General features: G+C 33.3%; 4 protein-coding genes across 4 annotated transcripts; 3 read left to right on the plus strand and 1 right to left on the minus strand.

Moving 5' to 3' along the window:
* The first annotated feature begins 11,923 nt into the window (after positions 1 to 11,923).
* LOC25489279 (U-box domain-containing protein 4) lies at positions 11,924 to 15,972 on the plus strand. Its single transcript, XM_013605190.3, has 2 exons — positions 11,924 to 12,488; positions 14,851 to 15,972. The coding sequence occupies exons 1-2, from the start codon at positions 12,154 to 12,156 to the stop codon at positions 15,701 to 15,703; spliced, it is 1,188 nt and encodes a 395-aa protein (XP_013460644.1). The 5' UTR covers positions 11,924 to 12,153; the 3' UTR covers positions 15,704 to 15,972.
* A 735-nt stretch (positions 15,973 to 16,707) lies between these two features.
* On the plus strand, positions 16,708 to 33,695 carry LOC25489280 (protease Do-like 7). The gene is made up of 24 exons (XM_013605191.3): positions 16,708 to 17,306; positions 17,406 to 17,476; positions 18,447 to 18,581; positions 19,126 to 19,184; positions 19,282 to 19,318; positions 19,692 to 19,817; positions 19,946 to 20,035; positions 20,810 to 20,875; positions 20,978 to 21,034; positions 21,121 to 21,186; positions 21,922 to 22,029; positions 22,914 to 22,994; positions 23,655 to 23,704; positions 24,086 to 24,251; positions 25,382 to 25,888; positions 26,025 to 26,207; positions 26,298 to 26,403; positions 26,985 to 27,155; positions 27,238 to 27,317; positions 29,218 to 29,445; positions 30,917 to 31,132; positions 31,257 to 31,414; positions 32,632 to 32,743; positions 33,171 to 33,695. Exons 1-24 carry the CDS (start codon positions 17,021 to 17,023, stop codon positions 33,345 to 33,347), a joined length of 3,336 nt encoding a protein of 1,111 aa, XP_013460645.1. The 5' UTR covers positions 16,708 to 17,020; the 3' UTR covers positions 33,348 to 33,695.
* A 4,055-nt stretch (positions 33,696 to 37,750) lies between these two features.
* On the plus strand, positions 37,751 to 53,858 carry LOC25489281 (protease Do-like 7). Its single transcript, XM_013605192.3, has 24 exons — positions 37,751 to 38,138; positions 38,274 to 38,344; positions 39,238 to 39,372; positions 39,977 to 40,035; positions 40,137 to 40,173; positions 41,166 to 41,291; positions 41,377 to 41,466; positions 42,213 to 42,278; positions 42,382 to 42,438; positions 42,521 to 42,586; positions 43,485 to 43,592; positions 45,012 to 45,092; positions 45,362 to 45,411; positions 45,787 to 45,952; positions 46,697 to 47,203; positions 47,438 to 47,620; positions 47,926 to 48,031; positions 48,598 to 48,768; positions 48,852 to 48,931; positions 50,210 to 50,434; positions 51,368 to 51,583; positions 51,707 to 51,864; positions 52,786 to 52,897; positions 53,342 to 53,858. Exons 1-24 carry the CDS (start codon positions 37,862 to 37,864, stop codon positions 53,516 to 53,518), a joined length of 3,324 nt encoding a protein of 1,107 aa, XP_013460646.1. The 5' UTR covers positions 37,751 to 37,861; the 3' UTR covers positions 53,519 to 53,858.
* Positions 53,859 to 54,771: 913 nt separating this feature from the next.
* LOC112420206 (uncharacterized) lies at positions 54,772 to 59,182 on the minus strand (the record flags this gene model as incomplete). The annotated part of the gene is made up of 5 exons (XM_039832060.1): positions 54,772 to 54,841; positions 54,873 to 54,895; positions 56,388 to 56,494; positions 56,601 to 56,674; positions 58,947 to 59,182. Coding segments are annotated over 5 exons (510 nt in total), but the record flags the coding sequence as incomplete, so codon positions are not given.
* Positions 59,183 to 60,948: the final 1,766 nt, after the last annotated feature.

Raw genomic sequence — 60,948 nt, forward strand, 5'->3', positions numbered from 1 at the left:
TAGATGATCCGAATGACCAATTATTATGCCATAATGAAAGTTCTTGATATTTTTAAAAGATTTGACAAGCTAGGTGTTGTCGCGTTGCATGGCTTTTAAAGTCAAAATAATCAAGAGTGTTTCATGTATTTAACATCAAATTAAACAGATACTCTCTTTGTGGAGCGTATATTTTAGAGATTATAGAGAAGAATGTCGGTAGAAAGATCTTGTTTCTTCTCTTTTTTCACATACCCCATCTCATAAATTGTTTTTAGAAAATAAATATTATTAAAAAAAAAAAATAAACTGTGAGACAGAGAGTATATATATATATACCGTCTCTTTGTATTTTGGTTTGTATGTAAAATGAGATTGGGCAAGTGACTTATCTTTACCTTTAGGTAGAGCCTGGGTGCTAAATTTGAAGGTAATTGCTCTTCTTCCATCTATTTTTCTCATTCCCGTGAGTTAATTCACGTTGGTGTATTTTTCAGCATGATTTAACTCACATAAGACGGAAATGAGCAAAAGTAAATGAGAGAAGATCAATTCTCAAATTTGAACGGCTTATGAATGACCAAGTCTCATGAGGGACTCCACGTTTTTCATTGACAGAGAAATGCTTAAATAACTCTTTGGTTCCTTTATTTATTTTAAACCTTTAGTTTGATTGATTCTTTAACTATAAAATCAGTTAATTTAATCTCTTAACTCATGTAAATTAACGCAGTTTAGACTTTTAACTTATGCACCAAGCAATTTAGTCTTAACTTATAAAAATAAAAATATCGTGTCATATCCATATGTTAAGGAATCGAAGTTGCATTAATTTACCTAAGTTAAAGAACAAAATTAACTAGTTTTAAAGTTAAAGAACAAGTTGCAATAACTTGTATAAGTTAAGCGACCAAATTAACTGATTTTAAAGTAAGCGATCAAACTAAACTTTTAAAATAATTTAAGTAATACGCAAATTATTCTAGCCAATGGAAAAATATAGTTAAATATATTAATGAGTCTAGTTTAAGACTTAGGAACGCTCCAGGCTACGATGATGTAAAATGATTAAAAAACTTGTACTACAAGAATGTTTGGATGAGATATGAATTTCGTAAAATTATTACATCTTTAAAGTAAGTTTTTTGTCAAAATTACAATAATCCTTTGAAATTATTGTGTGAAACTCATTGTGAATTCAATCATACACTACATAATATTTAGAGAGTTAGGATTAAGCATGTTTATCAATTGTGACACAGCAGGACCATATCTTTGGTGGTCTACGATCAACCCTTCTAACTCTATCATTTCTAGTCAACTTTTTTATCAATATGTTTTGGCCCTTCGGGACCATCTATTCCACATGACTTAAAATCCTCTTCATCCACGTCTCTTCGCATCTCTTTTCATTACATTCTAGCTCCCCCAATCTTTATATTTTGTGATGGATAGGCACAATAGTTATTTTTTTTTTTTTCCAGAAAGAATAAGAAAAAAACGTAAACCATTGATTTAACAATTTGATTGATCTATTTGACATCATAATTAAAGACAGAATTTTGAATTTGAAGGGAAAAAAAGATTTATTTGACTATTCTCTTTTTAATTGCTTTGTAATTTTATCTGTGAACAAAATTTATGGTAAAAAAAATGGTGTTAAAATTCAAATTTAAGATAGAAAAAACCTTCACGTATAAAGAGTATTAACAAAAATTTACATTATCTCCTTCCACATCCACTAGGAGACTCAAAGTCGAAACCTTAAAACTCAATACTTTGTTTTTTTCTTTCTTTCTCTTTTAGACTTAGATTCTCTCTTTATTAAAAGTTGTTTGCCACATAACAAGATCATCTCCAATAGTGAGGTTTTCACCATTTAAAACCCGGTATCTAATAGATACTCTCATTGAAGAAATATTTTTTTGGTTTTCTAAGACCCTCATTTTTAAGTGGGCCCCACACTATTTTTTATTAAAATAATCATTGTATTGTTGAAATGTAAATTATGAAGAGTTAGTGGTTGGATCGATTTAGACATTTTTTCATAGGGTCTCCGTTGAATTGACGAAATGCTTATTAAGTACTGTTGATAAAATATTATAAAAAAATGATGTATACATATGGGACCCATTTCATACCTCTAAGTTGAAAGTCTTCATTGTCGATGCTCTAACTAACTTTAAGCATAGGAGGGCAGCAGGAACTATGAACCATCAATTCACATGAGATCATGACAATTGACAAGCCACTTAATCCGGTTGATATTTGATAGGCTATGATACTATCAATTGCATTTGCACGTACGTAGTGCACATTTATAGAATTGACTCTTGTGGATCCAATTGCAAGCCATTGTCCCTATTTTATTGCATGATTAGGGGGGGCATGCATGTTTTAGAAAACGTGGCCACATACTGAACAATCGATGGATCAATTATTTCAAATTCAAAATTACCTTATAGAAGTCGGTCAAGCAGCAAAATTGAACACTACCATCTAGCACCATGTAAAGACTGCACTTTTTTCCTTTTTGCCTTGCAATGCTTGAAGATAAGAGATTATGGTTGTCACTATATAATCTAATAAGAGATTATGGTTGTCACTATACAATCTCAAAAGACTTGGTTGATGAATATTTAAAGGGAAATTCACTTTGAGTGCATTAGTCGTACTTCCATAAATATTTATAGTCTTTGCATCATGACAAATAAAGATTTGGTGTAGTATTATATTCCTCAATGTAAAACCACCTTGAGTAAATTACATGAATTAACACAATTAAATTTAGAATGGATTATGTTCCTAAACTATCACGGTCTCCCCAATTTAGTTTATAAATTATGTAAATATAATAAAAATTCTTTAAATTGTATGCAAATCGTCAATTTAATTTCTTCGATGAATATGTTAGAGACTAAATTGAAGCATTTTTATATGGTTTATGGACTAAATTGTTGAGAGGTTGATACTTCAAAGACTATATTGATGGTTTATTTATTAATTTTAATACCTACAATTTGTATGGTTTTGTAAGTTTATCCTTTAAAGAGAAAATTAGTTAATGTTTGCAAATGAGTATTTAGTTTATTTAATAAGTTTATTCTAAAAATATATCTCAAATATGTGTGTTTCTTTTATTTTAATCCTTATGTATTACCTTTTTTATTTTAGTTTCCACGGTTATTATGGATACTATAGTTTCTCTTCTAGGATTATGGTAGATCATTTTCTTGGAGAAACTCTTACATTCTAATGTTATACAATTTAATATTTGTTCTTCCAATTAAGTTGCTCTATTATTTTAGTTCTTATAATACTTAGAGCTAGCTAACTCTTGTGCTATGTTTTAATCAATCATTTGCTGCCAAACATTTAATCATTTGTTAGACAGTTGGTTAGCTGCCAAACATGTCCAAGCCAGAACCGAACCCTAAGCTACTGTATGCTCAACAAAACCAGAGGCTAGCTGGTCAATATAAATGCAATATTGACACATCTTTTTCCAATTAGACCAATAGAGTTGATATTGGCATTTGCATTCAGGATGATCAAGGTTGTTTTGTCTTTGCAAAAGCTGAATCATTTATTCCTATTTGCAACGTGGATGTTTGTGAAACTCTTGATCTACTCTCCGGTCTCCGCTTTGTGATGGGTTCACGAATTGCACTTAGGTCCAATTGATTTTGGAATAGACTCTAAAAAGGTTGTTGACTCGCTACATAATTTCAAAGAAAATTATTATGAGACAAGTCAGCGAGGCGACTTATATTTTAGCTCGAGTTGTCCTGTCTTATACTAAATTAGAAGTTCTTATTGATGTTTCGACACGTGTTAAAAATATTATTATGAATGAAATGGTGTGAGCATCCATCCATTGTCAAAAAATTGTTGCATGACCAAACCTAAATTTGAGCCTCCGATTGAAAATCTTTGCACTTTATGTTTTCTTTAATTAAATTCGTTGCATGACCAAACATGGAATTGATTTAGCGAAAATATTATTAATTTTTTTTTTGACAAAAAAAAAAAGATTATTAATATTGGTAGGCGGTAGTACATGATCAAACATATCCATAGGATTCGAGATGGATTGACAATTGTGGTTTAACACGTAACTTTATTCTTTAAAGTGAGGTTTAAGTAACACATAGGGGTGTTACTAACACATAACCCATAGAATTTGGATCGAGAGTATCAAAGATACAGGTAAACTATAGTCCTTAGATATTGTTTCTTAAAAATTGCTTTTCTGATATTGAGAACTTCACAATAACACAAGTAATTTATTAAATAGCTTTCTGTAGTAGTTAATTACTGTTGGGCTAAGCGGAGGCAGTTAACAGTGGCTGGGCTCCAGCGGTAGTTAACTACCGTTCATAAGATACAACTTAAAAGAAAATTGTGACATGAAAGAGAAACACATGGGTGAGTCAAATTTCTTTCTTCAGCTTTCTTCTTCCTCGTGTTGTTGTTGTTGTGGGATGATTTCTTCATCTTATCATTTCTTTCTCTATTAGAAATTGGAATCATTATTTTTTTTATTTTATTGTTAAAAAACATAATCTCAACTTTTATTTGAAAGCCATCAAAAGAGGAACATTTGTTGAAGAGCACAATCACAATCTGCCATGGAAGAATTAACAATTGGATTTTATTAGGATTAATTTATGTTCTTAAATTATTAATTTTGAATAGAAAAGCATAAGACACAAAAAAAATCAATTCACCATTTTTGGTTGTAAAATGTCAATGGAAGAAAAACAGAAAAAAAAAAAATAGGTTAAGGTTTTGTTGACATTGATTCAATTTATTTGTATTTGTTTTATGTGATTGAAACCCATTCTTGTTCCTAAAAAAGAGCAACAACAACAGCAAGTGTGAAGAATCAAACCCACAGGAATGAAGAAAGTGAATTGCAGTGCAGATACTTTTCTCTCTCATCAATATGAACGGTAGTTAACTACCGCTGGAGCCAACGATTGTTAACAGCCGCCGCTTAGCCCAAACAGTAGTTAACTACCGCTGAGGGCTATTTAGTAAATTACTTGTGTCATTGTGAAGTTCTCAATGTCAGAAAATCAATTTTCTTGTTTCTTTGGAGTGTTTGTTTTATGGACTAACATATATGAATATTCTTATTTCTTAGGAAAATTTAAGGACGGGAGTTTTATTTTAGGGTATATTAAAAAAAAAAAAATTGTTTGACACACTCTTGAATATTCTTAGAAAAATTAGAAGTTATTTTATTTAAAAAATATATATACAAAATTTTATGGGAACCTACTTTCTCATCCTTTAACTTGAGAATAATTTCATGGAAATTTTGAAAGTTATGAGAAGTTATTTTATTCTCATGAACCTTGATATTCAAGAATAAGAATTTCTCAATCTTGTAACAAACATGAGTATACTCATTTCTTACCCATATATTTTCAAAAATGAAAATCTTATAAAATCGTCTACAACTTTATTCAATTTCTGAATTAAACATACTCCAAAATTAATAAGATTATAAGACCAATTAAGAGTGTCCCACTTTGGTTTTAATAGTACTCCGAATCACTCATGCCCTAGGGATTAAAAAAATGTAAAGCGAAACCTTTTTTTCTTTTTCCCCTAACATAATTTTGGACGTATACATCTAAAAAATTACAACGAGAAACTGATTAGTCTTATCCTAAAAAAGACTAAACTTGTGAAAAAAGAGAAAAGAGAAAGAGAACTTGGTTAAAATGAATCTTGTGAAAAAATAACTTGAAACTCAAGGAAGGAACTTATCTGTTAGTTTTGTAAACTTTTTTAGCTTTTTCTTTTCGTATAATGGATAGCATTAACATTGTAGTGCTCATGCTTTTATGAATATACAAAACTTGTACTCCAAGGACTTGCACGTGGCATGTGGCAAAAAGTGCAACACACACAGTTTTCATCACATATATTCCTTCAATTAGGTCCCTTTCCGTACCTTTAGCACATTTTTCAGGTGATATTATAGTAAAAAAAAAACATTATGAATATGATGTGAATCAATCAATATCATTCAATAATAATAAAAAGTTTCTCTGCAAAAACTAAAAAAAAAAAAATTTCATGAAAGTAGATTATACTCTACTTTTGTTTGTGAACAAATAAGTATTGGTTATTCATCATATTGTCGATTTTTATAAATACGAAACAGTAATTGGTCGTAGATTTGATCTTGACTTTTATGGATGAAAAAAAAAATCAATTTGGAGAAAAGATTTCATTTTGTGTTAAAAGTTTGAAACTGAGGTTGGTCATTAATAAAGGACGATGGAATTTTCAATCTATAACACAGTAACAAAAAACATGTTAGAACATGATAATATCATCATCATGTTAGAAGAGTAATATGTTTCAAAAGATTACATAAACAATGTAAACAAATAACAAGGGAATGAGTAGCCCCCGTTTTCTATACATCCTTCTTCAAGAGCACATCAAACTTCATTTCTCTTTCCACTAAAAAAATACTCGACTAGCTTTTTCAAGTTAGAGATTTCTTCCTCATCAACATCTTCAAAATCGGAGCTTTATTCATCTTCCACGACAATTGTATTACAATACTATTTTGGATTGTCCTGTTCACTATCAGATACATCGAGGGGGTTTTCAATCTCGTTGAATAATACTGAAAAATCTACAGACTCTGTGAAGTTCGCCTGACGAATTGCTTTCGGCCATCAAATTTGACAGAATATAGCACAAATGAAAAATATGTATTGATTCATAATTGAATGCAAATTTGCTATGACTAAACTATATTGATGCAGTCATCGACAACGACACCATTTAATACGAAGATTTTAGTTGTCCTCTTAAAACAATAATTATGTCATTTTTTTTATCAAAAATAAATATCAAATTTACAAGGACTGCGAAACAATTCCGACCATTCAAATTTGCAATATTCTAAATCAACGTTTAAGAAAAGGTTGTTTTAGTAACATACTGTAAAAAGAGTTCAAAATATATAAATAAAAAGTTATGATGGGATTATACATCATTACCTAATCATTCAATGTGTTCTCTTGATCATTTATATGCTTTCTAAATTTCAGCTATATGTTTTTATATGTCCCTCATCATCGTTTCCATGTCTTGCAAACGCCACAAGATTTAATGTATCAATTAACTTTTGATGTTTCCCTCACTTAATTGATTCAATTGCAATACGATCAGACAATGTATGTGATTGCAACATTAATCATATGTCTAGCAACTAGCATCCACAAATCAATTTCTTTTAGATCCTTTGGATAAAAATTTGATGTCGCGTACTTTCTAAATAAATAAAAAATCATTTTTCAGAGAGTGCATCATTAAAAAAATAATATAAATCATCAACTTAACTAAAGATAGGTTAAATATAATCAGCTAGACCAATAGCTTACATTGAAAACTGAAAATAGATAAAAATGTGATGGAAGAAGAGCATAATTCTTAGTTTTGTACCAATATGATTATTTTATTGACGGTTGATTGGAGGAAACAGCCGGTAGTAACTTTACAAAAAGAAAACTGAGAGGATAGATATTAACGTGTATCTTTTTGACTGAAAAAAATATCTAACGTGTTTCACGTAAAAAAATATATCTAACGAGTTAGTGACAAATATAAAGAAAGAAAATCGATAAAAGTAATCTTTTATTTCCACCACATAATTATTCATTTGTTTGAAGAAGCCTACGGATGATAAATACCATGAACAATGCCAGGAAAGCACAAAAACTGCATGTCATTTTTTGTTTTGTTTTACATATCAATAAGTAAAATAATAATACTGTAAAAAATATCAAAAATAAAAAATATTAAAAATTGAATCCATTACATCGTTCCAAAAGGAAACAAATTGTCCCCACACCTTAACTTCTTCTTAAAATATGAAAGCAGTTTAACACATGTGTGGATGATATATATTGGCTAATTTGCAAATCACAAAAAAGCTAGTAATAAATTACATAAAACAAAAACTAATAATAAAACTGGACCCAAGGACTACCCAACAAAATTAATAAAGCACACGTTGATACTTGATTGTGGACCGGACCAAATGAAGCATATACTAAAATAATAGTAAAAATAATATCTTAATAAAATATATTTTTTGACAAAAATAAATTACATTCATTCATTCAAATTGACAGAGTATGCATCATATACAATTACGTGTTAAAATAAAATATTTGTACTCAAAAAAGAATATATGAGATGTTTACTTTAAAGAAAAGAATGATTGAACACTCAAACTTCTGATTATCATAAGACATTTTCCCTCGAAATCAAATGATTAAAAGAAAAACTTTACAATTTTAGTTCTTCTAAACAACATGATATTTTTGGCTAAAAATGGGTCATAGAGTCGTCTGCTGCATCACCTTGATCATATATAAAAAAACAGGAAAAAAGAACAAAGAGAGAGAAGGAACAAAAATCAAAACCCTCGAGAAAACAAAAGCAGAAAAAGAAAGACCAAAACAAATAAAACCGCCTAAAGCACGAGAGACAACATCACACAATAAAGCGAGCGAGGCAAATATTTAAATGCACCTAGTTTTAATTCTTTTCTAACCTCGGCATATTGCTTCTTAACTTGTTCATATTTTTCCTTCGAACCATCAACTGAAATTGTTGATTTGTGTTTTTATCTAAATCAACAATCTTTTCACTCAGAGCCATGTTACCCTAGGACTAACTCAAAAATTCCATAGCCTGTAGGGCCACAATAGATGCACTTATAAGCCGTAAAAATTGGATGTCTTAAATAACAATTATAGAGAAGTTTGACAAATTAGAATATGTCACTACTCTAGAACTACCAAAAGCCACCAAAACTAAAAGTTGTTTGACATGATCATCCAAAGGAGGTGATTTTGCTACTACCTCCTCTTGAACCTGTTCACAAAAGAAAGTCTCAACTGATTTCGTATCAGATGCTTCATCACGATTCTTATCAATTTTTTCTTGATCATATGAGGATTCTTGAAAATTAGAGTTGCATCCTAACTCCACATTGAGAATGTGATCAATAACACGATCATTAGTGTCAAGAATTTCTTTGCTTTGTACCTTCTATTTCTACATTTGCTATTGATGAAGACTATAGGGCAACAATATCAACAAGAACTTGCATAATGTCCAAACGTTCCATTTCTATTACGTTCATCTAAAGGAATAGACATTTCGACAACACAAGCAATCTCAAACAAATTTGTAGGTCGTCAATGTTCTTGAGGGAGATCGGTGGATATTAGATTGTTTTTGAGAGCCAGGGCAAAATTCAAGAATCTATTGTGATATGCAAAGGATTTTCAATTTGAGATCTTAGGAACCACCGACCAAACGTAGGACATTTCCTCAAGAGTTTATAAAACAAATTCAATGAAACCTTTGCCCAAACTTAAGAATAGATGAACATCATGATTTAAACTTTAAATATTTTTTTTTGGTGGTGGGATTTAAACTTTATATAAAGTAGAATAAATTGGTTTTGAATTAATTTAAAATAACTTTTTGGGATATTTTAAAATTTAAAATACTTTTTTGTGATTGGCAAAAAAAAATAAAAATTTATGGGATGATTTAAAATAAATGTTTCATACATTTTTTTTGGTGAAGAATATATGTTTCATATTTAATTGCTTTTAATGAAAAAATAAATTTAGTAGTAAAATCAACTTCCCTTGTATTTAAATAAGTGATTTTCATATTTATTTAATTTTTTCTTTCGTGATTTCGTCGTCTTAGCACGATGTTATTTTGTTCCTCGTCTTTGCGCGGTTGTTTCTCTTTACTGTCTTGTTCACATGTTTGTTCGATTCAGATTATAAGTCAGTTTTGATTAAGTGCATATTCAATAATTGACTTGGCCGTTTTCAACGTTGCAGATCCGGAGACATAGATATTCAAGTGACTTGAATATACTCTTATATGCAAGCTTATGTAGTTGTTGTTTATGCTATTAACTTGAATGATGTGAGCTTGTTTGCAAATTCATCATTTTTGTTTTTAGCGAATTTGTATTGTATCAATATATTCTATCAATTTGATTGAATGAATATCGTTTATTTTTAGTAAAGAAAAACTAAGTTTAACAACAATTTTTTTAACGAAAGCAAAACAATATTCATTCATTTAAATTGGTAAAGCGCATCATTTGACATCGCTCGAAACATAAAAGATGAATCTGCAAATAAACTCATGACATCCAAGTTAATAGCATATAACGCAAAACACTTACAAATAATATGATAAAGTTAATGTGACCGAAATACTCATGCATCCGAATTTGCAACATTGACTCTCAAATCATTGATTGAATAGTTTGTCTTTCAGTAGGAATCAAATGAATACTACAACAAGATGGAAAATCAAACAACATCGCGCAAGACGACGAACAACACGACTCTACACTTAAACGACGAAATCAAGACGACATACATAGTTCTATGTGAAAAAAAGAATGAAATAGAGAGAAAAAGATGAAGTAGGTGATTTGGATCAAAAAATGCTAAAAACCACCCAAAAAATGGAAGTAAGAACTTAGAGATAGAGAAAAAAATTACTGTCGACTTGTTGTAGAGAGAAAAGAGGTTTGCGAGATACAATATAAAAATATATTTAAAATAAGTGTTAGTTTGATTATAAAAGAAAAGGGAAAAACTAATATTAAATGAAAACCTTTTAAAATCTGACATTTTTAGGGTTGTTAAAAAAACGTACTATATTCGAACCTTAAACACTCAATTTTTGCACGTTTAAAATGTTGAGCTATAACCACTATATAACTTGGAAAAAAAAAAAGTACTTAACAAAAAAAATAGAAAAACCTATTTATAGATTGAAAGGGAGTAACTTTTACCTAACAACCCAAGTGACCTTTAATCTAAACCTTACAAAATATTGTGTAAAAAATGGGTTAGAATTGCACAATTAAATCAAATCTTACGATAACAACAACCAAGTTTTATCCCACTAAGTAAGGTTGGTTACATAGAACAAATTGCCATAGTGTTTTATCATAAATCATACTTAGATCCAACTCATTGACCTATAAATCTTTTTTAATAGTTTATCTTATAGTTCTTCTAGGTCTTCCTCTACCTCTTTTGACCCGACTCTCCTTAATCTAATTTACTCTTCTTACGGTGGCATCTACAAGTCTTCTCTCTACAATATGCTCAAACCATCTAAACCTATTTTCTACCAACTTTTTTAGTATATGTGCTACTCTCTCTCTCTCTCTCTCTCTCTCTCTCTCTCTCTCTCTCTCTCTCTCTCTAACAGTGTCATTCGTAGTCTTATTTCCGTTTAATCTTACCACTCATCCAACACAACATTCTTATTTTCATATACTATTCTCGTGTTCAATAAAAAAAATGCAACAACAAAAAACATTATAAATGATAGAATAATTATATTTGTAATTAATTTCATTGATGTCTGTCATTATTCATAAGTTTGACTAACCCATTATTACTTTATAATATTTTAGATATTATTCATCTCTCTTTCAAATAATTATATTTGTAAACGTGATCGAATATGTAACTCTAGGATCTCATATTTCTTCATTTATGACAACAAAATTATATGAATGAAATCAACAACGTTATAAAAAAAATCATGTAGTAAAGAATTAAATTTAATTAAAGAAAAATTTAGGTGCATTTCCTTATTTAATTTCAGGTTTGAAATTCATCGGCAGTTAACTGCCGAAATTTAGCAGGTTTTTTAAAATTCCGACGGTTAACTGCCGAAAAATATTTAAATAAATTACTCGTGTTTCTCAGCCAAACCAAACGTGTGAAAAACAATACTCAAGTAAATAAAGCAGAGACAGCACGAAATATTAACATGTTGAAACTGTTTTTTAAACTAAAATATCTACAGCAGTATTTCACAAAGGAAAGGTGATTCATTCCAAAATTTTCACCAAACTACCACCAACAAAACCAACCGCAAACTGCTCTTTCTCTCTCTACACATCACTCCTTCTCTCTCCCTCCCTCCCTCTCCATATGACTTTATGTATTTGTCCTATAAGTTAAGTTATCAACAATCATAACTGTTGCTTAACGCCTCTCTAATAACCTCCACCCTACCTTCAAATCTCTCTCTCTCTCTAGAACTCTCTCTCACCTCATCACAATGGACACTCCTCATTCACCTTCCTCCTGTTCCTCCTCCTCCTCCAATTATTCATGGGAAGGAGGACAAGCTACCGACACAATTATTTTAGAAGCTGAAGAGCCGCAAACGCCGTTAGCCGTCCGTCGTGCTCTTCAGCTTCTTAAATCCGGCGTGCCGGAGTTGCGGCTTCAAGCCGCACGTGATATAAGGAAACTCACGAAAACATCTCAGAGGTGTCGGCGTCAGTTGTCTGAAGCTGTCGGTACGCTTGTTTCTATGCTCCGAGTCGACTCGGTTGAGTCTCATGAACCGGCTCTTCTTGCTTTGCTTAATCTCGCCGTCAAAGATGAAAAGTAAGCATATCTTTTTCCACAAGAAATTTCTAAGAAAAATTAAAATTACCAAAAAAAATAAATAATTGGATTTTTTTTTTTTTGCATAGATTATTGGTTAGTGGCCATGTTAAATAAATTTTTTTATTTCTATTTTAGATTTTCTTTATAGAATATTTTAGATTTTGTTGTTTGACGTGCTCTTGATTTATTGGAATTTGTGCCACATGTGATGCCTTGAAGCCATGTTGCGGAAGATCCGATCTAAAGTTAGAATTAAAATAAAACGCTAATTTGATTTTTGTTTAGTTTAATTTTTTATTAATTATGTATTAATTCATTTTGTTATTTTAATAAGTATCCTATCCTATGCATAACGTGTGGATTCTCTTTTGCATAAGAATTCTAAGAGGATCAATTCAAACACAAAAAATTGTTTAATATTTAATTTTTTATGTGTATAATTAAAAATGCATCATAAGATATGCATAAATGTTGCATAGCCAATTCCTTTCTGGATCTTTGTATACAAGTAGCATATACGAGGACTAATACTTTAAGGTCTTGGAATTTTCATTGACTGATGTATTTGTATAAGAATTATTCTTGGATTCTGTTCTTTGTTGGGTCCCTTCTTTTCTTTTCTTTTTTCTTCTTTTTGATCTCATTGGTTGGTAGGAAAATATAGAAATTTGAGTTTTATTTTATTTTTTATTATTGGTTTTTCATAATTTATCATTCTTATAATGGGTAGGGGTCTAGGGGGTTGGTTAATAACTTAATAACCATCTTTGACATATGGTACTTTGGTAATTACCATATTTTTGTGATTCATTGAATTTTTCATATTAAAAGAGAATATGAGCCATCAAATTTGGTGTTTTTCTGTTAAATTTTTCATTTTTTATTTTTCATGGTGAGGACCATGTCATCTTATGACTGCTAGAATGTCAACTAATATGATTTATTGATGATCAAATTGTTTTTCCTAACTTGATGCATGCATAATATGACATCAGAAAGAATTGGATTCTTTGTTCTCAAAGTTTATCCAATTGGATAGTGGATTTTCTTTGGTTCACTTGGTGGACTTTCTTTTTTACCTTTTGTTTCTTTTCCTTTTAAGCTTTTCTTCTTTCTGAAGTAACCTCCTTCCTAAGGTTCTAATTGTTCTCATCTCAATTTTTTTTACACTTTCAAAATAGTGATATAACCACCACCTTGTATTTTTTTCTACTATACAACTCAAATGATAAAAGGTTGCAGAGACATTTAATAAATCGGGACACAGATTCAAATATGTAATTTTCCATTTCTCAGCACTTGGTCTATGCAAATTATGTGGCTAAGTTCCTTAGAAAAAGAAAAGAGGCTATGCTTGTTCAAAAATAAAGGAAAAGTGAGAAGACGGAGTGTGGTAGAAGTAAGGTATTGATTTTCACCCATGGTTTCTAGCTAGAGGGTGGAAAATCACTTTCATGCTATGGGAGTGACCAAAATTTGTGAGGTGTAAATGTGTTGCAGGCTACTTTAAGTTTCAACCTCCCTACATTTTTGTTATGATAACCAATTGTGAAGTGATATTCATTCCAAATTACCTACCCTCTCATCTACTACCTACATGCAAAACAAGCATGGCCTAAAATTTCTTGTTTTGGCTTGTGTTTTAATACATAATTATTGTCATTTTAGATGCTTTTTGAGAAGAAAGAAAGCATAGTTCTTTTACGTTTCCATCTCTCTCTTTCCCACCTTTCTTGGGTCCTAGGGGAGTTGTTGTAAGAATTTATATTTGTCCAACCGCAAAATGGTTATTGAATTAATAAATGAACCAGCACCATGAAAACTTGTGCTTAGCAAAGAAATAAATATATGGTAGTACAATCTATCCATCACAAGAGTGTTAAGCCAGGGGAATTAAATTTTACAAGTGATTAACGAGCTCTTGTTAAGTAGAGAATCGCTTGGGAGAACCAGACTTTACTTACCCTTCCGTCCAAACTCCGGATCACCAGGGTCTCCTTCCCTTAATAACCGAAGGGCTGAGACAGAGAAAATTATTCACTACTCATTATAGCACGACCATGATTAGTTTCTTGCATCTTAGGCCTTATTGGGTACCTTCTAGCTTGTGATTGATTTTTATTGCTATAGACTGGAGAATGAACTCCAATTATTTAATAAAAAATAAAGTTGGATTTTGATTTCTTTTGTTTGGTATATCTAATTTTGCTTTATGGCTTGATAGCAACTTGTACTAAAAAGATTATCTTGTTTGTTGTACCTTTTTGCTCTTTATTTCAGATTCCACAGTATTGATTAACTTTTTGCTAGATAATTTTGTCATAATTCAATCATATTCATAATTGGTCTTATCTTGCAGAAATAAAATCAATATCGTGGAGGCTGGAGCATTAGAACCAATACTTAGTTTCCTCAAGTCAGAAAATCTAAATCTGCAGGCTTCTGCAGCTGCAGCTTTGCTCACACTATCTGCCTCTTCAATCAACAAACCAATTATTAGTGGTTGTGGCGCCATTCCCCTTCTTGTCGAGATTCTTAGAGACGGAAGCCCGCAGGCAAAAGCTGATGCAGTAATGGCTCTCTCTAATTTATCAACATACCCTAATAATCTTAGCATTATTCTCGAAACAAATCCAATCCCTTACATAGTTGATATCCTCAAAACATGCAAAAAGTCCTCAAAAACAGCTGAAAAATGCTGTGCTTTGATAGAACCCTTGGTGGATTATGATGAATGCAGAACCGCATTGACATCCGAGGAAGGTGGTATTCTTGCAGTTGTGGAGGTTCTCGAAAACGGCACTCTCCAAAGTAGGGAACATGCTGTTGGAACACTATTGACAATGTGCCAAAGCGATCGATGTAAATACAGGGAACCGATTCTTAGAGAAGGTGTCATTCCAGGACTACTTGAGCTCACTGTTCAAGGAACACCGAAGTCTCAAACAAAAGCGCGCACCCTTTTGCAACTACTAAGAGAATCTCCTTATCCAAGATCTGAAATCCAACCGGACACTCTTGAGAATATAGTATGCAACATCATATCTCAGATTGACGGGGATGATCAATCTGGTAAAGCAAAGAAGATGCTAGCTGAGATGGTTCAAGTCAGCATGGAACAAAGTCTGAGGCATTTACAGCAAAGGGCACTCGTATGCACCCCAAGTGATCTCCCTATAGCTGGCTGTGCTTCTGAAGTTTCTTTTAAGTAATAGTTGCAGTTGGCAAACGTTGTATCTTTTTTCCTTATTTTTTGTTTTCCATTTGGGGTTTGTGAGATAAAATTTCTATAGAAAAAAGGGTAAAAAGGGAATAATACATTATGAATTATGCCAGTCCAGGCCATTGTGGAGGTATCTAGTGACTGGTAAATGTCAATAAGTTAAGTTGTAAGACATTAAGAAACATGGTTTTGTAGTTGGTTTTTAAAGAAACTGTTGTATAAAATTGCTTACAATAGTAAAAGCTCTATGTTCTGTTATTCTTGTTCTTCATTTTGTAATGACAGCAAGAGTGAGTTCTAAGGGTTAGGATTGCGTGCTATATTTGTTTGTTGTAAACAATTTTGGTAAAAAAAGAAAAGAAATGTTAGGACGCTCTTTGTTGATGAGTGTCACGGGCACTCCTTAAGCATTTTCAGAAATTATTCTTTAAAAAAGTCAAGTAATTCAATTTTCAATGCATTAAATATACAAATTTGCATAAATAGTTATCATTTAAGACCCTTAAAGAGTGCCCGATGCACTCGTTAACACTTCCCTACTTATATAACAAAACACAGGACAAGTTAATGTCATCCTTATCATTTTGACATATTTTTAGTATATCACTTTTTATCATTTGATAAAATATCAGCTCCTTTAAGTTATATAATTATAACAAGTTAGTGCTTTAAGTTTCTTTATTATAAATTTGTCCTTTTAAGTTATAAAATATTTGCATCATTGTCCTATTTTCATAAAACTCATTTAAAAAATATTTATGTGACGTTTAATGTTACGTTGTTATTTCCAAATTCACTTATCTTCCAACTAGAGCTCACTTGCGTATTAGGACACTCATTGAAAAAACTAACGTTGATACGTGTATTAAACATTTTTTAACCTACCACCTTAACATTAAATGGTCGAGAAATATTTTTTAACAAAATTCGTTGAAAAAAAGATATTCATAATTTACCTTAACATATTTATAATTGAGCACTTTCATGTTTTTATCACTAATGCATAATCCGTGTTGTGTTTAGACACTCATCTCGTGCGGAGCAATAGCATCGGCCTGTGCACGAAGATCATTGCATCATAATTGAAACACACGAGTGGAATTGATACTTTATTCTCAGTGTTGCACTCTGACTCGATCTTTTTTCCTTCCGCAAAAACACTTCACCCGTTTATTAAAGTTAAAAAGCCGCTTCATCACTCGACGTGGACTCCATAGTTGACAACACACACTTCACACTTCACATTTCTGAGTTTACTTTCATTTCACTTCACATCCTTAACTCAATTAAACCCTAATCTCATTCAATGGAAGATCCATCGGAGCGGTTAGGATCGGACGGAATTGACTCCATCGCCGCCGTGAAAACCGACGACTTATCCATGGAAATTGATCCACCGTTTCAGGAAAACGCCGCAACTGCCGAAGACTGGCGAAAATCTCTCCGCAAAGTAGTTCCCGCCGTCGTCGTTCTTCGTATCACATCTACTCGTGCTTTTGACACTGAATCCGCTTCCGCTAGCTCCGCTACTGGTTTTGTCGTTGATAAACGCCGTGGTATCATTCTCACTAATAGGCACGTCGTTAAGCCTGGTAAGCTCGCTACCGTGCGATATTTTTCGTTTTTCTTCAATTCGGCGTTGATCATCGTTGTTCTAACTTTTTTTTTTACGCTTTGTTTTGAATTTGCAGGACCTGTTGTTGCAGAAGCAATGTTTTTGAATCGTGAAGAAGTTCCTGTGCATCCGATATATAGAGATCCAGTGAGTAGTCAACTTTGTTTATGTTTTTATCCTTAACGTAATATTTTGATTGAGTGATAAGTAATTCCCTCTTATAATGCTTTTTTCCGTGTTTAAGTTGTAAATGACAAAATGATTCTCTTTTGTTAGATTCTTGTGATATTCAAAATCAAATTCTGTATTCTTATATGATGATTTCACTTTTGGAGCAGTCAATTGATTCTGGAGAAGTACAATTGATTTTGACTTTACCACTAGAATTGATTCTAACTTGTATGTTGGTTCTGTGTTGATAAAATTTGATTTTGAGTGAATTCATTCTGGTTAAAAGTGAGTTGAAGTTATATGATTTCATGCTGCCTTCAATAAATTTATGTAAAAGTGGGTTGAACAATAAATTTGAGTGTTAAAACCAATTCTAGAATTAAAAAACTCCAATTTCTAGCTTCAAATAGAGTCAATTTTGGAGGCAAAATCAATTCTACCCGAGAGCAACGTAACATGCTAGAATCAATTTTGGCCACTTAAAAAATGAAACCAAACATAATTTGCTGTTTGTGTTTGGTTTTACGGGTAGAGAATTGATTTTGATTAAAAGTGAGTTGAATGTATAGTGAATTATGTTTGGATCCCTTCATAATAGAAGTGATTTGTATGAAAGATGTTGTTTGGATATTGTGTCAAAATTGCTTTTGGGTGTGTAAATGACCAAAATATGGAATGCGTAACTTGCAGAAATTTCACTTCAAAACATTTCACTAATTCGATATAAAAAAACATACTATATTTCAAAACATAGTGTTGGATTAGAAAATTCATATTGTGGACCTGCTCATACTATATTTTTTACAAACATTTAAATTCGATAATAATTATTTTGCTTTTTAGATTGATTTTTTTTATAAATTATTATTTATTTGAATAATTAGTTTTTGCTGAAAATTAATTATCGTTCCTCTTTTTCTTTGTGGCTATTGATACACTTCTGCAGGTACATGATTTTGGGTTTTTTCGGTATGATCCTAGTGCTATACAATTTCTAAGTTATGAAGAGATACCTCTTGCCCCTGAAGCTGCTAGTGTTGGATTAGAAATCAGAGTTGTTGGAAATGATAGTGGTGAGAAGGTATAAAAAAAATCAATGACTATTCACATCTCTGATTTTGTCTCTGGTTTCATTTTCATTGATTTTTGGTTTAGATCATTTAGATAAACACGTTTCATTAAATAGCAATTGCTTTCTCTTTCCTGTTGCACTCTTGCATATTTTCTTGGTCTTAATTGATTCTTGTTGGAACATTGGTACCTGAGTTTAGTTCTGGAGCATTTGATAGTTGTAGATGGAAGCTTTAAGTTAGTGTTGACTTCTGCAATATTTTGAGTTTTTTGTTTGTTTCTCATCATCGTCAATTTTGAATGGCTACATTCATTTGCTGTCTTCTGCAAGTGTTCTCGTACTTTGGTTTGTAAAATCAAGTGACGTATCAAATGTTATTTTTCTTAATGTTGGTAGATCAAATTGATATGCTTTCATGGTTAAGTTTTTTTTTTTTTTTTTTTTATCATTATCACTTTCTCTTTATTGATGTAGAGGGACAAGGACTTCTACTATTACCCTGTTTTCTTTCATCCTGATAATGCTGTACAATCATTTTGGATTTTACTTCCAGGTTTCAATTTTGGCTGGTACTCTTGCTCGTTTGGATAGGGATGCTCCTCACTATAAGAAGTATGGTGTGAAATAACTGTCACTTTTTTTTTTGTGTATGATATGACTCCTTTCAGAGCAGGTTGAATTTTGATTGTTAAACTATTTATTGATGCAGAGATGGGTATAATGACTTCAACACATTCTATATGCAAGTAAGTGGGAATAAATGCTTATAAATTTATTCACATTTTTTTTCTTCCAAAATCTCAAACTATGAGTTTGTTTGTTATTTTCTCTTTCCTTCTAATTTTAATTTTTAACATTGTGTGGTTGTATTTGAAGTATTTAAGTATGTTTAAGTATCCTTATAATTTGTCCAATGCCAAATTAAAGGCTCTTTAGTTGTTTTTTCTTTATTAATTTTAAATATGGCAGGTTAAACAGAAGGGGCGTCCTTACTAAAATTGTTAGGCTAAAAAAATTAGCTTCATGGGATAAATAAAACCAAGTTTATAATAAGTTTGTAGCGAATTAGCAGTTGCCATTACTCTATTTTAACCATATGCTTATTGATATTTGTTACAGGCAGCATCTGGGACCAAAGGAGGATCAAGTGGGTCCCCAGTTATAGATTGGCAAGGCAGGGCAGTTGGCCTGAATGCCGGGAGCAAGACAACAAGTGCATCAGCGTTCTTTTTACCTTTGGAAAGAGTGAGCTCTTGATATTTTTTTGCTGAACTTGTCTGACACTTCATGTATTAACGAAGGAGAAGCATGACTGGGAGTAACTTATTCAATTGGAAGAAGTGAATAACTAAATGCTGTGATTTACTTTTCAGGTTGTGAGGGCATTAAGGTTTCTTCAAACGGGGAGTGAAACTTATGTTGATAAATGGATGCCAGTTTCTATACCTCGTGGTACTCTTCAGGTTTGACCTTGAAATTCTTCTTCTTAGGTTCTTCCTTTATTGTTTTTCTCGTAATTTACTATTAAATGTAACATATATGTTAATGGCATATAGGTTTAACCCTATTACTATAAAACTAGCATATAAATTTAGTCCTATTATTATAAACTATAAAATAATACAAGATAAAATAAAAATCTTGGACAAATTACTAAAGCCGATAAAAAAAGGCTTTTTAAATTAGTTCTTATACGCTAAAATTAATAGTAAAATGTTCAAAGTTATTTATCATTGATATTGGAAGTTATAAAGAAAGAAAAAATAATTTTGTGGCTTTAAGATTTATTTTGAGAGAAAATGGTGGTTTAATGTTAATTGTTATCATAAATGTGTTTATTTTTGTGAAAATGGACTGAAGAGTAATACATTTTTCTTTATATTTTCCAAAATGTCCCTAATGCTAAATTTCTTCAGTGCACTTATTGTGTCTATGTGACTGAAAGAGCCTGCATTGGCATATTTGGCTGTTTGTGTACATTTATAGACCTAGAAAGTGATACCAACATGTTATATATTTTGCGGAACTGCCATTTTGTTTATTATGGGATTTCAAATACTTCTGGATGAAATCTTGCGTACTGTTTTGCTGTTTGCTATTAATTTGTTCCATCTTTAATATGTTATGTGCTCAATTTCTCTCTTTTCATATTGAATGAGATGATTGCAGAGAATTTTTTTCTTCTTCTTGGTTTTTTAATTGGATATAGGGCAATAACTGTGTAAATTATGATACAGCTGACTTTTCTCCATAAAGGGTTTGACGAGACTCGCCGACTTGGCCTCAGAAGTGAGACAGAGCAGGTTGTATTAGTCTTTAGTTTTCATTTTATAGATTTATCAAATGACAATTTCCTTTAAATGTTCCTTGCCCTACATCATTTACGCTCTATTTGATTTTTTTAGGTAGTACGGAATGCTTCTCCTGCCAGTGAAACTGGAATGCTTGTTGTGGAATCTGTGGTAAGCAAATTGTTATGCCGAATTATAATTTTTCTTTAGATAAATACCATTTCAATTTCTTCAGCTTTAATCCTTGATTTGTTTAGGTGCCAGGTGGTCCAGCCTATAAACATTTAGAACCGGGTGATGTACTTGTCCGCGTCAATGGTGAAGTAAGTTTGTTGGATGGGAAATCCTGTCCCCTTCCAAAAAAAACTCTTTGCATTTTCTTTTGACAAAAAATCCTTTGCATTATTTCTGAGTTTTCTATCAACGTTTCATGTGTGTTTGTTGTTGTATTGTCTTTGTTTGAGAAATTTACTTGGTATGTTTGCTGAAAGCTAAACAACTAAATATTAGCTAAAAGCTGAATGCTGTAATTGAACTAATTAAATTAGAAGTGTTGGTAAATAAACCATTGAAATAACCGTAAATGTAACATGATATGAAAAGGCATATGAACTATTTAGTATAAGTTTTATGTTAAAATATTGATTTTAGAATATTTATCACTTTCAATTAGTAGGAGCGACTCATCGAGATGGAAGTGATTGTACTTTCGCACACCCAAACTGCTGCTTATGATGTACCTAATATAGGTACAATGACAAGGAGACTAGTTTTTGGAAAAGTAACAATATGAATTACATTCTGTTATTTGTTATTCTTTTGTTATCTTATATGTCTGTTTTGTTATCCATCTGTTGAATAAAGCAACTATGAAAAGTATTGTTTGCCAGAATTCCTAAAAAAACACTTTCATAATTGTGTAAATTTAGAAGTTTTTCCAATCTTCGGTGATTAGTTTCAACAGTTACTTTCATGCATTCCTTGAGGCTATAAAAAAAATGGTGTTTTCATGGTTCTTGTTCTGATGGTCTTATTGTTGAACTCTGACATTATTGCAGGTCATTACTCAATTCCTGAAACTGGAGACTATACTTGATGACAGTGTAAACTCAAATATTGAATTACAAATTGAAAGGGGAGGCACATCAAAGAGTTTAACTCTTTTGGTGAGAGTTTTATTATGGCTTGGATATATGTTTTATAAGTACCGTTTGACATTAGTGCAGCCGACCCCACTTAATGTGATAAGGCTTGGTTGTTGTTGTAGTATCGTTTGACACACCAAACTCTTTATATTTTCTATGGGAATCGGTGATTCCACTTCCACCCTTTCTGAAGGCCCCCCCCCCCCCCAAAATAAAATAAAATTCCCAACCTCATAAAATTACAAAAATAAATTAAAAGTGTCACTATAATCGTACTTTGTAGTTCTTACACTCGCCAATTTTATTAATTTTTTTAGCCTGAGAAGCTCTGAAAATACAGTTAGAGTAGTAGACTAGAATGATCGAAGTTATCAAAGTTGCGATTTAGAACGTATTAAATAAATGGGGTGTACAATATTTGAAGGGTGTCTAAGTTCCCTATAATATATAGCCTAGTAATAAAATTTAATTCCATTAAAAAGGTAATATATTTAAAATACTTGATAGAAGCATTGAGAATGATATTGTTTCGACAATTTTATTGGAAGTGCTGAACTGGCATGTAACTTTATGAAGCTTGTTATCCTTTAATCTGGTGTAACCAAATGTGTGATGATTTTGTTTTTGGGCTTTGACATGACATGTCACTTGATCAACCATCACATGGTGATATGGCGTACTCAACTCAAACAAGCAATCGATCCTAACGCCCCTCACTGTGCCACCCATGAAATAGGGAAATATTTACATGAGAATCAATACTGTATTGTAAGAAATTGATAAAGTATAAAACTAGGTTCTTAGTTGCCACTGTGAACTTGGCTTGTGATTTAACTGTCAGCTTGAATAATATAAATAAAATTATTGTTTAACGTTGTGCCAATTTTTCTAAATGTTCATCTCAGGTGCAAGATTTGCACTCAATAACTCCCAATTATTTCTTACAAGTTAGTGGAGCAGTAATCCAACCTCTTTCATATCAGCAGGTTAGCAATATTATTATATTTATAATGTTTTTTGTATTTTATAATCTTCTCTGAAAAAAGAAGTTGAATATGATTTTGCTTTTGCCTGCGTTTGGCTATTCAAATGAAATAACTTGTCTTGAATAATAGTTCCTCTGTCCCTTGTCATAAGACCCACAACAAAGTTCACAAGTATTAAGAAAAGTAGTTTATGTGTATTATTTGATATCATAAGAGAGAGAAAAAAAACTTACGTTTTTTAATGGTAAATTAAATAGGGGCATTTTTGTTAAGAAATCAAATCGTTAATCCACGTGGAATTTTGAAAAGAGTCTTATATTAAGGGACAGAGAAAAAGTATAAGAGTCTTATAATTAGGGACAAATGTCACATCGCTATTGCCCTTTTTCAAATGCCTTCTGTTAAATTACTGTTTCCCATAAATGGTCAATTTTCCATTTCATACATATGAAATAGGGTGCCAGCTTGTTTTTTCTTGTGGTTACTTCTGCATCATAGTTATCTGGACTTGTAACTTTGTTATGGTGTTGTACAACAACTGACATGTTTTTCTCACTCGAACACCGGATATGTTACTCAGTCCTCCCCAAGTTGCTTCTGTTGCTCTTCTAATATTTACCTACCTTTCTCATTATAGTCATGTTTACCACTTTAATGCAGGCCAGAAACTTCCGATTTCACTGTGGTCTTGTTTATGTGACAGAACCAGGGTATGTACACCTAGATAAACATTGATTCTTCCATATTTAACAGATAATTCCATTTGACACAAAATTGGATATTTGTTTGTATTTGTATGTTACACTTTTTAAATTATAACTAGTACTGGGTTAGTGGAATTGTTAATTCGTAGTGACTTAGTGATGCTCTGGTAAGAGTTATTTCTTAATGTATTCATAAATTATTAAATTTAAATACTTACCGTTGTTGGTCACTTGACAAATTTGCCAATAATTTTGAGTCTAGCATCACTTGATAGTCATGCACAAGGGTCATTGCAGGAAGGAGAAGAAGATATCTGTGATGTTTATTTTACATTTTGGTATACATCATGTGATTTGTTGACCATGTGATGCTAATACCTTTTGCAGATATATGCTCTTTAAAGCAGGAGTTCCTCGCCATGCAATAATTAAGAAATTTGCTGGTGAAGAGATATCTTGCCTTGAGGAACTAATATCGGTTATTTCTAAGCTATCAAGGGGTGCTCGAGTACCATTGGAGTATATAAGCTACGTGGATCGTCATCGGAGAAAGGTATGCAATCAAGTTATATGATATAAATAAATGTATATTTGTAGATACTAGTAAATTCCCGTTGTTGTAGGATAACTTAGAGTTTCTTAGCCTTTTTAAATCATGTCCAAGTGGTTCATTTGAAGTTCTGGATTTTCGATATAAGTAAGAGAAATAATAAGAGGTTGAATATTAGCGGTAATAACTTGATAGTAACTTGATAAAAGACTAAACATTAACCTCTATTTATAGTGGATTCATAGATTCGTAATCCTACATAAATAGGGAAATCAGGAAACAAATCATAATAACAACCATGTCATATGGATACTAATACTAGAAGTTAATCTAAGATACCCAAATATTAGAAACTACTAACTAGTTTTAGGAGATAAACTAAGATGCTTTATCATAGCTAGCGGAAAGATGGGCTCTAACATGTCCGTCTATGAGCCTTTTCTAATTTTTATTATATCAACTTTAATTTTATTCGTTTATTTTAATGTTATATTATCTATATTATAAAAGTATCTAAATTTAAGTTAAGATATTCATGTTATATTTTTCAATTTCAAATTTTAATTAAAAAAAGATTATATTTTTAGGGAAAAATTTATTTAGAAAAAGATTGACTAAAATTTGTATGTAAAAGTTGAAAAAGTTAAATTGAGTTGTTAAAAGTTAAATTTGTCTTGAAAAATGTTTGACCAAAGTTGGTTATTAATGATAGTTAACTTTGGAGTCATTATATAATGGTATAGATATCAAAGATATTTTATTATATTTTAACTATTTCAGAGAATTTTTTTACAGTTCATATTCTTACTCATCTATCTATCCATTTATTTTGCTCTGTAAGATATCGAATTTTATCAAACAAAATTCTTTATAAAGAAATCTACTTAATGATGTAGATCTGTTCAAACTCTACAGCGGTGTTAACATAAAATAATGTTTCTTAGTGTATGTTCAACATCGATTTGATCTAACATGTTTTTATGGATGATTGAACTTAAAATTTAGTACGCATTCTAATGTTAGATTAGCTTTCTGACACAATAATTTTCATGATCCAAGCAGCGTGGACAACTGAGATCTCAAAGTTATAAGCCATTTCTAATTTTGTTTCATGAACTTTTTGATGGCTGCAGTCGGTGTTGGTGACGGTTGATCGCCATGAATGGTATGCACCTCCCCGGATTTACACTCGGGACGACAGTACTGGCCTCTGGATTGCTAAGCCTGCTTTTCAGCCTGATTCCCCTTACTTATCATCTGGGGATAAAGATGTTGGAAATCTGGCCAGTCGTCCAAGTTCTTTGACTGGTGAGCATGCTCGTGGGGGAGATGTGTGTGAAAGTAACCATCAGGAGTTGGCCGATGGTGTCACTAGCATGGAAACTAATTCTGAAGATCCTTTAGAGTGTGTATCTCACGACAATGGATCTGATGGGATAGTCAAGAAACGGAGAGTTGATGATTTATCAGCTGATGGAAGTGTTGCTGATATTTCCTTAAATGAACCTGAGGAAACCAAGCTAGAAAAATCAAGTGCCTTACCGGATAATGGGTTAATGGACTATCAAGGTGCAACTGCTGCCACAGCAAATGCATCAGTCACTGAACGCGTGATTGAGTCTACTCTTGTGATGTTTGAGGTAGTTTTTGAAATTTATCACAATTCTGATCATTGACTTGGCATACGTTCTACTGTAGCATTTCAATGTCTGTATCCATTCCTCTTGGCAATTCCGTTCTGGTTATCCCATGGTTCTTAATGACTCCTGTTTACAGGTTCACGTTCCTCCATCTTGTATGCTTGATGGTGTTCATTCACAACATTTTTTTGGAACTGGTGTCATAATATATCACACTCAAGATATGGGATTAGTTGCAGTTGACAAGAACACTGTTGCAGTATCTTCCTCTGATGTGTTGCTATCTTTTGCTGCTTTCCCAGTTGAAATTCCTGGAGAGGTAAATCTTTCTTAAATAATTTGTCACTATGAAATGAATAAACAAGAGGACAGACTTTCCTTAGCTTGGTGTCTTTTTTCTTCATGGCAGGTGGTATTTCTCCATCCTGTTCACAATTATGCTCTCGTATCATATGATCCATCTGCTTTGGGACCTGTTGGTGCTTCAGTCGTTCGTGCTGCAGAGTTACTTCCAGGTGGGTTTGCCCATGCCGTTTCTTAAATTTAGACTGTTTATACGTGGCTTTACCTGATCCACTTTTGATGATGAAACATGTTTCATTCTCAGCAATTCATAAGTATTACTACCTATACTTTGACTGAATTGAGAAAAGCTAAACTGGCTACTCCGTGGGACTCAAAAATAAATAAATTGGGATTAGTAATAAAAATGATTTCCTGATACTTCAAAGTCTGATTTCTTTAATCCTCTTTACGTCAAGTCAAACTGGTCTTACCAATGAAGGTAGCATGATAAAAGTGGATATAATTAACTTTTTTGTGAACTTATTACAATGTATCTTTGCAGTTAGATACTTGATAGTTTTACATTTTGTGTTGAAGTTGATTGCTTCTTCTGGTAAATGATTAATTAATTTTAACAAGAGACGGAGGGACTTTTAAACGTAAAGTGTGATTTATCTGAAGTTTGAACTAGTATATATGTATTTTAAATGTAGATGATGTGGGAAGGAAGAGATTTGTGAACATATGCGCTTTCATGATGACTTTTTAATTTATCTATTTTGTCGAATTTTCGGTACATTTTTTTGTTCAGAGCCGGCATTACGTCGAGGAGATTCTGTTTACCTTGTGGGCTTAAGTAGAAGCCTTCAAGCAACCTCTAGGAAATCAGTTGTTACCAATCCTTGCGCTGCTTTAAATATAGGATCTGCAGACTCCCCACGTTACAGAGCGACCAATATGGAAGTTATTGAGCTTGATACTGGTAAATTTGGATGTTTTCATTTTTTTAACCAACATTATACACATTTAGATAAATGTCTTACTCTTCATGTATTTGAATACAGATTTTGGTAGTTCATTTTCGGGTGTGCTAACAGATGAACAAGGAAGGGTCCAAGCTTTATGGGGAAGCTTCTCTACTCAGGTTCTTACCAGTTATTCTCTTGCTTGCTTACCAGGATTGATCTTGACATTTTTCATTGGACCCAAGATTAAGAAAAAACACTAACGTAAATTGGGTGATAAAAATTATTTCTTGGAAACATTGAAATGTAAGCCTTTTCCATATATCTATTTCTCTTGGGTGAGTTCTTTCTTAAGCATAATATGAGCACCTTTTTGACTATACCGTAGAAAATTCAAACTTACCGTCTCTTTTTTCATTCTTAAATAAATCAACACCAGATCTGGGTGAGCTTAGGTATTTAAACACCCCCTATCCCCCAAATTTTAGTAAGAACTACTCTTGAGGTCTTATTAGCAGAATAGAAGGTTTGTATGAAATTGCATTACCCCATTTTAATCAAGGTCAGGACATGCCACAAGCCACGGTAAGGGATTGTGTTTACTTCATGACTTTCTAATGATCGACCGCCAGTTGGAATTGAACTCGACCATTATATAGACCAAACCTAATGAATAAGCAGACTTTGTCAATATATGATACCATAATGATTAAAATTCCCTTAGAGAGACTTTAAACAATGAACCTATTCTATGATAGTTTTCGGTCTTCTCATTCGTATAAATAAGAAAGCCTAACTTGAAACAGTTGTATCTTCGTAGAAGAAAAAGAGAAGAAAGATGAAAACTGGGAAAAGACGAGACGAGACAATATTTACTCGTACTTCAAAAGGCTACCTGATGGTGGGTTGGTCCTTGAAGTCTATAAGCCATTGTTCCATTTTATTTTCTAATATTAATCAAGAAAGAACTTAAACTGTTTTTAAGTATTATGGATTTAAACCCACCTGGGTTGGCCTAGTGGTATAGGCTTGGGATCTGGGAGTGTGCTCCTCCTCAAGGTCTCAGGTTCGATTCTCTTTGGTGCCAATTTGAGGGGGTTAGTTTAGCTTCTTCAAAAAAAAGTATTATGGATTTATGAAAGTGAATCACAAAACTTAGAAGTTAAATAATACAGTAATGATGTATATAACCTTTTTAATTAGGCACTTCAATTAAGTGTATCAATAAGATAAAATTCATGTGATTGAGTCATGTTACACAGCTGAAATAAAATTGCCTGAAATTTGGCAGAATTCAGTGTGGTTGTTGGACTATTTAAAGTGCTAACTGCTAAGGACTAGGGACCACCCATCCATATAAGGATTAACAAGAATCGCACATTATTTTAGCAAAATTTCTACCAAATAAACTCGGGGATGTCTGTAGCATTCTTCTACTGCCTAAATGTGCTTGAGTGGAAGGGTGGAAAGCAAAAAAAGGTGAAAAAATGGAGGGAAAAAACATAGAGGAATGGAAATATTATAATCTTGTCTTGGTGGTGTTTGGTAGAGAATATGGTAAATAAGATGACCAATTATTTTCATATCACATTGTAGGCATAATTGAAACTCTGGATGAACAAAGAATATAATTATAATATTAATATATTATTCTTATTGACTGTATCTCTTTAATTAATTAAAGAAGGGAATGAAAAATATGCATTTTCTTACTGTGATGTTGTCATTGTATTATCGCGTCCTCCTATGTGGTGTGGTCTTTCTATTATGATTTCATTATCTGTTTTTCTTCCAATTATCAAATGATCATGATTCATTAATTTTCAATCCTAATTTTAATCTTATGTACACAAACATGTAACTTGCCCACCCGCCTTAGCCTGAGGCCGCTGCATAAATAAAGCCTTGAACTAATTTCAGAATATTTCTTGAACAAACTTCAAAATATTCAACAGTGAAAAGGAAGCAATAATATTTCACAAGACCTATATTTTAACAGTTTCTTTATTCAATTTTGCAAAAGAGTTCATTTTGATGTCAATTTTTATTTATTGATTTGAATGAATTTCCCTGTTCCAGCTGAAATTCAGTGGCAGTACATCAGAAGATCATCAATTCGTGAGGGGGATTCCAATTTATGCAATAAGCGAGGTTCTGGACAAGATCATATCTGGTGCAAATGGGACACCTCTTCTCATAAATGGTGTCAAAAGGCCTATGCCACTTCTGAGAATATTAGAAGTTGAACTTTATCCAACATTACTTTCAAAGGCTCGCAGTTTTGGATTAAGTGATGCTTGGATTCAGGTATGATGAATGTTTCTTTATGGTTTGAGTTTTTGCTTTTCTTCCATGTGTAATATTTACTTTCAAAGATTCGGCAAAATCCTGAAGATGCCTCTCTTTTATTTTATTTTATTTTTTTATAACCATCCCGAAGATGCCTCCAACAGTCATAGGGAATGTCTCCTTTGAAACAGCAGAAAATATTAATATGTATCCTTAATGATCCTAGCTTGCCATTTTAATCGAATGCATCACTGTAACATGCCTCAAATGTAGAAAAATACTTCTCTTCCTTGGATGGTTGATATAAAAGCCCTTTTAGTTCACTATATGAAAAGCATTGCTATTCATGATAATAATTACCTTTGTGGATTGCTTAGATTGCAATTTTCCGTTTTGTTTAGAAAATCACGTGGACTGTCTGAACTATGTTGTCTTTGGATCATCTCTACATTGGTTCCAGATAGGATTTAGGATCCACAGCCCTGCCACTGTTTTGTAATCCAGGGAGGCGTTCCTCATTTTCTACGATACCAGTTGGTTTCTATCAATTGGTAACAAAGTTGTTTTAACTTGAGGGAATTTAGGAATTGTGCAAGAATTTTTGGCTGGAAGATGGCTGCCGAGTTGATTCCAGGATTTGGTGGAAGGGAAGCCTACTGGTGGCTGGTATAGGCGGAGCGATATTTTGAGGGAAGAAGAATGCATGAAGAGATGAAGCTATGGTGGGTTGTTGCATTTGCATTGAGGCTAGAGGCTCTTAGTTGGTGTGTTTCCTGGAAGGTGTGCTGTCCAAATGCTTCCTGGTGGAATTTTTCAAAGGCCATTCTCAAGATATTCCTGCCTGAAGTTTGGGACTGTGTTCAACATTCTAAATTAGAGGAGTCAATAACTTGTGGTATTGAGGGAAGAAGTTCCTAAAGATAATGAGCAACAATTGGGAGGGCTTGGAATCTCGAAAGGAGAGTCAGAAGATAGAAGCAAGAATGAAGTCACGAAAGTGGAGCAGGAGCAGCCACATGGGAAAAGAAGCATTTTGTTAAATCCTTGGATAATTGGTACCAATAATAATTAATTATACTGAAAAACAACTGAATTTTATTGATAAATCCTTGGAGAATTGCTCTTAAACAGAGATGGAATTCATACATAGACACTGTTACAGAACAGAATTATTACACACGAAATAGGGAATGCAAAGTCACCTTTCTACCACATTTCGAGAGCTTGGTGCTCTTCCACCCAAATAACCACACTCAATAAATCTTTTATAACCAACTATGCGCTGCCGTCTCTATATATTGATTCTTACGAAGGTCCAAAATTAATTATTACATCTCTTGTTAATCTGTTATTTAGCTGTCCTTTCAATAAAATTCTGTTATTTTTAGTTACTCTTAGATTCTGTATCCTTCTTTCACTTGAAAGAACTAGCTTTGGTACTTCCATTATCAAGAGTTGTTATTAATGGTTTTGGGTAAAATTATTGCAGGCGTTTGTCAAGAAAGACCCAATAAGACGACAGGTTTTACGTGTTAAAGGTTGTTTGGCTGGATCAAAGGCTGAGAATCTTTTGGAGCAAGGGGACATGGTTTTAGCAATCAATAAAGAACCTGTCACATGCTTTCATGACATTGAAAATGCTTGCCAAGCCTTAGATAAATCGGATACCAATGATGGCAAGCTTCAGATGACTATTTTTCGGCAGGTATGTTGAAAATATTTGCCCTCCTTTGATTTAGAGTTTGTAGATCTTGCTGAATGAACTTTTGTATTATATATTGAGGCATATCAGTTATAACTTTATGATTGACCTGTGTGGTTGTGTCTAGGGACGAGAGGTTGAACTTCTTGTGGGAACAGATGTTAGGGATGGAAATGGCACAACTCGTACAATTAATTGGTGTGGTTGTGTAGTTCAAGATCCACATTCAGCGGTGCGTGCTCTTGGATTTCTTCCTGAAGAGGGTCATGGTGTATATGTGGCAAGGTACGGTTTTATCTTTGTGCATGTAAACTTTTAATTCTCAAAAAGCGTAATGTGCTGATTGATTAATAGCAGCATGGTTGGATGTTCATGTTGCAAGTAAATTTGTATGAGGGCTTTCTGTTGTTGTCATTAGCATGCTCACTTAGACTATGAGTCAGATTGATAAAGTTCTCAAAGAAGCACTTATAGAAAAAGAAATATTAAAAATCATGCAAATACTGAGTTTTTGAAATAATATCTCTTCGTATAAGTTGAAGTCAGCTCTATCTAATCTTTTTCAGTAATTATCTCATTTGACTTCTTGATAAGCATCTATAATCTCATACATAGTTTTTGCTAAGAGAAAAACTGATAACTTATTTTAATTGAGAAGCTCCTACAAGCCTAATTCAAATGTCTTTGGACTTTGAATCCTCTCCTTCCTCTCGAGCCCAAAAGGGTGTTAGAGAGAGAGATAGAGAGAATGATGGATGTAAGAGAGAAGTTAAGAGAGGATGGAGAAGATATACATTATTTGAAATGAGAGAAGCCAGATCCAATCCAAATTAGGCCTTTGTTAAATAGTTGGGCTTAGGCTCAAACCCGGTACCTAATATATAGCTTTGTGGTATAATCATATCATGTTTTTTGTTTCAGTCTTCACCTTTGGAATCCAGAATCACGACATCCCTCACTTCAAAAAATTACTCCGTTTCAAATGAGCGTCGTTTTAGCCAAAAAAAATTGTTTCAAAATGAATGTCACTTTCCGTTTCCAATGCAAGAATAACTTTTTCTTTTGAATTATACCCTTCAATTAATACTATATACACTACTTTCAAAAGTATTATTTTTTCTTTAATGAAAAACAAACCAATAGTTGATTAGGATAATTTGGTAAAATAACATCTCTCTTTCTCTTAATTAATGCATTTCTTAATATGTGTGTAACAGCCTTAAACGACATTCATTTTGAAACGGAGGGAGTATAACTTACAATATTATTTTTAAATTGTTCCTTTCTGATTGTTTTTATGTTGAATTATGGTGGACAGTAGATAGAAAGATATGTAATCAATTGGAAATGTTTTGTAATCTTTTTATCATGTAAATACTTTTTTAATAAAAAAAATATAGACGTAATACATTTTGTTTATTCTTGAACTTGCACCAGCATTTTGCTTGCATGCTCTTCTGACCAAGTATAAGCTAACAAAATTTGTCAACTCAAATTCACAGGTGGTGTCATGGGAGTCCAGTACATAGATATGGTCTGTATGCTCTTCAGTGGATAGTTGAAATTAATGGAAAACCAACTCCAGATATAGATTCTTTTGTTAATGTGACAAAGGTACGGTATTTATTATGCATGGATGCAACTTACACTTACATGCAGAGTTTCCTTTCTTTTTTCCTAGATGGAATATATATGTGTGTGTGTGTGTGTGGGTATTATCGGCGGTAATTTTGAATACACTACACTGAATGGCATATGTACATGGGTCCATATGTGGCAAGGGTTCTGTGGTATATGATTGAATCTTTACACGCTTAACTTAGCTGTGTTACTACTTATGAGCAAAAATCATTTATGGAATTTGTTTGTAAGCCTGGTTGATGATCTGACTTGGCTCAAAGTGTTTGAGGACTTTTTTTGCCATAAGCTGTTTTTGAGACTGGGAAATTTGTATATTTCATGAAATATTGTAATTGTTCTCATGATTTAATACTTCTACTGTTTAATGAATGTATTATAATTATTTCACGAATGTTGGCAGGAACTAGAGCATGGAGAATTTGTTCGGATAAGGACAGTTCACCTCAACGGGAAGCCACGAGTCCTAACATTGAAGCAAGATTTACATTACTGGCCTACATGGGAATTGAGGTTTAATCCAGACACTGGAATTTGGCATCGTAATGTAATCAAGGCTTTAAACCGCAGTTCTGTATGAATGAGCAGAGTATAGTATGGATATACATCCCTACGTATGCAGCAGCAAAGGAACAAACACAAATCTCAAAGCGTCTTCCAGGTTTAGCAAACAAAAATCTTAAAAGCTTTTCAGACACGATTTGGCAGTGCTGCTTTGCTCTAGATTTGATGCTCTTCGTACAAAGATATTCATTGCATTGCCATGATTGACACATGACAAGTTATGAAGCATTTGATTCAGGCTGGCAATGTGTTATTTGTATTATGTGCAACATTATTTAACCCATTGGTTAATTATATCATATACCTGAAAGCTTCTATAATTAAGAAAAAAATAAAATGAACAATTATAATATTTTTTTTTTAACATGGATTAAAAAGAAAATTAACTTCTCTTTGCCTTTTATTTGGGTTGTGAATATTTTATCAAACCCCTTTGATATTTTATGAAGGAAGAGTACTGTGAGGTGTACTGTAGAAGTTCCCTTATCTTAAACGTGTCATTTTCACGGTCTATATGGTAGGTATTGCGCATGAAAGAATAAAGAATACGGGGAATTGCTCGAAGAGATTTTTGCTTAGTGCGACGAGTACCTCTAGGTTACGTAACTTTTTTCCTCTCCTCTCTCGGGTACAGATGAGATGAAAAAGATGGTGCATTTATAAGATATTGTTTAATAAGCTCCTCAAATTGTTTATCTTTCATAAAGGCTCTGTTTGGTAAAAATAAGCTATAAGATAGCTGATAGATGAAAAGTTAGCTGATGACTGATAGCTTATAGCTGAAAAGCTTGCTTATTAAAAATAATGTGTTTGGTAAAATTAGCTGTTGAAGTGGCTGATAAGTATAAAATGACATAAAATGACTTTTTTTTTAATATACATATTGACACACATTTTTTTGTAATGTATTCATTTTTTAATATTTTTAATTATAGTTAAATATGTTTTTGGTCCCTATAAATATTCAAACTTTTGGTCTTAGTCTCCATAAAAAAATTCTTCGACCTATAATCCTAAAAAAAAAAATTCACCGACAATTTTGATCTCTGCTTTATAAATCTCAAAAATAAGAGAAAGGTGGAAATAAAAAGTGAGCTAGAATATATAAAATTTTATAACGTACAAAAGACTAGTTATTTTTTGTGTGGTGTACGGCATGTTAGTTATAGCAAAATATAAAGCATTTAATTAAATAAATAAATATATATATATATATATATATATATATATATATATATATAAAGTGCTCCTTAAAAAAAAACGATGTGGCATTTTTTTAAGGGAAAAAATGGGGCGGGTATAAAGATGAACATGGGTAGCTGTTTAATTAAAAAAATAATTAATTTAAACTAATAGGGTTAAAGTTGGAAGAAAATATAAAAAGCTACCAACTATAAGTTAAAAAGCTACTTGAAATAGATTTTCAAAAAACGCTATAAGCTCATGAAAAAATCTTGTTATCAAACACGTCACGTTTTCATCTAACGAGCTTATAAGCTAATCCAACAAACTATAAGCTAGCATTTTTGTGTTACCAAACACAGCCAAAATATCCATCTGAAGTTCTCACAAATATTTTATTCTTCTTTTCTTTTATGTAGTACATAAGGTGGTATATGATGTGAAAGTTATCATCATCATGTATGATAATTGAAATAATACTTTAAGATTTCATTTTCTTCTAGCATGATTTCATTTGCTCTTGTGGCTCCTTTCATTGTTCATAGGCCCCCAAATTTTCTAATTTACCCTTAATAAGGCCATCGAGAGTTACAAACCGATAGGTTTGGAAGAAGACCCCCGTTCAGTGGATATCAAGAGTCAACTCCTAATAAATTTTATATTTATGTCAGAAGTTGGTTTTTGTATTTCAACCTTAACAACATTCAGAAGTTTAATTTTTTAGGTTTTTTTTCCTCTCAAATCACCACCCTTATAAGAAATATAATCTTTCTACCATATTATTTTTGTCAAAGACAATGTAAATATTCAAAATTCCCTCGAAATAGAAAATATGTGTTTTTTCCTTCTTAAGCGAATGAAAGCATTCAATAGCTAAAAAAGCATTATTAGTGATAAGCCTTCCATCCAGAAAAACACTATGTTCAACATCAATAGCTTCGGGTAGTGTGTTTGATTCTATTTGCAACTACCTTTGTTATGATCTTCATAATCATGTTGTAGATATTGATTGGTTAGTTAGTATCTTCATTGCTATTCATGACTCTAAGGGCGATGCTATGGACATCTTTTCTTACTATGGGCGAATATTTTTGGTAGAAAAGGGTTGGTAGACCATCATGGCCTAGTGCTTTTAAAGGGTGCATTTGTTAAATGACAATGCTAACCTCATCCTCAGTGTAAGCTTGTTTACACCAAATATTGTTATCATCAAACTCCTTTCCTCTCACCACCTCACAAGTGTTTTCAACGTTCTCTTTCCTCTTCCACCAAACACCTGCTTTGTCTTTTAACTTTTTAATCTCATCCACTTTCCTCCTTTTCATGCAAGAATTTTATGTTTAGATCTCCGTCCTTCAACCGCATGGATCTGCTCCCTTGTCTCCATACAGTTTCCTCAATTTTAAGTAACTTAACATGAGTTAGTGTATAACACAATAGAAGAATGGAACTATGTGGAGGGAAACATAGTAGAATAATTAGCTTTGAAATAAAAACATTGAAATCACCAGAGGGGGTGTTAGATGACCAACACCTCCCACCCGAATGAAAATCTTAAGTTGAAACTGTCAGAGTTTGGGGAATCTTCAAGCGGTTCGAGACTTGTCAATGCTTATTAGACTTGAAAATCTTCAAATAGTCTTCTTAATGGAGACAAAATTAAAACTTATGAAAGTGGAGCAATTGAAAGATAGATGAGTTTTCAGTAAGTGTTTTGTTGTTGATTGTAGAGGCCTAGGTAGTGAAATAGCTGGAGGATTATCACTTTCCTTTTGGCCAATCATGTTGACAATAACATTCTGTATTTCCGTCTTACATTTTGAATCATATACATGAAATTTGTACCGATGAATAAACAAATCAGAGTTTGAACCTAACAATTATCTATGAGTACTCGAAAGAAGCACACAAGAAATAAACTTGCCAACTAACCTCTCGCTTAACATCACAAGTCAAGGATTTGTGATTGTGTTTTGGCGACCTTAATGACACAATTTCTATGCAATAGAAGTTGAATCAATCATAACTCTCCATGGTGGCATTTAGCCTGAACCAATGAAAGTATTGGTCCATAATGGACCACAAATTAAAGCCATTAGATTAACATGTAAGTACAATAACACTATACATCACACACATCTGATTCATTTACTTTCTCTAAAGTTTCCTTTACTTTCTCTCTCTTCCCTGTGGAAGACCATTCTAATCTCTTAAATTTTGGTCAAAAAATCTTAATGAACATCAAGGTGATCTACCTCAAACCCACATTCAACGCAACAAAGAGTACTTTCTAGACAGGTTCATTCAACTCTCATGTTTAATGAGAAATTATCCACTTCATATGAATTACACAAACACTGAGAATTATTATTTACCAAATGATTCAAACACTAGTAATCATTAGTTCAACCAAACTAGATAAACTTTTGATATGAATTTCGACCTGTTTAATTTCAATTTCATAACAGCCATATTTCTTCCTAATTCTTTTTGCAGCAACTATTCACTTGTTATTCCCTCAAACAATGTTTCTACATAGATGAGAAGTAGCAGTAACATTTCAAAAGTTAAAATCTAAAGAACAATTTTTATTCTTGGGGGTGGATGGAGAATCATACAAAATAATTTAGTGAGGATTGATGGAAAATCAACAATTTTTTGAATCTGGAAAGAAAAAAAAACATCCGCAATTGGTATTTTGATACTTTGGGGGTCATTCTACCTCATACAAAGCAAGAACAAGAAATATAAAGGAAGTAAGGAACCATTCCTCGTTTGGATGGAGACAAACAGAGAGAGAGACGCAATGACATAGGTGAAGTTGGGGTTAGATTTGATATGAGTGGACCATGGTAAGATTTGGTACATGGTCTAATCTAACCATAAAAAAAAAGTGGTCCATAATGAACCAATATTTTTACAAGTCCATTTTATACCGAACCACTCTCCATTACTAAAAGATAAAGACAAGTGCTTTTAGATAACAACATGAATGATTTATGATTTAAGACCAAAAACAATGTTAATTTTTTAATTAATTTATTAAAAGAATGCCCATGTAACTTAGAATAGATCTGGCAAGATCTCATCATTTAATGATGAAAAAAATGTTGTGTACCGTGTACAACCTAACTGACTACTACACCGTATCAATCACCTAATTAAATTCTTACCAAAAAACACGTGCGCTTAAACTCGTTTATGTTTTTTTTTTACAACCAAAATCCGTTAAGTTGAGAAACGCAAACCTTGCTTGTAAAACACACACACTTCACTTCTTAAACCTTCATTCCAACTACTTTATTAGTTTCTCTGAGAAAGTGAACAAAAAATTAACTACATTCATCAATGGGAGATTTAACGCAGAGGTTAGAATCTCCCGGCGCTGCCGCTAAGGCGAATGATTTGTGCGTCGAAATCGATCCTCCGCCGTGTCAGGAAAACGCTGTAACTGCCGATGACTGGCGGAAGTGTCTTAAGAAAGTAGTTCCGGCCGTCGTTGTCCTTAGAATCACTGGTCCTCGCTTTTTCGACACTGAGACCACCGACTCCAGCTGCGCTACTGGTTTCGTAGTTGATAAACGCCGTGGTATTATCCTCACCAATCGCCATGTTGTCAAGCCTGGTAAGTTCCTCCGTTCTCCGCCGTGCGCTGGTTTTCACGGTTTCAATTCATCTGCTATGATTTTCACTTCTCTTTCTTTTAAATTCGGCATGCATTTAGGATATTTTCATTTTTGATTGGGTCATGAATTTGCAGGACCTGTTGTTGCTGAAGCTATGTTTTCGAACCGGGAAGAGGTTCCTGTGCATCCTATATACAGAGATCCAGTGAGTTAACTTTTTGTTTGATTTGCGAGTGATTTCTTCGCTGTTATGTTGTTGATCGCGCTGTTATGTTGTTGATCGAGCTTAATTCTGCGTGTATGTTTGAACTGTAAATGACACTGATGAAAAGTTTAGATTGGCTTATTTTTTAGCTTAAGAAAAATAGCTTATGCAAATAAATAAGCCTTTATTTAATTTATAAGTTTTCACCAATGAAAATTGTATCTTCGTGAACTGATTTATCATAAACTAAACTATGTTAACAAACTTATAATATATAAAAGCTTATTTGTTTGCAAAATTTGTTTTGCATAAACTCAAAATATGCCTTATCCAAACGGGCCTAAATGAGCTTATTTACTGCACATACTCTTAAGTTAGCTTATTGCCAATACTCTTAGATTTTGGGATATTCAATTTCTTTAGTGTTTGGATGAACTTCTTTGAGCTTATTTACTGACATAAACACCTATGAAACTGTTTGGGAGAACATATAAAAAAACAGCTTAGAACATATTTATAAGCTGTGTTCAATTTATTTCCATAAGCTCTTTAGGATAACTTATGAAAACAACTTACAGCTTATTCGGAAACAGTTTAATTTTTGATTTTATCTTTTTTTTATGGAAATAACTTATTAAAAGTGCTTATAAAAAGTGCTTATGCTATAAAGCTGCAAATTAAAATGTTTATCCAAATATGGTTATAATAAAAAAACTCATATTCTGGACCAGCCCACACTATATGTTGTATATATGTTTGATTTTAGGAAATAATTATTGTGGTTTTCTTACTGATTTTTCATTTATTTGATTAATTAGTTTTTTCTGAGAAATACTTTTTATCTGTTTTTTCTTCTTCTGTGTATTGATGCAACCAACCGTATACTTCTCTAGGTACATGATTTTGGGTTCTTTCGGTATGATCCTAATGCTATAAAATTTCTAAACTATGAAGAGATACCTCTTGCTCCTGAAGCTGCTTGTGTTGGATTAGAAATCAGAGTTGTTGGTAATGATAGCGGTGAGAAGGTATGAACTTAATATTTTCATCTCTGATTTTGTCTCTGGTTTCATTTTCATTAGTTTTTGATTTCAATTTTTTAGATAAACATGTTTTTTCAAGAGTGAAGACTCATTTTGGTTCTTGACAATTTTCTTATGGCCCAATCTAGTCTTAACAAAGAATAATATCAATCAAACTAGTTCCTGGCATTTTTAAATTGAGGACAAATTAATTAATCCCTTTGTTAGAATGAGTCGGGACTAATTTGTCTAACTTGTCCTCCGTATAAAAGTGTCAGAGACTAATTTGTCTTCTTATGTAAATGTTCATGGACTTTCTTTGGTTTCTAAAATCAAGTGACATATGAAATATAGTTTTACCTAACGGTGTGGACCAAATTGGTATTTTTTCACAGTTAAGTCTTGTTTATAGTTACAACTTCCTTTTATTGATGTAGATGGACATGACTTCTAGTATCACCTGTTTTTATTTTTATTTTTTATTTTTTATTTTATTTTTTGAAGAGTATTGCCGTGGTTTCTTTTATCCCAACAATTTTGTATAACTATCTTGGCTTTACATCCAGGTTTCCATAACAATTTTGTATAACTATCTTGGCTTTACGTCCAGGTTTCCATCTTGGCCGGTACTATTGCTCGTTTGGATAGGGATGCTCCAATCTATAAGATGTATGGTATTATATAACTGTAATTTTTTTCTTTTATGTGTGGGTTACGACTCCTTTCTTGAGTAGGTTGAATTTAGATTGTTAAACTATTTTTTGATGCAGGGATGGGTATAATGACTTCAACACATTCTATATGCAAGTAAGTGGAAACAAATGCTTATAAATTATTCATATTTTTCTTCAAAATCTCAAACTATAAGTTTATTTATGTTATTTTCTTTTGAGTTAAATATGCAAAAATCTCTGCAACTGTGAGTCATTCTGGTTTTAATCCTCTCTTTTTTTTTAAATAATTATATCTCTGCAATTTCAACTCTTTTTTAAAAAAGTCCTTACTTTTTTTTAATTTAATTAAAAACACTGACTTGGCCAATTTTTAATGATGTGACACTCGCTGACTCTATCAGTGATGCTGACTGCCCGGTTTCTTCTTTAACCCACAAATTCCAAGATATGGAACCAAAGCTTGAGTTTGTCATCTGATCTTCTTTGGAAACCTATCTAACCACCCAAATATGTGTTTAGAATCTTTGAGAAAACAATAATACAATGTCAATGGAAGATCGAAAGCATTGCAATCCACAAAAACTAGAAAACCAAAAAATTTGCTTGGAAAAAAAGCACAATCGGGATTTCGTTATTGAAGACTTGAGCAACAAATGGAGATGAAGAAGACAAAAATTGGCCACATCAGCATTTTTTAATTAAAACACACATGAAGGACTTTTTTTCAAAATTTTTGGGGAGGAAATTGCAAGGGTATAAATCAAATTTCTTTTGCATATTTAAGCCTTTTCTTTTTCCTTCTATTTTTAACAGTCATATTTTTCCTTGGTTGTATTTTAAGTGTTCAAGCTTCTTTATAATTTGTTCAATGCCATATTAAAATCTTTATTGATTGTTTTATTTTTTTGAAATATGGAAGACTAAGCGAAAGGGAGCTTCATTACTTGAAATGCTAGGCTAAGAAAATTGGCTTTCAGGGACGAAACCAATTGTATGCCTTCATTTGGCATCTTTATTTGTGGATTGTGGGATTTGTTTGTAATGAGTGTGTAGCAGATTAGCAAATGACCATTACTTGATTGCAACCATATCGGTACTGATATTTGCTTTACATTTGCTTTAAAGGCAGCATCTGGGACCAAAGGAGGGTCAAGTGGTTCCCCAGTTATTGATTGGCAAGGTAGGGCAGTGGCCCTGAATGCTGGGGGAAAAATATTAAGTGCATCAGCATTCTTTTTGCCTCTGGATCGAGTGAGCTTGCTGAACTTGCGCTTCCTTCTAGCAACTAATTCAATTGGGAGAAGTGAATAACTAAATAGAGTGATTTGTTTATCAGGTTGTCAGGGCATTAAGGTTTCTTCAAAAGGGGAGTGAAACTTATGTTGATAAATGGAAGCCGGTTTCAATACCCCGGGGTACACTTCAGGTTTGTACTTGAAATTATTCTCGGTTCTTTCCTTAAAGTTTTTCTCATGATTCTATGAAACTTGCATATTTGTATGCTACATTGTTGCCAATAATTTTTCAATGGAGTTACCCAATTTTCTTGTAAATTGAAACATTTGTCAATGACAAATAACAACAAGTCATAATGATGTTTGTGAACATTTATCTGTAATTGCCATGCTTAAAAAGTCAAAATCTAGGTTTCAGATATGAAGTTCCATTATTTTGGAACTTGGCAGCATTGATTTAGCTTTAGGTTATTATCTTAGCACTTTTACAGTAAACTTGAGTGCTTATAATATTTTGAACTCTTAAGTCCAAAATAATTTCTTTGCAATTTTGTTGTCTTTCCTGTTCCTCCATCCCTGGACGATTTCTCTCTAATCCTCCTTTATGAGAAATTATTTTTGCAGGAGTTGAATAGCTACCAGTCTAGACTTGTCCACTTTATTTTTCTAAAATTTCCCCAATCCGAAACTTCTTTAATGCACTTATTGTGTCTGTGTCTGAAAGTGATGTATTATAGATTTTATAAAACTGCCATTTTGTTTATCATGAAATTTCAAATACTGGATGATTTCTTCCTTACTGTTTTGTCGTGTTTATTGAATCAAATTTTGTTTTACTTTTTTGTCAATATCTAAGCTTGGTAATACTGACATATATCATTTAGTGTATGGATGTTTCATTTGGATATGAGGCAATATTTGTGTAAATTTTATACAGGCAACTTTTCTCCATAAAGGGTTTGATGAGACTCGTCGGCTTGGCATCAGAAGTGAGACAGAGCAGGTTGTTCTAGTGTTTGGTGTTTCATTTTATATTTTTATCACATAGCAATTTCCTTTAAGTATTCCCTCACCCTGCATTATTTACTCCACAATTGATTTTTTAGATAGTACGTAATGCTTCTCCTGCCACTGAAACTGGAATGCTTGTTGTGGAATCTGCGGTAAGATATTATGTAAAATTTTAATTTTCCTTTACGTGATAGTCCATTTCAATTCTTCAGCTCTAATCTTGGACTTGTTTAGGTGCCAGGTGGTCCAGCCTATGAACATCTGGAACCGGGTGATGTACTTGTTCGTGTCAATGGTGAGGTAAGTTTGTTTGACTGGAAATCCTGCCCCTTTCCTAAAAAACATTCTTTGCATTTTCTTTTGACGAAAAATCGTCTGAATCCTTTTTTTGGGTTTTTTGTTCGCATATTGGCGTTGTTTGATAAGTTTCCTGAAAGCTAAACAACTTATTATTAGCTAAAAGTTGAATGCTGGTAAATTAACTAATTGAATTTGAAATGTTTGGTAAAATTTACTATTGAAGTAACATATAAATGTAAAATGACATGAAAATATTTATGGATTTTTTAATATAATATGTTTAATTTAACATATTTATCTCTTTCAATACACTAATAACTTTTTTCAAATTATTTATCGTATTAATTTTTTATGTTTTTCCTCATTTAATTTTGTTATTAAATACAATGAAATAATATAAACAAATTAAGACTATAATTTAAATAAAAAAGCTTATATTCTTTTGCTTTTATTTAAATTTTCATATAAAACAATAGGACTATAAGATTAAACACTACATCAACAAATTATTTGGAGCAACTCATCGGGATTGGAGTAATTGTACTGCTGTACTTCCAAACCGTTGCTAATGATATACATAATTTAGGTACTATGACAAGGAGACCAGTTTATGGAAAATAACAATATGAATATTAAACGGCATTATGTTATTTTTTATTCTTTTTGTATCTTATGTGTGTGCTTTTTTATCCATTCCTTGAATGAACAATCATGAAAAAGTATTGTTTGCCAGATTTCTAAATTACGCCTTTATAATTTTGTTAATTTAAAAGTTTTTCCCATGTTTGATGATTCATTTCAACGGTTACTTCCTTGCATTTGAAAGCTATAAAAAATGGTGTATTCATCATGGTCCTTGTTCTCTTGGTCTCAGATGTTGCCTCTGACATTATTGCAGGTCATTACTCAATTCCTGAAACTGGAGACTTTGCTTGATGACAGTGTAAACTCAAATATTGAATTGCAAATTGAAAGGGGTGGCACATCAAAGAGCGTAACTCTATTGGTGAGAGTTCTATGGCTTGGATATATATTTTATTAGTACCGTTTGTCATTAGTACTGTTTGACATACTGAGCTATTTATATTTTCTGTGGGAAGGCACCACGGTGAATCAATGATTCTACTCTTTCTGAAGGGAGGGCCTAAAGAAATCCTAGCTTTATAATTGGGGGCAGTCCTCACCTTACAAGCCGGTTTTGTGAGTTTAAGTTAGGCCCAACCCAGATTCTAAGATGGTATTAGAGCCCGTGTCCAAGATCCATTGAGCCACGTGCTATCAGGTCACCGCTATCGGGCCAAGTGGGTCACACTCTAGATGTTTTTCCCTAGGCGTGAGGGGTGTGTGTTAACTGTTAAGAGTCCCACATTGGATGAGATAAGGCCTAAATGTGTGTTTATAGTTCGGGGTAGTCCTCATCTTACAATCCGGTTTTGCAAGGTTGAGTTGGGGCCAACCCAAATTCTAAGATACTTAATATAAACACTCAGATATGTATTGGGATTTGTTTTTGTGTGTGTGTGTGTGTGTGTGTTATTTTAGTATTATTTTAAATTTTAATAGGATTTTACGATCATATGTTTTACGAACTTGCCACCCTCTCCTGATCCCATATAATTAATTCGGTAGGATCTTACGATTCCGGTTGTGATCTTATGTGTTACAATATTGCTTCCCCTCTCCGGATCTTAAGTAAGATCTCGACCTTGACAACATTGAGAATGATACTCTTTCAATGGTATTGTCTGGAAGTTCTGAAATGGGTAGGCGTTTTCTGAAGCTTTTGTTATCCTTTAATCTGTTGTAACCAAATGTGTGATTATTGTATTTTTGAGCTTGATGTGAAATGTGACGTGATCAAACATTACATGGTGATATGTAGTACTCAACTCAAACAGGCAATCCAACCTGACACCCTTCACTGTCCACCCATGAAATAGGGAAATTTTTTACCTGAGAATCAATATTGCACTGTAGGAAACTGATAGTCTTTAAATGAGTCCAACATGTACACATCATTTATTTATTATTTTTTAATAAAATTATCTATTTAGGACTCAGTCTAATATGTACTTTAATGTGTGGTAGTAAACTAAAAAGAGTCCTCAAATAGGTCCCACTAATATGTACTTTAATGTGTGTATTTAGAAAAGAAATAAAAAGAAATTGAAGAGAGCAAAGTTCACATGAATTTGAAATGGTGGGACCAACTTTTATATATTTGCATTCCTATATTAATCGCAGGACCTGTTAGTTGTTGAAGAGAGAGAAAGTAAATAATAGCTACCCATTTTTTTTCTTCCTCCAATGGGGATCCTTAATAGGATGGAGTCCCTATTAGGTAAAGGACTCCCCATTGGCTTGTGATTTGACTGTTTGCTTGTTGCTTAATGTTGTACCTACTTTCTTTAAATTTTCATCTCAGGTGCAAGATTTGCACTCAATAACTCCCAATTATTTCCTGGAAGTTAGTGGAGCAGTAATCCAACCTCTTTCATATCAGCAGGTTAGTAAGATTATATTTGGAATGTTTTCTGTATTTTATAATGTCTAAAAATATAGTTTACTAAGAAGGTGCCTTCTTTTGTTAAAATATATTGTTTTCCATAAATGGTCAATTTTCCATCTCATACGTATGAAATAGGGTACCAGTTTGTTTCTTCTTGTGGATATTACATTTACTGCAAAATAGTTATCTGGACTTGTAACTTGTTATGCTCTTCTAATTTTGACCTACCATTGTCATTATAGTTATGTTTATCACTTTTAATGCAGGCTAGAAACTTCCGATTCCATTGTGGCCTTGTTTATGCGGCAGAACCAGGGTATGTATACCTAGATAATAAACATTGATTATTCCATACTTACTAATTAATTCCATTCCACAAAAAATTGGATATCTGTTTGTATTTATAGGTTACACTTAGAAAAATTATAACTAGTACCAGGATAGTTGAATTGTTAATTTGTTATAACTCTGATGATCTGGTAAGAGTTATTTCTTGATGTATTTATGAATTATTAAACTTAATTGCTTGAAGCTGTTCATTAATTGACAAATTTGCAAATAATTGAGTCTAGCATCACTTACGTCATGCACAAGGGTTGTTGCTGGAAGGAGAAAGATATCTGCAATGTTTATTTATCATTTTGGTATAAAGCATGCTATTTGATAAACATGTGACAACTTCATTTTGCAGATATATGCTCTCTAAAGCAGGAGTTCCTCGCCATGCAATAATTAAAAAATTTGCTGGTGAAGAAATATCTTGCCTCAAAGAACTAATATCAGTTCTGTCTAAGCTATCAAGGGGTGCTCGAGTACCGTTGGAGTACATAAGCTACGCGGATCGTCATCGAAGGAAGGTAAGGTTACTATACAATCAAGACATGATATAAATAAATGTATATTTGCAGATACTAAAAACTTGCAGTTGTTATAAGTTAACAAGAGTTTCTAACCTTTTTTAAACCTTCAGCGGGCAATAAAATTATGTCCTTGTGGTTCATTTTCTAACAAACCCTCATTGGTTGGAATGTGTGAGATATTTATGTTGAAGTTATGGGTTTTAGATAAAAGTAGGAGAGAAATAATAAGAGGTTGAATATTATCGATAGTAACTTTGATATAAAAGACAAAACATTGACCCCTATTTATAGGGATACATAGACTCATAATCCTAAATCAATAGGGAAATAGAGAAACATATCATAATAATAACCATATAATATGGAAACTAATACCAGGAGATAATCTACGATATACCTTGAGATTAGAAACTAATCTTAGGAGATAACTAAGATACTTTATCAAAATATTAAAGATATTTATTATATTCTAACAATTTCAAATATTTTTATATTGTAACAATTTCAAATATTTTTTTTTTACAATTCATATTCTTACTCATTTATCTTTCCTTTTATTTTGGTCTGTAAGGTATTGAATTTTATTTAAAAAATTCTCTCAGATATTGCATTTTATCTTTCCAACTCTACAATGGTGTTAACATATAATAATGTTTCTGATTGTCTGGTTGACACTATGTTTGATCTTTTAGATGCTTTTGTGGATAATTGAACTTTCATGAACTTGTCTGATGGCTGCAGTCGGTGTTAGTGACAGTTGATCGCCATGAATGGTATGCACCTCCCCGGATTTACACTCGGGATGACAGTACCGGCCTGTGGATTGCTAAGCCTGCTTTTCAGCCTGATTGCCTTTTTCTATCATCTGGGGCTAAAGATGCTGGAAATCTAGCCAGTCATCCAATTTCATTGACTGGTGAACGTGCTTGTGGGGGAGATGTTGGTGAAGGTAACCTTCAGGAGTTGGTTGATGGTGTCCCTAGCTTGGAAACTAATTATGAAGATCTTTCAGAGCGTGTAACTCACCATAATGGATCTGATGGGATAGTAAACAAGCAGAGAGTAGATGGTTTATCAACTGATGGAAGTGTTGCTGATATTTCCCTAAATGAATCTGAGAAAAGTAAGCTAGAAAAATCAGGTGCCATACAAGATGATGGGTTAATGGATTTTCAAGGTGCAAATGCTGCCACGGCAAATGCATCGGGCACTGAACGTGTGATTGAGTCTACTCTTGTAAATTTTGAGGTAGTTCTTTAAACTTTTCACAATTCTGATCATTGACTTGACTTGGCATAATATTACTGCAGCATATCGGTGTCTATGTTCATTCCTCTTGGCAATTTTCCACTTGTATTAATATTTTTTTTTTTTGGATTTATAACCCCTTCTACGAGTTAGATCGTAATGCTTAATGATGTAGTTTGGCAATAGTACTGACTTACTGGTTTTCCCATGGTTCTAAATTACTCCCATCTTCAGGTTCATGTTCCTCCATCCTGTATGCTTGATTGTGTTCATTCACAGTCCTTTATTGGAACTGGTGTCATAATATATCACACTAAAGATATGGGATTAGTTGCAGTTGACAAAAATACTGTTGCAGTATCTTCCTCTGACGTGTTGCTATCTTTTGCTGCTTTCCCAGTTGAAATTCCTGGAGAGGTAAATCATTAGGGTGTGTTTGCGAGTTGGATTTTGGAGGGAAAGACTTTGGAGGGTTACATCTATATTTTAATATATATTTGATATTTTACAAAAATTGAAAGATTAACATGATACAAGAGCATATAATATCATGTTGTTCTTTAATTATTATTTTTTAAATAGCAAAATATAGACTCAGCCCTTCAAAACCCTAAAAAAACCAACACGCAATCGCACCCTTAAAGAATTTGTTGCTAATAACATAAAATCAGTAAACAAGAAGACAAACTTTCTTTAGCATGGTGTCTTCTTTCTTGATGCAGGTGGTATTTCTCCATCCTGTTCACAATTATGCTCTCATATCATATGATCCATCTGCTTTGGGACCTATTGGTGCTTCCCTGGTTCGTGCTGCAGAATTACTTCCAGGTGGGTTAGACCATGCCATTTCTTAAATTTAGAATGTTTGAAGGTGGTTTTATCCAATCCACTTTTGATGATGAATAACGTGTTTCATGCTCAGTGACTCCTAAATATTAATATTTATACTTTGACGGAATCGAGAAAAGCTATCTTCTACCACTTGGGACTACAGTGAAAAGAAATTGGGAATCGTAATAAAAAAGTTATGATTTCCTGTTGCTCCATAGTCTGATTTTTTCAGTCCTCTTTCTGTCAAGTCAAACAGGTCTTACCAGTGAGGGTAGCATGATAAAGGTGGATTTGGTTAACTTTTTGTGGACTTGTTACTATGTATCTTTGCAGTTAGTTTTACATTTTGTGTGGAAGTTGATTACTTCTTGTAAATGATTAAATAACTCTAGCAATTGATGGGGGAACTTTATGAAGGTATAATGTGATTTGTCTGAAGTCTGAACAAGTATATACATTTTTGAAGTTGATGATGTGGGAAGGAAGAGGTTTTGAGAGCACATGTACTTTCATGATAACTTTTTCATTTATCTATATTGAATATAGTACATTTTCTTATCCAGAGCCGGCATTATGTCGAGGAGATTCTGTTTACCTTTTGGGCTTAAGTAGAAGCCTTCGAGCAACTTCTAGGAAATCAGTTGTTACCAATCCTTGCGCTGCATTAAGTTTAGAATCTGCTGGCAGCCCACGTTACAGAGCGACCAATATGGAAGTTATCGAGCTTGATACTGGTAAATTTGGATGTTTTCATTTTTTTCTAACCAAAGTCGTACTCATTTAGATAATTTATTACTCTTCATGTGTTCGAATACAGATTTTGGTCTTGCAATTTCTGGCGTGCTAACAGATGAACAAGGAAGGGTCCGGGCTTTATGGGGAAGCTTTTCCACTCAGGTTCTTACCAGTTATTCTCTTGCTTGCTTACCAGGGTTGATCTTGACATTTTTCATTGGACCCAAGATCGGAAAAACACTAAAGTATTATGGATTTTATAAAAGTAAATCACAAATCTTAGAAGATAAATAAAAGTTATTGAAAAAAAAAACAAGTCTGACATAGATTAAAGATAAGGTCTGATTAGATTTTATAAAGAGTAGCACATCTCATCTTACTATCCGGTTTTGTACAGATGAGTAAGGCCCAATATAAAAACATAATAATGTATCAAAGCCTATCGATATGGGCCACCCACCATTTATATCCATGCATTAATCCCAATAGTGCTGGGCGTGAGGGGGTGTATTGAAAAAAAACAAATCCCATATAGATTAAAGATAAAGTCTGATTAGAGTTCATAAATTATAGCACCTCTCACCTTACAAGCCAATTTTGTAAGGATGAGTTAGGCCCACAACAACAACAACCAAGCCGTATCCCACTAGGTGGGGTAGGCTGCCTGGATCAAATTATGCCATAATGTTCTATCAGAGTTAGGCCCAATATAATTTTTTTAATAAAAATAATACCGTAATATTGTACATAAGCTTTTTAATTAGGTTTTTTAATTAAGACTTAACAAGATTAAATTCATGTGGTTGTGTAATTTATACTGCTGAAAAATAGGGAGAAGAAATTTTGAGAATGTTCTTTAGCGACTAAAGCACTCAGCATTCAGCAACCATTAATGATATTTATATACACTCTGTAATCAATTGCATGTTATGTTTACAAGGAGAAGTAAATACAAATGCAACTTGCTTGAGTAAAAAAAGTGGAACTTACTAAACTACTTAAGTAGATGAATCTAAATATACACGAGCCTAAGACTTAAGTACTCCTATTTTCAATAGGAAACATACATGAATGTTGCTATTTCCTACACTCCCCCTCAAGCTGGTGAATAGGTATTCTCCGTTCCTTGATTGGATAAAAGTCGTTCAAAATTTAAGCTATTCAATCCTTTTGAGAGAATGTTTGCAAGTTGCTCTTGTGAGGACACATATAGAGAATCAGACCACTATCGAGCTTCTCCTTAATGAAGCGTCTAACAACCTCGATATGCTTAGTTCGATCATACTGAGTTGGATTATGTGCTATACTGATAGATGACTTGTTATCGTAGTAGAGCTTCATAGGTCCTTCCCATTTGAAATGCTTAATTTGATCATGCTGGAATGGATTATGTGTGTATTTTTCATTAATTTATGTGAATGCTGAATTCCCCTGTTCCAGCTGAAAGTAGGTAGCAGTACATCATCTCATCAGTTCGTGAGGGGGATTCCGATTTATTCGATAAGCCAGATCCTGGACAAGATCATATCCGGTGCAAATGGGTCACCTCTTCTCATAAATGGTGTCAAACGGCCTATGCCACTTATGAGAATTTTAGAAGTTGAATTTTATCCAACATTACTTTCAAAGGCTCGTAGTTTTGGACTAAGTGATGTTTGGATTCAGGTATGGATATTCCTTTATGGTCTGTGTTTTCACTTTAGAATATTTACTTTCTTTCCATGTGTAATCTTTTATAACTATTTTCACTTTAGCAATTTAAAGAATGCATTGTTGCTTTCTATTTTACTAGCAGAAGAGCGGGCACCGACGTGTCCATCTTTCTGCTTTCTTTATTGCGCTAACGCTTGTAAATTATGAACGGTAATTTTTATGAAATTATGATTAAAATTATTGAGATTATATTTTTTTGAATTCCAAATTATAACAAACCTAATAAATCATGTTTATCTTTTTCAATGACACCAACAATACAACAAATATAATATAGATTCTTTTATTATCTTTCAATGACACAACAATTTAACATTATTATAGGAAAATTTGTTCAAGGGTATAACTGGAATAATGAAAAAGCCTGCCCTAAGCCCCCTATTCCCTTTATTATATATATATATATATATATATATATATATATATATATATATATATAAAATTAAGCAGGGGAGGTTACTGTTTCTTTATGAAACAAGAGTAGATTTGAGCATCAAAACGGGACAGTAAACTTAAATGGTTTCCTTTGTGACTTCTGTTGTTTTAAGTTTACTTTATCAAGCAGTGATTGTACTTACCAGTAAATTTTAAACGGGACAGTTAACTTAAATGGTTTCCTTTGTAACTATATCAAGCAGTGTTGTAGAATTGGAATTATTAGTTAGTACTGTTTCCAAGTAGTCTTTAGTTTTCCTGTTGCTTTTGTTGTCCATCATTACTTTAAGAGATTTTTTCAAGCCAAACCATAATTAATTATAATGTTTTGTTAATCTGTTTTTAGTTATTCTTAGATCTGTTACCTTCTTTCACTACTTTAAAGAACTATCTTTAATTTGTTGCAATTATGATGATTTTTTATTAATGTATTTAGTCAAATTATTGCAGGCACTGGTTAAGAAAGACCCAATAAGACGACAGGTTTTACGTGTTAAAGGTTGTTTGGCTGGGTCAAAGGCTGAAAATCTTTTGGAGCAAGGGGACATGGTTTTAGCAATCAATAAAGAACCAGTCACATGCTTCCTTGATATTGAAAATGCTTGCCAAGCTTTAGATAAATCTAATATCAATGATGACAAGCTTCAGATGACTATTTTTCGGCAGGTATATTGAAATATTTACCCTCTTCTGATTTACAGATTGTAGATCTTGCGGAGGGAACTTCTGTCTTATTTATCGAAGCGCATGAGTTATAACTTTATGACTGATTTGTGTGCTTGTGTCTAGGGACGAGAGATTGAACTTCTTGTGAGAGCAGATGTTAGGGATGGAAATGGCACAACTCGTACAGTTAATTGGTGTGGTTGTTTAGTTCAAGAACCACATTCTGCAGTACGTGCTCTTGGATTTCTTCCTAATGAGGGTCATGGTGTATTTGGGACAAGGTACAATTTTAACTTTCTGCATGCAATATTTTAATTCTCGAAAAGGCTAAAGTTGTGATTAATGAATAGCAGCATGGTAGGATGTTCATGTTGATGTTCACATTGCGAGTAAAATTGTATTGGGCTTACTGTTGTTATCACCAGCAAGCTCACTTAGACTATGAGTCAGATTGGATAAATTCTCAAGAAGCAAACATCTTGCAGGGAAATGAGGGATTGATAGATTGTAAGTCGTAACTCAAGAACCGTAGCACAGATCTTAAGATCCTACTAATAGAGAAAAACCCTACTTATATTTATAGTTATAAACACATGAATAAAAATTGTCATAGATGAAGAAGATACGTATTAATCTCCCATAATTGTTGTCATGTCTCTACTGCATGTGATGGGCCCGTTGACCTTTGGTCTTGGTCTAGATAGATGTAAGATCTAAATTGGTTATTTACCTAACATCCGCCACACTAACATGCCTGCTTAACTAACAGAATTTGAGAACTAGTCTTGATACTACTTGCATACATCTGCATTTTGAATACAATTGTGCAGATTGGGAGTGGATTTATGGACAATTCAAATATTAGCATTGTAAAATTTGCACTATAGCTTATTGTTTAGATCATAATTCATAAATTTGGAATCCATATTCCTGGCATCCTTCACTCAAAAAGAATATACTGTTATTATAATGTATAATAATATCCTATTTTAGTTGTTCATTGTTGATTATTTTTATTTTGAATCATGGTGGATGTTAGATAGAAATATGTTATTAATTGAAAATGTTCAATATTCTTTTTATAATGTGCCGGTTTTTTAAGGAAGAAAAATATAGACGTACTACATTTTGTCTATTCATGAACTTGCACCAGCATTTTGCATTGCATGCTTGTGTGATTATCATCAGCTTACAATTCACAGGTGGAGTTATGGGAGTCCTGCACATAGATATGGTTTGTATGCTCTTCAGTGGATAGTTGAAATTAACGGAAAACCAACTCCAGATCTAGATTCTTTTGTTAATGTGACAAAGGTACGATATTTGTTATGCATGGATGCAACTTACATGCAGAGTTACCTTTCTTTTCTTCCTAGTTAGAGCTTATATTTAGTATGACAAGGTGTCAGTATTAATTTGGAATAGATATTACATTTAATGACATGTGTACATATTATATGATGGAGAATCTGTTTATCTGCTTTATATAGGTTTGAGTTACTAACTATATTAGCATTAGTCATTTATGGAATTTGTAATTTTTTTTGATGTTCTGATGTGCCTCAAAGTGTTTGCAAATTTTTGCTGCCACAAGCTATTGCTTTTAGAGTTGGGGATTTGCATGTTTAATGAAGTACCGTAATTGTTATCATGATCTGATGCTAGTGTTTTATAACAAAGCATCCTGGTTTTTGCTTCACACTTGTATCAAGTACTAGCCTTTTATGTGTATTGTAATTATTTTATAAATGTTATCAGGAACTAGAGCATGGAGAGTTTGTTCGGGTAAGGACAATTCACCTCGATGGAAAGCCACAAGTCCTAACATTGAAGCAAGATTTGCACTACTGGCCTACATGGGAATTGAGGTTTAATCCAGACACCGGAATTTGGCATCGTAATGTAATAAAGACATTGAACCACAGTTCTGTATGAATGAGCGGACAGTAAGGATGTGCTGCCTTGCTCTTGAATTGATGAAGGTTGGCAATGGGTTATTTGGTTTATGCACCACATTCTTTAACATGGTCAATTACGACTATTGTTTTTAAATATAGGACTCTGTTGACCGAATCATGAGAATTAAGAAAATTGACATTAGCATTAAAGTTGTTAACTATTGATGTTTTTATAAGTTTACACTTGAAGAAAGAAACATAGAGCTTGCTATATGTACTCGTTGAAGGGATGAAAACAGGAAAGAATTGAATGAAACAAAAGCTAGAGCCATCTTCACTTATGAGTTACAGAGTAAATAAAACCTTTTCTTTCTCTATTCTCCTTCATTCCATAACAGTTCTACTTTACAACACCTCAAAGTTCTCTTCAGACTTAAATATGTTGTTTCGCATTGCTGCTTGTTATATATAGTTAGAGTTTGTTATAGGTAGTTACAAAGTTTGTTTGTATTAATTAAAAATTTGTTAGTTTAGTGCGATCACTATATAAAGTGTATATTATTCTCATTATAATAAAAGTTTCTCATTTTATTTATAACATAACTTCCTATTCAAAGTTTACTAACTACCCGATGTGGGATAAGTTCAATAAGACTCAACCTCTATATCTCTAAATTTTTGTAAAAATTAAATTTAATTATTTTGGTTGATAGCATTAGTATTTTCGTTGTTTATTTTATATTTTTAATTAAATAATTTTGTTATTCTTAGTGTACTAATTATTATATTTAAACGTACCACGAACTTAAGTGTATCGACTATACATACCCCCTACGTACCGAATTCTTTAAGAGTTGCGAACCGCGTATCCAAATTCGTACCACGTACTGAAGCGAAATGCGAACCATGTGACTATCATTCTACTACTAAATGTATGATTTGCTTCACATTTTTAACAAAAGTGGAAAATTCATTGAAGCATAAGTGCTAATATAATCGGTTACTGCAGGTATTTTGTGGTTCCATTGAGATGGCCGGCTAATTTGAATAATCAAACCAATCATAATCTGCCACACAATGATCCATTGTTGTTAATATGCAACCAGCTTGATTTGCTCCAACTGAGGGATGTTTAAATTAGAATGAATTGGTATATTACCCTCTTTCACCTCTCTTGAAGTTTGTAACTACAACAAAAATCTCTCCTTTCTTTAAAAAAAATAAAGAAAATTCAGAGGTACATGCAAGTTAATATGCATATTTTTTGTGGGTTTTACAATAGAGAAGAGATTAGTGTAAAAAGCTGACATCTAAGGGGTAAAAATAACACCTTGAGGTAACTGTTTGATTGCTATCACGCCTTTTTTTTTTGAAGAGGATTCCTATAACGCCTGGCAATCATTTCTTCAACACTCTGCAAAAATGTGAAACTTGAAAATAGCAATTGTTGGAACAGTAGTGTATATTGGCAAAAACTTGGAGTATACTAGTTGTTATGTGGAGCCTTTGGAATGTAAACACAAGGATGGAGAAATTAGTGTAAAGTGTGAATTGAAAATTTTATGTCCCACATTGGGTAGATCACACACTCTAGTAGTGTTTATATATGTGGGATATCACTTCCAAGGGTGTGCCCTTGGGGTACACACTTTTGTGAACGGAGTGTGCGTTTGCCAAACATTATATATAAGACACACGCGAGCGCGCCCGCGGCGGAGACCAAGTCTCACACGTTTTCCACACGCGCAAGCTTCAGCTCCACGTTTCCGCGTCGTGGGTTACCGTTACTGGGTCGTGGGCTATGTTTGGCGGGTCGCAAACCGGGTCGGCGGAGAAAACGAGGTCAAATCCCCTCTATAAATAGAGAGCTCGGGATTTGGATTCTTCACTCCAAAACCGAGAATCGAATCCTCTTCTCTGGTTTTCTCCCCTTCTCATCTCCCTCGGTTTGTGTTGACGAATCGTTCTTTTCTTCCTCCTTCTTTGGTTTCTCGAGTGGTCGCGGCGGAGACCAAGTCTCACACGTTTTCCACACGCGCAAGCTTCAGCTCCACGTTTCCGCGTCGTGGGCTATGTTTGGCGGGTCGCAAACCGGGTCGGCGGAGAAAACGAGGTCAAATCCCCTCTATAAATAGAGAGCTCGGGATTGGGATTCTTCACTCCAAAGCCGAGAATCGAAAATCCTCTTCTCTGGTTTTCTCCCCTTCTCATCTCCCTCGGTTTGTGTTGACGAATCGTTCTTTTCTTCCTCCTTCTTTGGTTTCTCGAGTGGTCTGCGTACCATATTAGAGTGGTTTTTCGAAACCATATTGAGGTGTTATTCTCGAGCGATTTTTAGCAGTGCAGCCTTTAATCGTACAGTTAGAATCTGGGCTGTTTTATCCTGGAGACGACGCGGTTACTAGTCTACCTTGCACAATTTAGGTAGTGCCGCGAAACGTCTTAAAGAAAGCGACCTGGTCGTGACTCACCCCGCTAATACTTTCAAAGCTCTGTCGTAATTTTCCAAATTCCAAAAACAACATTTTTAAGACGTTTCGAACACGATACGATGAGTTCTAAAAAAATTACCGCGGTTTCAGTTGATGATTTTAACAAACCGTTTTTGTTTACGGGAAGCCACGTCAAACGTTGGCAGCAAAAGATGTTGTTTTACGGGAAGCCACTGAAAAAGAAACTAAAACCTGATGGGTCAATCGATAAATACAAGGCACGCCTTGTAGCCAAAGGTTTTAGACAAAGAGAAAATGTAGATTTCTTTGACACATATTCGCCTGTAACTAGAATCACGTCCATTAGGATACTAATATCTTTGGCGGCCATCCACAATTTGATAGTACACCAAATGGATGTAAAAACTGCTTTTTTAAACGGTGAATTAGAAGAATAAATCTACATGGACCCACCTGAAGGTTTCGTAAATCATGGACAAGAGAACAAAGTTTGTAAGTTGGACAAATCTTTGTATGGTCTAAAACAAGCACCGAAACAATGGCATGAGAAATTCGACAATCTAATGATTGAGAATGAGTATAAGGTGAATGAAAGCGACAAGTGTATTTATTCCAAGTACGAAAACAACACTTGCACGATCATATGTCTATACGTAGACGACTTACTCATATTTGGTTCAAACCTCAATGCCATTAAAGATGTGAAATCACTGTTGTGCCACAACTTTGATATGAAAGACCTAGGAGAAGCAGATGTAATTCTTGAAATCAAGATTACTAGAACTGATAATGGAATTTCCTTGAATCAATCTCACTACGTTGAGAAGATCTTAAGGAAATATAATTACTTCGATTGTAAACCTGCGAGCACACCTTGTGACCCAAGTGTGAAGCTATTTAAGAACACTGGAGATAGTGTTAGACAAACTGAATATGCGAGCATCATGGGCAGTCTCAGATATGCCACTGATTGTACTAGACCCGACATCGGCTACGCCGTGGGACTACTATGCAAGTTTACGAGCAGGCCAAGCATGGAGCATTGGCAAGCTATCGAAAGAGTCATGAGATATTTGAAGAAGACCATGACTCTAGGATTGCATTATCAGAGATATCCTGCAGTGCTTGAAGGATACAGTGACGCAGATTGGAACACCTTATCAGATGATTCCAAAGCGACCAGTGGCTATATATTTAGCATTGCTGGAGGAGTTGTTTCCTGGAAATCCAAGAAACAGACCATTCTGGCTCAGTCCACAATGGAATCTGAGATGATAGCACTAGCTGCTGCTAGTGAAGAAGCAAGTTGGCTAAGATGCTTGCTATCTGAAATCCCTTTATGGGAGAGACCGTTACCAACTGTGTTAATTCATTGTGATAGTACCGCGGCTATCGCAAAGATTGAGAATCGTTATTACAATGGTAAGAGACAACAGATAAGACGAAAACACAGCATGATAAGAGAATATCTTTCGAACGGAACGGTAAGAGTAGATTTCGTACGAACAAATGAAAACTTAGCTGATCCTTTGACGAAAGGACTAAACAGAGAGAAAGTCGCAAATACATCCAATAGGATGGGACTAATGCCTATTGATCATAAGTGATGGAAACTCGACCTAAATGACTGAAGATCCCAAAAACTAGGTTCAATGGGTAATAACAAGTCACAAGTGATAGAACATGCTATGAGAAAGCATGATCCTGCCGTGACCGAAGGTTGAGATAATAGAAACTCTTAATGAGATCTATACTCCTAATGGAGTGAAGTACATAGCTACAGGAGTACTTATGATAGACTCACCTATACGTATGTAGAACTGATGCCGGTTCTTATGGAATTTCGAGGCAGAATTCCTAGAGCATTCGTTAAAACTGGGATAGACATGCAAGGCCATTAACGCACAGGCTTTTAGAAAACACCTAAGAAAAGGTTGTGTGTGGGTCCTATGTTTGAGATAGAGTTCAATGCTGTAAGCAACTCTTGTTAATCGGAATACTACTCACTATGCAAAGGTTCAAGTTGTTGGCGACACCTTTGTTTACTAGCAATCTTTAAGAAACGTCTAAAACGTAACTATCGAAACCAATTTTGAATTCAAATGGGGGATTGTTGGAACACTAGTGTATATTGGCAAAAACTTGGAGTATACTAGTTGTTATGTGGAGCCTTTGGAATGTAAACACAAGGATGGAGAAACTAGTGTAAAGTGTGAATTGAAAATTTTATGGCCCACATTAGGTAGATCACACACTCTAGTAGTGTTTATATATGTGGGATATCACTTCCAAGGGTGTGCCCTTGGGGTACACACTTTTGTGAACGGAGTGAGCGCTTGCCAAAAATTATATATAAGACACACGCGCGCGCGGCGACGCCGCCGTCCGACCGGGCCGAGCTTGGGCTTGGGCTTGTCTATAAAGAAATATATTTTTTGGTGCTCAGAAAAATGAAAAAATAATTTTTTATTTTTTGCTCCGAGATTCCCGCACGCGGAGACCAAGTCTCACACGTTTTCCACACGCGCAAGCTTCAGCTCCGCGTCGTGGTGGGTTACCCTTAATGGGTCGTGGGCTAAGTTTGGCGGGTCGCGAACAGGGTCGGCGGAGAAAACGAGGTCAAATCCCCTCTATAAATAGAGAGCTCGGGATTGGGATTCTTCACTCCAAAACCGAGAATCGAGACCATATTGAGGTGTTATTCTCGAGCGATTTCTAGCAGTGCAGCCTTTAATCGTACAGTTAGAATCTGGGCTGTTTTATCCTGGAGATGGTGCGGTTGCTAGTCTACCTTACACAATTTAGGTAGTGCCGCGAAACGTCTTAAAGAAAGTGACCTGGTCGTGACTCACCCCGATAATACTTTCAAAGCTCTGTCGTAATTTTCCAAATTCCAAAAACAACAGCAATCAACAAATGAAAAATAAATTGCCAATGAATTTGAAGAGAAAATGAAAAACCACTGAAAACAAAGTCACATGCCTCAAGCATTCTTAAAAGAAAAACAATTGCCTCATACAGTCATACGGGTATAATGATAATCCAACCATTCCAAAGAACAAGCCTGTCAAGTAAATAAGCATCTTTTGTGATTTTTTTTTTTCTGTGGATGCATGGGATGAGAAGTGTCGAAAACGAGGCATGGAGCACAACCTTCCAACATTGATGGAATGACGCTGTACTCGATTCCGGCTTAAACCTTGACAACCGTGTTTTACAAGAGAAATTACGCTGTAATCCAGTACTAGGATTAATTAATCTAGAACCTGGTCATACAGGAATAATAGATTGGCCCCTGAATCAACAACAGAATTATATTCACATAAAAACACATTAAATTTGAGATGAAATTTGTCAGAGACACCTCCTCAGCTAGTAAAGTAAAAGTTCTTATAACAACATTGAATATAACCTACTAAAGAAAAAAAGTAACAGAAACTAAAGAAAGAATGTAAACATCAAATTACCTGATTTCCGAGGAATTTCGCAAAGCTCTAAGGTATGGCGCAGGGGCGGTTGCTAGTGTAAGGGAGAGGTAGCCATGGCTACCCCAAAAAAAAATATTTTTTGAGCGAGTAGGGATATTTTTATTTTTAACTACCTCTAATAATATATATTTAGCTACCCCAAATTTTATTTTAAGTGAAATAATTCTTTCCATCTTTATTTAGCTTTCGGTCGAACTTCAAATTATTTAATCATGTCGTATAGGAATCGGAAGAATAACACCCAAAAGAGATAAATAATAAATAATAACAATCTTTGCTTTATTTAACAAATAAAATAATTCAATTGTAGGTAACAATTTTTATGGTTACTATATTTCTATAGTTAGGTTTTGTACCTTTTTATGTTTAGTTTAGCAATTTCATCAAAAATTGGTTTTGGGTTAGGAAAAGCAAATTAGGTTAATTATACTGTATAGTTTTACTTCTGGTTCTTTTCTTTTTTTGTGACAACATTTAAACAACACAAATTCTTATGTTTATTTGATTTATTATCTTAGGTATGAGTAAAATGAAAACTATTGACAACTTCTTTAAAAAGAATCGATCCAAATGCTCCAAGTAGTTCCTCTCCAATTGAAGCATCCAATCTCATTATTTCACCTCAAGAACAAGAACAATCTGAGCCAAAACGCCAAAGACTTTGTCATGAAGAAATGAGTCGTTCTCAAATTGAAGTAGATCCAGAATTGCAACCGATGATTTGGGACTTTCCTATAAATCAAAGAGATGAAATTCGTTGTGCCTATCTTAAACATGGGTCATGCCAACCTATTCTTAGAACATATCCTTTATCAAATGATGATCATCCTCGTCGTTTTCAAGCTTCTTGGTTTCAATTATTTCCTTATTGGTTAGAGTATTCTCATAAAAAAAAAATGCTATCTTTTGTTTCCCATGCTACCTTTTTGGTTAGAATACAATCCGTTATTCTATTGTGGTTTTTTGGTACAATATGTTGTTACCGCATTTTTTTGGTATAATCCGTTCATGTTGAATCAAGTGGATATTTTATGAAGAACATTTTATATAAGTAATAATTATTGTGATTTTTTTTTTTTGCCTACTTGGTTAGATTAGCTTAAAAAAAAATTCTTTATATGTGACCACCTCATAAAAATATTGCCAGCTTCGCCGCTGGTATGGCGAGAGATGAGTTCTCCTACTTATACTAGACCATACCATGATTAGCAACACTGATTTCCCTACAATAAGAGGACATTCAGTACTATATGATTGAAAAGAAATAGTTGTGAACTTCTGCGAAAGAGTGTATAGAAATGCTTGGTTAAACCATCAACTTTCAGGTAAAGAGGAAAAAAACAATATATATATAAAGTTTATATACGGACCAAAATGCATTATGAATCGTTTTTGTTAATTTTAGCATTAGGAATCAGGAAAAGAATCAAAAAGTGAATGCACTATACAATACACACAAACAAAATAGATGACAAAGCAGCAATGTTCTTAAACAATGCAATTTGTCAGTGTGTTAAGTCATTATT

The sequence above is a fragment of the Medicago truncatula genome, chromosome 3 (genome assembly GCF_003473485.1).
Source record: "Medicago truncatula cultivar Jemalong A17 chromosome 3, MtrunA17r5.0-ANR, whole genome shotgun sequence".
NCBI lineage: Eukaryota > Viridiplantae > Streptophyta > Magnoliopsida > Fabales > Fabaceae > Medicago > Medicago truncatula.

Coding starts and splice junctions, on each gene's coding strand:
- LOC25489280 (XM_013605191.3), top strand. CDS start 17,021: ATGGAAGATCCATCGGAGCGGTTAGGATCGGACGGAATTGACTCCATC. Junction 20,876..20,977: donor TCAGAAGTGAGACAGAGCAG/GTTGTATTAGTC, acceptor TGATTTTTTTAG/GTAGTACGGAATGCTTCTCC. Junction 27,156..27,237: donor AGTTATTGAGCTTGATACTG/GTAAATTTGGAT, acceptor ATTTGAATACAG/ATTTTGGTAGTTCATTTTCG.
- LOC25489279 (XM_013605190.3), top strand. CDS start 12,154: ATGGACACTCCTCATTCACCTTCCTCCTGTTCCTCCTCCTCCTCCAAT. Junction 12,489..14,850: donor CTCGCCGTCAAAGATGAAAA/GTAAGCATATCT, acceptor CTTATCTTGCAG/AAATAAAATCAATATCGTGG.
- LOC25489281 (XM_013605192.3), top strand. CDS start 37,862: ATGGGAGATTTAACGCAGAGGTTAGAATCTCCCGGCGCTGCCGCTAAG. Junction 45,412..45,786: donor GTTTATGCGGCAGAACCAGG/GTATGTATACCT, acceptor TTCATTTTGCAG/ATATATGCTCTCTAAAGCAG. Junction 45,953..46,696: donor CGGATCGTCATCGAAGGAAG/GTAAGGTTACTA, acceptor TGATGGCTGCAG/TCGGTGTTAGTGACAGTTGA.